This window comes from Acanthochromis polyacanthus, chromosome 10 (assembly GCF_021347895.1).
Source record: "Acanthochromis polyacanthus isolate Apoly-LR-REF ecotype Palm Island chromosome 10, KAUST_Apoly_ChrSc, whole genome shotgun sequence".
NCBI lineage: Eukaryota > Metazoa > Chordata > Actinopteri > Pomacentridae > Acanthochromis > Acanthochromis polyacanthus.
The window spans coordinates 24596255-24666526 of record NC_067122.1 but is presented as its reverse complement, the minus strand read 5'-3'; the positions used below and the strand labels follow the sequence as shown (position 1 = coordinate 24666526).

The following is a 70272-nucleotide window of genomic DNA, read 5'->3' as shown; positions in this document are numbered from 1 at the left end:
GATTTTTGACACTAGTGTCACAGCTAGTGATGCTGTAATCAGCCAACAAGAGTGACTCCAACTATTCCAGCTCGCTTGTGGAAGGAGAGAGAACGTATAAAAACAACAACCGCTCCCGCAGGGATGTGTCACATTCAGATGGAGGCCCCATTGTCCCCCTACAAAGCTTTGGTGCTATGTCACATTCCCGAAATCCACACTGGGGAAGGGGGCTCAGGGAAGGAGAGATATTTTTCACACCGAGGCACAAAGCCGCAGAGCGTCAGTCTCCGTGACTCACACATGGGGAGGAAAAGAGGCTGACTAATCACAATAATAACCACCATCATCCTGCCGTCTCGACAGTTGCTACTAGCTGGGGCTCCTTACCCAATCAGTACAGTAATACACCATCAGATCACTCCTCAAGATGAGACAATATTGCTGTTGAATCAGCTGTGTTTGTGCATATGTGAGTGCTGAGCACGCTAATTGTAGCGCGTTACTAATCACCCCATCTCTCAGCTAGCAATGGGGTAGATTTTAGTGGGGCTTTTCAAGTGGCTGAGCCCGCTAAAGTGGCCCTCTGGGAGTTAACTTTAATGCCTCGTGCAAAGCTAGCTGTCGCATGTGGTGTGTTGATAAAGACGGAGCAATCTGGACTGGGAGATTAGCTGTGGTGTAATGGGCAGAGATGAAAACTAGATGTCATCTCTCTGCTTCCATGTGCTCTCGGCCCGTTTTCTCTGGCACAGGGAGGTCAGGGGCGCGTCTGCCACGAGCTCAGCTCTCGCTCTGACAGCGCCATCACCCATGACCTCATCCAAGGAAAAATCCCCCTCTCCTGCCTCTCTCTCTCCTCCCTCTCCTCTCCTCCCTCTCCTCTCCTCTCCTCTCTGCCGGCAGCTGAGCTCTCCTTCTGCATTCCTGCCCTCTGAACAGCTCCCACACTGTCTCGAGGCTGCTGCAGGAGAGAGCGAACACACACAGAAAACAGTGGGTTGAAGCTGAGATGAGAACAGCGGAGGGGAAAGTCTTTGCTGAGGTCACGGACCCCTCTAATGGTCTGTGGGCTGCTCGGGCGGCCTCAGGGGGGAATGTAAATCTGTTAGGGAATCAGAGACATGAATGCAGATGAATGAAGAAATTCAAAAGTGGGAAAAATAGTTGTGTCATTTGCTTAAACTTTGTTGATTTTTGCTTCATATATACACTGAAGAGAAGGCAGCTAGACCCGTCTCCAGTCTATCAAAGGACTATATAAAAGGACTATATATTAAACCATTCAAACACAAGTAGCGAGGCTGGGCCAGCCTCTCAGTCCAGACTAAACAAATGATGTATCCTAATGACTTTGGTGGTCCCCTGACTATTCACAGGGTGGCAAATGAGGTTTCAAGTGAACCCTCCTTGAAATTAAGGGATGGACTGCCATAAAATTTGGCAAAGACGTTCATATCCCTCTTAGGAAGTCTTGTAATTATTTTTGGTAACTCTAACTTTTCCTTAGATGCCTCCATACCAAATACCTGCAAAATAAGGGACACTCCCATCAGCCTCATCTATATTTTGTGTTTATTACTGACTAATTTGCAAATGTAAAAATGAGCAAAGTTAATACTGTATCCACTGAAGATCAGCATGTGTACAGCTGTTGAATATATTTAGAGATTGACAAAACCTCTGTGATGTCACCTGCAGGTTTCCTTAAGAGTGGTTTTGAAGCTCAGTTTGATGGCTAACTTTTGGCAGTTCCCGACTCTAATGCACAGCTGATCCAAAAATGAGCAGAGAGGTTGAGCTTGAGTGAAGCTGAGGCAATCTATGCTGTTCTTGGACAACGCTCACCTGCCATTCAAAGCGGCAATGGCCTTAAACATCTGAACCTCCAAATCTTCCAGCACTTTGAAAAGCATGCTGGTTTTTTTTGTTTTTTTTTAACATTTGGCAAAAGGCAAAATTTATCAGCCAGAAACTGTAAAAAACAGCAATAATGGTTGGATTTTCCTCCTTCCAGTGGACCTTGAAATGTTCATCTGGGACATCAGGAAAGTTAACCGGCGAATATTCGGATAGCAAAATTAATATCCAGATACCGCCGTAGCGAACGAATATTCGGATATTCGGGATATTCGGGATATTCGGGTCCAGCCCTACTCTACATACAGTTGCAATGAATGTTGAAATTAGCTGTAGAGACCAAGACTATGTTTGTACCCAACCCGGTCTCACGGGGATTCGTGAAACTGTCACGTAAATTTTTGTTTCGGTTTCGTGCGTACCAACACGATTTCGTCATGTTTCTCGTGCCGCTCACCACGAAATGTTTTTCGTGTTGCTCACAACGAAACCCGCTGTGGTAATCACATCTGAAAGTGGTTTATACCGGCGGATTCATGATGATCTAAGCTGTCCATCGGTGTATACTGCTTGTGTGATCGCGTTTGCGGCCGTCGGACATTCTTTAAATTCCTATGCAAATTGGTAAGTGTACCACCGGGTTATGGTTAGGTTATGGTTAGGTTATGGTTAGGGTTATGGTTAGGGACGATGTCATGCAAAATATAGCGTTGGATTTGCCACGGTTTTACATTAAAAATATAATATACCCATTCGTTTGAAATACGTTCTGAGTGGCACGCAAAGTCCGCTGTTTAAAATACATTGGTGCGCATTTCGTGGTGAGCGGCACGAAAAACATGACGAAATCGTGTTGGTGCGCACGAAACCGAAACAAAAATTTACGTGACAGTTTCACGAATCCTCGTGAGATCGGGCTGTTGTACCAGGCTCTAAACATGCTTGTTACTGCTATAAAGTTGGACATAGGAGTCTATGGTGATTGACAGACTTTTAAACCAGCCTCCAGTGGTCATTTCATTTTCAGCCCTGGAGGTTGCTGCTAGGTTAAGGCGAGCAATTAACTCAAAGTACTATTGTACATAAATACAGCCTTAATCCATACAGAAACAAACATGAATGTTGACAAGGACAAGGGTCACAAAACAAAGAAAGGCAGCTTCTATAAGCACCAAACTCCCAGTCATCTCCCTGCATTACAGCGTTCATAGATTTGTCTGATTAGCTGATTGTCTGGGACTGTATTTGTGTGAGGTCAGATCACAGCTTTGTGATTATATCTGATACACTATACAAGAGATAACAAAACAGTGTTCATCTTTATGCGGTTTGCTGGAGTGTCAGGATCATTCCTGCAATGACTTACATCAAATGCACATGGCTTAGTCATGAAGAGGTATTTCTCCACAAGGAAAATCCCTTCACTCTTCTCTTACAATCTTTTAAGTAACAATACAGATTGCTCAAAATATTTGTCTTGGAGGGGGGTGAGTGTTGGTGGAGGGGTGAGGTGTTCTTTTAGTTTCAACAGCAGCCGACCACAAAGGAAACACAGTGGAGAAGAATGCCTGGAGCCCACTCCTTGCGGTAACCAGAGCCTGCTGCCGTCCTCTCCGACATCCGTCCGCCCCTCCTTTGTCATAAGCTGTGGTGTCAGCCAGCTCAACTAGCCAGCACGCGTTGGGTTGATCCTCTAAAACCACCATTAGCTGCCTGCTTCTGCACACACATATTCACGCTGGGCGGATATGGGAGGAGTTTTTTTTCTTATTTCAGTGAACCGCAGGGTATACTGAAAGGGGTAGAGAAAACAGATGAGTCAAGCATGCAGTCATCCAGCCTTCCTGTCTATTTGTCCGCATGCTGTTGTTTGTGTGGATTACTTTGTTCAGGTTATGTGTGTGTGCGTTAAATGGCATTGCTTTCTCTTCTCTGTTTGTGTCTTCCGAGCTTCCTTCCTTCCTTTCCTTGTCCCCTCCTAACCCAACTCCAGTCCTTCTCTCTCTCCATCTCTGACTCCCATCCTCTCGTCTTACCCAGTCAGTAATGTGATGCCGCTATCAGCCTCCTTGGGGCCTAAATAGACCTCAGTGAGAATTTAATAGTGTGACCATGATACATAACAAGTGTCTGTCCAGCAGGGTGACATCAGCAGTGGGGAATCTGCTGGTATCCCTGCCCAGCTCCTGCTGGCATCAGGAGCAAGTGGAGAGAGCCAGAGCTGAGCCGAGCTGCTTTTTAAACACCGCTAACATAGAAAGCAGCAGCAGAGAGAGTACAGGCCAACTTGGTGATGTGAGGATTCTGAGTAACATACTGTACAATTTGTTTTCCATCTATTGTACCTTTAGCAAATGCAAACTGTGTGAAACAGAGTGACATGACAGTAATTCAGGGTATTTAAATTTTATGTTACACAACAGTTGTTTTGTTGTTCCAGAGTAGATCTTTGTTGCACAGGATTACAACTGCAAACGCATGCAAACTGCACCGAACAACACATGCAAAGACAAGACAACACTCAAGCTTTGCATGACTGTCTTTCTTGAGTGGCATCAACAGGGAGCTGAATTATTAAACATATAAATACATAAGTATGCATAGTGTGCAAATTAAAATTTGATAGGACCTTCTTCCTTATTCCGTTCTACATAAATGCATCTCTGCAGTTTCATCTACATAATAGAGCCCTGCAAGATTTTACAGATGTATATAGAGATGCAGTTTTGTCCTCTGGGTTTTTAAGCATTCACTTCATACTAATTTATCTACTCAATGTCAGAAAAAAATCTGGGGTACATTTATGATTGTGACTATATATTTCACTTTCATACATTTTAGATCATATTGACAACAGTCATTCATCCATGCTTTCTTTTAGTATGTGGGAAATGTGACTAATTTCAGACTTACCACCACTCCCTTTTTAAGATGGCTTCTCTTTGTAACAAACTATTTGTCTGAAGAGAGTTCAGCACCAAAATGTCACAAATAAATGCCTTTTTACAATTTAGACAGTGTGCAGGAGTCTCATTGAAACTGAATAATTGTAACCTAGTTAAAACCAATGCCAAAAAATGATTTGCTTTCTTGTGTACTTTGACAGAGAGTCAAAGTAACTCTCTTGTATTTTTGCTCCACCACAGAGCTAGATCTAGGAGTCGATTAGCTAAAACACAGGTCTTACTAGAATCTCTAATGTAGAGGCAGTTTTGTTAGAATCGACATTTTTTCATAACCCTTGCAGCTTTTTGTGTAGGTGTAAGAAAAATCTGTTTGAGGTTAATCGAGGGTGCTGAGCTTGATGAAGTAGTGGAGGGAGAAGGCATGAGTCAAGAATGAGTAGGTCTTCATCAAACAAAACGAAGGGTGTTGGTCAGTGAATAAATATCTCCTAAATTAGTGAAAAATGAGCTTTCATTACTTAATATTTCTGGATTTTGTGGGCCGCTGTGGTCACACTGAGACTTTGCTAAATGGTGAGACTTGCTCTGGCCACATGTGTGAGGTAAAAGGAGGAGAAGAAGGAGGAGACAGGAAAAGGATGAGGAAATGAACGAGAGGATAGGGATACACGAAGCAAATTTGAGGCCAGCTCAAAGGAACTAAGGGGAGAATAAAAGCAAAGGGCCAGAGAAGGGAGAGCTATGATAGGCAGTGACAGACCTTAATCTTTTTTATCCACATGTGGGTGAAGACAAGTCAGCACCCTCCAACGTACAAGTTCTCACCTTGACCCATTATCCATCGCTCTCATTTCGTCTCTCCTGCTCTCATGTTACCCTTTCGACCTTATCTCTCACTCCTCTTCATTCCTGTCATCCCCCTCCACCCCTGTACCGTGTAAATGGGGCGGCTCTGTGCAACACACCGATCCAGCTCAGCTTCATCTTGTCATGCGACAATGACCGTGTCCCTGTCACCACTTCATCAATCAGCTCTGAGTGGCACACCGATGTTGGACTGGAGCTTCATTTTGACTTTACAGCAGTCTGTGGTGGCACCATGCAAACACACACAGTCACACATGCAAACCCATTAAAATTATATAGACGTTGTATATATAACAGGTGAAGCTGTTATATATACGCTCGCTCATTAATTTGAGGTAATGAGGCGTTCCGGTTGATGATATCCGGTAAGGGAATGATTATATTTCCAACTGTTGGCGTGCGCACTTCCATATGAGTGTGGAAACTACCCATTGTTGCCTCTCAGCGGGGCAGGAAGCACCTCCGACAACAAACTCACCCTCTTTACACTGATTCAATCCAATGCAGCTGCTTTAGCATCTGAGTACTACAGTCTATTTGGCAATGTATCAAGACTACGGTTAACTTTATGAATGAATTCAGAACCTTTCATAACAAGAGAGAAAAAACTATGAAAATAGTTTATTTAATGCCAGTTTGTGTATTTTTATAATTAGAGATTCTGTTGCATTAGCATTAATCTGACTACAACTGTCGGGTTTACCATAATGTGAAATTGAAACTTTCATGTGAGTGTGTGAACCAAATTTAAGTGAGCAGACCTTCAAGGAAACCAAATGCTGCCAGAAAAAGTTCAAAGACAATAGCAGCCCTGTTATTTCCCACAAGCATCTGGCACACAATGAATTTTGCCACTTCCAGTGAGTTTTGGCCAACCTGTGAGGAAATGCCTATTGGGCTGTGGATATGGCTCTCTAGGAATGCTGGAAAACACGAGGAAAAGCGACTTCTGCAGAGCCGCCACTGTGGCCCTACAAGGAAAATTCAGAAGCGCGTTGATGCCTGATGATGGGCCTCCATACTGGACATTATTTCCTGGCTGCGGTCCACCAGAACGCAGCGAACTCCCTCAGCATTCTGGCTCTTTGGTGGCCATCAGCCCCGGGAATAGCAGCTATGAGAGCATGACTGCACGGCACTATTTCTGTGTGCTCTGCTACTTGACATTGAGAGGCCGGGATTAGGTGGCTCCACTACTGTAAATGACTTGCTCCTGTCACACATACAAACACACGTACACATGCTTTACACTAAAGACGAGATATAAAGTGGAAAATCGCTTGCATTTCTTTCTCTTTTTTGGCTGTTAAGAAACAACAGCTGTCAGCGTATTGCAACTTTCTCCTGAAAGTCACATGCTGAAAGCTGTTTTTCAGTTTCTCAACAAATGAGGAAAGTTGCGTCCTGAATCAGGTACCACACCCTCCAACATCTGTCTTCAACTACCATCCCCCCAGTGTGAACATGGGAGTCCAACGGCATCTTGTTTGTTCAGTATATATAGAAAGTATGGGAATCGAACCCACAAACAGTGTTGAAAAGCGATCCACATAGCAAACATGCATGTTTTTGCTTGTAATGGCTTGGTTAACCCCTTTAACCCACGCAGAGTCAGCGCTGAGGCATTACTCTACCACATTCCCACTCACACAGACACACACACTCACACACAGTGCCGGTGTAACAACATCCGTGTAGGAGGTGACTTCAAGGGGGTGACTAACGTTTGGCTGGGTCTCAACCTGCCTTTGAGTCCAGCTGGGCCTTTTGACTGTCCCTGACTTCCATTAAAACCTGCATCCATGACTGCATTGTTGTGTCCCAGTGTTTGCCGTATGTGGTCTCTCTGAAGCCTGTGGCATTCGGGGCTGGTTGAGGTCTCAGATGTTGGTGGTTGTGTCTTTGAACGTGACATCTGTTGGCGGTGTGAGTAATGGTGTGCGGTGCTGTGGCGTGTTGTGTTGCGGCCGAACATCAGGTGTTCCCCGGCTCATACACCTCACATCTGTTCTCTGTGGTTCAGCACGCATGCAGCTGTAAGTGAGTGTGATTGATCTGTCAGCGAGGCTAATGATTCTGTTGTCAGCACATGGAATGAATAATGTCTTCATTTTCCATGTGGTCCGGTGAGTAAGACCTCTGAGAAACATTGAATTAGCAACAATCGTTTGTTAAACTGTTATAAAAACATTGGTATCCAGGTATAGATAACCATAATTGAACATAATAAGCTGGGTAGGGTTCCTGATTCTATATCTACACATCACTGACTATAAATATTTGCCTTTTGAGCGCGGGACATAATAGCGCTAATGGCCAGGATACAGGTGCGTTGGTTAAAAGCAGTGGCTCACACGTCACACACAGGGGAAATAAAAATATTATGTTTACTATAATTACAAGCCCAAATGGGCCAAAAGAACATACTGCTGTTATCATTATCCAGACAGGCACTAATGTGTGGTCCAGCTCAGGAAGCGACTAGAGGGGCGAAAATAAACTTGACCTTACTTATTAACTGATCTCTCGGTGCAACATGTGAGACTCCCCTTAATGTTAAGAACACATAATCAGACATTTATGTGTGCAGTGAGAAACTTCAGCAGTCAGAGAATTAAGGTAATCTTGTTTTATTTTTGCTCTGAAAAAAAAATCACAAATAAAAATCACTTCAAAACTGCAGGGCAGGGTTTGAAAGGGTAGAACACTTAAATTCACATTTTTTTTCTTTCCTTGACAGCTTAACAGTTTGTAATGGTGGTAAGACATGACAACATCTTTATACCCAATTCTTGCTACAGTGTGTTTGATATTTGACTCCCTTTTCTTAAAAAAAAAAAAAAGTTTCCTAGCAATACAGAGGCTGAGAGCACAGGTTTTTTTTTTGCATATAATCAATACACAGCCAGTGCACCATGTCCTAGTGACCTGTGCTGGTCTATCATGACAAAACTAAGCCACAACACAAAGCCTAATGTGGCCAGAAGATCCCCGAACCTGCAGGATAAAGTTGGGGTGGAGAGAAAGAGTAGGGTTTCCTTACTACCAGTACAGATGTGCCATTGAGCAAAGCACTGAACCCTCAACTGCCAAAGTAAAGACCCTTAGTGGGAAGCTACCAGGTGTGAATGTGTGAGTAGAAACAGGGCATTGTTCTTATTTAAACTACCCTGAACATTTATTGAAAAAAAATCTGATCTATTCAATGATCAATTCATTAATCACAGTGCTATTGATCATCTACCGAGTGCGAAAATTAAAATTTAAGCATGAAAGCTCTCTTGGATGAAACACTTCATAACTCAAGGAGCTTCTGCATTCTTTGCTTTTCCGTTTCATAAATAAATATCGTTCCAATAAGAAATATAAAAACAACTGTAACATTATTATTTTAACAACTGCCGGAAGGATGGTTAAAAATCTCCATAAATACAGTTAGCTTAAATAAATAAATTAAAATTATAAATATACTGTACACACAAAGAGAAAAAAAAGAAAAGGAAAAAAACTAAGAAACAAATGATGGCTTTGTGCAGGAAGAAAAAGAAAATACAAAATGCTGTCCAGATTGAGCTCTTGTTGTTCGAAACATCAGTTCCACTTGAAACTTTTTTTCACACAGTCAAGAAGCAGCACAGAGTCTGTTCATCCTCCTCCTCGTTCCTTTGCGATCGTCGCCTAACGCTCGACACATCTCCAGTCCTTCCCCTCCGAGCCATTTAGTATTCCAGTTCCAGACGGGCCGCTTTCTTCTGAGGCCATCGGGAATACGTTGAGCTGCCCGCTCTGTCTCTGAACGTCTGGCAGACCATCGGGCGATCGCCCTCCATTCCCTTCTTCACGTACGTTCATTTTTCTTTCCTCCTGCTGCGGTTCACTTCTCTTTAATTCATTTTGAGGTAGAATTTCTGCATCTTTGCCTAACGAGAAAAAGAAAACGAAGCAGTGAGCAAACCCTGATTTCACCCAGGCGATGGCGAAGACGGATGCTGGTCAGTGCGTGTGTTTGTAGCCCTGCTCCTATCTACTCACCTCTCTTTGTCTCTTCAGTGGTTGGATGCTAACCCTAGTTTGACCTTCTCCTCATTCTCTACATCATACGCTCCCCGTTTGTGAAACCTGCAATACACAAGAGAAAAGGAGCTTGTTTTAGACTATTTTCTGTCTGTCTTCGTGGCTAAACTCTCGATCTTTGAACGTGTATGGCTGTGAGTGCGTGTGTTTGAGTGCTTATCACTCACCTGAGCATTAATAGGAGGCCTATGATGGTGAGGCAGACAGACGACAGCACCACCGCCACCACCGCCAGAGCCGTGGTCCTGCTGTAGCCCTCAGGAGACTGAACGGGTAGCGTGATGAACTGACACCTCTCACCGGAGTAATTCGGGTGGCACCTGTAAAGAGGACAGACATGGATTAATCATTAGGTTAAATGTGATGTGGATGTTGTGCAGGTAAATGCAGGACTGATACTTACACACAGGACGGTGCAGGGATGCCCCTCAGGTGCTGGCAGGTGCCGTGAATGCAGAAATCCTTGTACTTCTTAAGGCAGGGATTCCTCTTCTTTCCCTTGCCTTTGCCCTTCTTTCTTCCCTTTCCTCTCCTTCTCTTTCCTTCGGTGATTTCAGGCGTCTCCAGGATGGCAGACGGGTCTTTGGGCTTGCTTGACATGGCAACTAAAAGCACAAAGAAATCCATTAAAACCTTATTGTCTTTGTTAAGGAACGTTGCCGAAGCAATAAGTGAGACATCTGAAAAATTCTTACCTCGTGGCAGCTCCAAGTCATAGTCTCCAGACATGCCATCCTCGTACTCATCATCATAGTAATATTCATCTTCGTTCTCCTCATCTTCCTCGCTTTGCTGACCGTTCTCCGCTGTGGTCGCACCCACGCTCCTGCTCTCCTCCTCCACCCTCCAGTCTTTGGTTGTGTCCAAGAGGTTGATTACAGATGTGTGCCGCTGCCTGTCGCTCTCATACCGGTCGACTGCGGCGCCGCTGGCCAGTCTGGACACCACTGGAGGAGAGAAAGAGAGTTTAAAATGTTAGTTTGACGCATAAGAATCTAACTCTAAAACACAGGCCAAAGCTCTTCCTGTAGGGGGACAGGTTAATGTGCCAAGGTGGGCGGACCTCTCTGGGCAAGTTGAAACATGTTGAGCACAAAGAGGCTGCAGGCTGATTTTTGGGTTTTAGTGATTTCCTAACAGATGCCTGTGAGGAAGTTGCACAAGCTCACATGGAAAACAGGCTCCTTAGAGGGGGTTATGGGTATCCACTGCCTTGCTAAGGAGCACTTCAGCACAGTGGAAATTGGCCAAAGGTGATAGATGTCCCTTGGAGGGGCAGTTTTGTACAAGAAAAATATAGCAGTGCGGAGCAAATAAGAGTTGGCATACACCCCCTCTGTGTCATACACACGCGCAAAATGCATGGACAGACAGTTAGCTAATGTCAGGCAAGAATATGAGTTAAAAATAAATGTATCCAGTTACATAAAGCATGCTCTAAAATAGAGAGATGACCCCGTTAGCTCCCGAATAGCCTGGCATCATGAAAAAAAGTGTCGCCTTAAAGATGAAAAGTTTACAGGACATATAATAGCTCGGTCATGCCGGTGAGGTTTACACTAACAGCCGAGGAGAGGCAGTCATGCACGCACGCACACACACGCACACACCAAAGCAACTGGAAAACACAGAAGAAACACAGTCAAGAGCGCACAAGAAACGTACCCAAGGCGTGAACCAGCAGGAGCGCAACAACAAAGATCCTCATGATGGCAAAACTTCCAGTGACTTTCAGCAAAAGGAGAGAATAAAAGATCTACAAGTTGTATTCCGTCCAATTGTTGCTGTTCTAAATAGTCCTTTTTCGCTTTTTTTTAGAAGTGTTTTTGTGGCTTTATTCCGACCTCCTGGTGAGGGCTGGTGCGTCTCTGCTGAGCGGAGCGAAAAGCGCGTCTGGAGAGAGGCTCGGCCGTATTTAAGCGCTGCTCGCCCCGCCTCCAGAATCTCCTCAGACTGCTCTCTGCTCACACTGAACCAGAGAGAGAGTTGGGAGGACACAATGTGGAAGACTGCTGTAATAAGGACACTACAACAATTAATTACCAAGTTAATTGTAGTGTGACTGTGGAGCTACAGGATATGGTGCCAGTTGAAATTCAAGTTAAGGTCGCAATGGTACACTGTAAAACATCCTGAAGGAGTTTAGTCAAATCAACTTCTCTTTTGTTTACTGAATTAAATATATACGTTTTGCTCATTTAAGTGTAATTAAAAATGGCTTATTTTACTTTTGAGATCACTTAAGAAAAAAATGAGTTCCTATTACTTGAGGCATTTTGATTTAAAATGAGTGGAATGAAGTTCACTCAACTTATTCATTTAAGTTTATAGGAAAAAAACATGCACATAAGTAGATGTCAGGGCACTTTGTTAGAAAGTTACAATGCAGAAGACGCTCTTACATTTTTTTTAATTCTGAGAAGACAGACATGGTGGAAATTTGTTGTATCTCTATATCTGAGTTATGGTTGTTTCTTTTCATAATACAGCCAGACAGTTCTAACTGTGACAAAGGTTGCTACTGGATTCACCCACAGAATTAAGTTTAGTCTTGTTGATCTCAGTGTAACCAAGACCAGCCTCACTGATTGTATTTGTGCTACTAAAAAACTGGCTTCAACAGTTGGGACTGTAACTTCTCAATGTAAGTGAACTTAGAAAATCAAAAAATAAGTCTGTCTGTAAGTATTTTCTGTGTGACTAGTTGGTTCAAGTTAATATCTTGAGTTTATTAAACTTGTTTTCTCAAGTTCAGTTTGTTAATTTAGTTGGTTTCACACTTTCACTGCTCACAAGATAACTTAATGAACTAATTAATCAGCTAAAGAGCAGGTGATCTTATGTTTTTAAGCTGAACAAATCTAACATCATTTACAGTGTAGGCATTATGAATGTACTAGATATGATTTTTTCTGCTATTAAATATATTATTTTACAGTTTCCACAGAAGTGGAATTCTTTCAGTGATGTAAGCCTAATACAGGTTATGAATCTGTTGTCTTTTTCTTAAATCTTTGACCTTCCGGACCTGTCATCTAATGCAATGACTAGATAAATACAGAAAACCAAAGTGTAATAGCCTCCAAGTCACATTAATTACAAAAACAAAAAAAAAGAGAGTAAAGACAAGCAATTCTTTCTGTAATATTCACTCGTGCTTGCAGTCTAGGCACGGCCCTAGGGATTCAGTTTTGTTTGATACAGACTGTGGTGTAAGTGCACGCACTATAGCTGTAGCACAAGATTACAGTGGCTTTGTGGAGTAGCTCAAATGTAAATGGAAAATAATCAAAGTGTTACTAAGAGCTGTAGGTTAAGACATCTGGTGATACAGAAAAAAAATGTAACTCCTAAACTAAATTGTAGAGATGAAGTTATCTCAGCCCATACACACACACACACACACACACACACACACACACACACACACACACACACACACACACACACACACACACACACACACACACACACACACAGAGAGAGAGAGAGAGAGAGAGAGACAGAGACAGAGACAGAGAGAGAGAGAAAGATAAACACATACACAATTAAAGCACGTTGTTAGTAGTTTCACATGTTTACAATACACAGACTGTCTGCGCTACCAGGTGGTAAAACTAGGAACTACACCCACATCAGCTCTGAAAGGCAGTCAGGGGTACTTGCTGAAAGGACTGCAGGTAGATTAAACTAATTACTCCAAACCCCTCAGAGACTTCAGGTATTAGTGTTTTAGTAGACAGTTGGGTATCAGAATGACATCCTCAGAACACAATAGAACAATGATAGCAACTAGTTTGCAGTTAAAGGAAGGACCAAAAATCACATTATTTATTGCCAATGGTGAAGAAAGTTTTACATCGTTTTCTTATGTAAGGGTACTCATATCACACTGTAAAAGTGCTGTATTGAAATGATTAAAATACAATGTGTAAGTATTATTACAAAAATGTATTTTAAGTATTAAAAGTACTAAATATCCTTTGTCACTGCTATATATAATTAGATTAATGTTAAATTTAATGTCAAAGCAGGGTTTTTCTGTTGCTAAAGTGGAGCTGAATTTAAACTATTTTGCATCAGATTGCATCTGATGATCATTTTCATTTCACCTTAGTGCTCTAAATGATAGTTACAATATATTTTAATTACTGATTATTCCTTTAATTATTTCAGCTGTACTTAAACTGTTATTTAAAATGTAACATTCTATTTTATAAATTCTTTGTGTGCATTTTGTTTGCAAAAATCCTGAATTGAAATGTGAATAAACACTAAAGCTGTCCACATTTACCTAACTAATTTATAAATAGATGAAGGCCCTACAATCTTAAATATTTTACTTAATAATTAGCAACCCCCCCCAAAAAAAACCTTCATTAAGATGGAAATCCTAAAGACACAACAATAAAAAATTCATTCATTCATTCATTCATATATGAAATTACTGAATAATTCAAAAGTTAATATAAAGACACTATAAAATCATTTGAAATATAAATTTACCAGACTAATTTAAACATTAAGATTAAAAAACTGTATTTTTCATTATGTATTGGACTTGATTAAAATATTAAAGGACAATCCTTCAATATTATTCATTACGGACATTTACCCTCTTTATATTTTACTTAAATATTAAGAGAGAAACCACACAGTGCTATATATTATATACATTAACTAGACAAGATTAAATATAAAAAATTAAGACCATACAATTTAATATCCTACACAGTACAAATTAACCTGATTAATTTAAATATTAAGGTTAAAATCCTCAAATATTATATATGATGCAACTAAAATATTAATATTTCAAAACTAAAGTTTCATATACTGCAACATACTATTTTTATAAATGTGTATTCCATTTCAGATTTTTGGTATGCGTTCTGTTACATTTTATTTTTTATTTTTATTTTTTTTAACAGTGGCACCATTACGGCAATGCTTGGGAATACCTTAAAGAATTCAACTGTCATAAATCATCAAAAAGAAATCTCCACACCAATAACTGTCACCTCCTCCACCTGCCCAGGACCAAACTCCGGACCATGGGAGACAGAGCCTTCACCTCAGCCGCCCCTCACATATGGAACTCCCTCCCTGAGCACCTGAGAGCTCCACAGACAGTGTATGTTTTCAAAAAAGGCCTAAAGACCTTTCTTTTTAACAAAGCTTTTAATTAAGCATGCCCCTGAATGTTTCTGTTTTTATTATTTTATCTGATTGCTCTGTTTTATTACATGATTGTTTTGTTTTTATACGTTTTATATCTTAAATGTTGCACTTAGAGATTCTGCCTAAATGAAAAGTCCATTACAAATAAAGTTTATTATTATTATTATTATTATTATTATTATTATTATTATTATTATTATTATACTTCCGCTGCGGTCCGGCAGGTGGCGGTGATGTGACTTCCGGCTACATCTCAAACATTTCAAAGAAGAAGAATAAAGTTCTCATAGAACGCGTGATTGAACTGGTCACGTGAGAGGGGTACAAACATGGCCGACGAGCCAGGGGAAGTAAACACAGCTGTCGAGGGTCGTGAAGAAAAACAGCAGCAAGATGAGCTCGAAGTTTCGGGACCCGCCGTTGACGGACAGCCCGAAGGCAGCGACGGGCAGGACTGGACGGAAACGGAGGCTCCGGCGGCGGCGGCAGAGAGCAGCTGGTCGGCTCCCATCCTGTCTCTGGCTCGGAAGGCCACAGAGACGATTAGCAGCGGGATGAGCTACGCTGCTGCCCCCAGAAAGAGCTCCAGTGCGAGCTCCCCGACCGAGAAAGAGCCTGAAAGTGACCTCAACAGTACTTCAGAGAAACTTCCAGGTAGGCTGCGATTATTAATAACCTCTGACACTTTAACTGGCCAACACACACTTACTTCCTTTAGTTCAGCTACATGTCAGCTGTCAGAACACATGACTCCAGGAACACTTCTCTCTCTGTGTTTTTTTCTCCGAATGTACTGTTTAGTTGCAGTTTATGAAACTTTCATGGTCTCTGCACTAAGCCTCCATGTGTATAACTGATGCAATTTCACTTCTTTGCCACGCTTTTGCTGCAGTTCTGCCCCCCAAAGACCCCATGGCAATAGAGAGATCCAACCTCCTCAGCATGATGAAACTGAGCATCAAAGTATTGATCCAGTCCTCCTTGAGTCTGGGCAGGACCATGGACTCGGAGTACCCTCCTCTGCAGCAGTTTTTTGTCGTCTTGGAGCAATGCCTCAAACATGGGCTTAAAGGTGAGACACGCCTACTTCTCTCCTTACTCTTTTTTATTAAATCAAGATAAACATGTCCATGTCATTTCAGCAATAGAAGACAGATTTTTATACTTCTCTTTGACAAAGGGGGTAGCAGTGGGAGGTGCAGTTGACCTTTATAATGTATTACTGCTCTTAAACCCCAGCAAGAGTAGATATTGAATCACTTACACTTACATGTTCTCTGCAAATGTTAAAAAGCTTGAGAAAACAAGCCTCTAATGCATTTGTATTGAATAAGATCAACGCATTGGGCAATGTTGGGGAATTAATAGCAGAAAGAGCTTCCATGTCCTGTTTTAGTCTAATTTGGGGAAATGACTGATTATAACCAGGAAGTATGAACAAAGGCTTCTGTCTTTGGGCCAAATAGGTGATATGTTTAAAGATGTATATTTGATACTGTTTGAACACTATGTAATAGATGATCTTTTGAACTGCCATTTTTAAAAAGCTTCATCACTGCATCCTGCAACCCGTTACTAACTCCTCCATGTCTACTCCCTGAGATGTGTTATATTTCAGTAGTATCCAACATGTTTCTACAAGAGAGGCCATTCACAGCTGGTTTGAAACTCATCTGAATCCTAAACTGACTGGTTAGAGTCTGAAAGGAAGACATATATGTGTAGAGGAACTATGAATAAGAAATGAAGATTACTACAGTGTAATTGGTTGATACGCTCTTGCATAACACCAACCTCATCACATAAGTTTAATGATAATATTCCAGATATTTGTATTGAATGCGAACACGCCAAAGGCACAGTTTGTCATTGCACATGGGACTGTAAAGGGGCTGCAAATTTCTGGTGAAAGATCTTACAAATTGTACCATTTAAACTCTTTCACTCCCAATACTGATTTTGGTCAGAATAGGATGTATTTATCACTGTGAGAGAGAAACTGAGAGTCATTCTTTCAGTTTGGTTGTGCTACATTTTGCCACTGACACTCCTCCAAACATTTGCTTTGCAGATATTGCAAATAGCCATAGGACTTGTTGCTACAGCAAGTGTAAAATACTTCCAGACTGCTCTCACTTTATTTTTAGCTCCCTCCAAGCGATGCTAGCTCCCATTATAGCTAAATGTAAAGGTCTACTGGTGCATGATGTACTATATAGGTAGATATGCATACGGAGAATTTAGCTGAATAGATTATACTCGTGGATCAGTTTATTTGTCACAGATTCCCCAATCCAACTATTTGAATCAGCAAGAAATCAATATCCAAATTATAATAACAGGTAATTTGTTATATAGCCCTAAATAATGAGTAATATATTAGCTGTAATGCAATCTGTGGATCCTAAAATGTTTATTTTGGCTTAATAAAATAAAATAAAATAATTCTTATCAATATATCTTTTATCCAAATGAAGCAATTTATTGCCACAACACTGAAGAATATTCAGAGCCTACAGGTGGGCCAATGGGTTAAAGAAAATTGCTGTGCTATGAAGAAGATAGCTTGAAAGAAAAAAAATGTGATTTTTGATAGAATTTGTGGTGACTGTGCCCAATATCTACTATGTTCATTTGTTAGATATGCTACAGAGTGATGCTAATGAGAAGCTATGGCATGTTTGGTTCTGTACATGATCATAGACTTATTCTTTGCTCTTTGTCAGATGTGGCACCAATGCCTAAACTTTAGTGTGAGGATGGTCAAAATAAACATAAACTGATGTAATCATAATTTTTAGGATTATGAGGCTTTTGCCCTGGTTTTTTTGTGTGTCTTCCCTCGTTATTATGTTGTTACAAGGAATAAATATCATGTTATAAGAAGGCGAGGCAGCATATGACACTGATGTGTCTAAAGTGAAGTCTGAGTCAGAGTGGGCAGAAGTTATTTTTTCATTTTTTTTTTTTCAGCCAAAAAATCCTTCATCGGTCAGAACAAGTCCATATGGGGACCACTGGAGCTGGTTGAGAAGTTGTGTCCAGAGTCTGTCAACATTGCCACAAGTGCCAGAGACCTGCCCGGCATTAAGTAAGCTTCCACAAATTATTTTTCTCTACAGCTACAAAGTAATGCACACTGGAGACATTTATTCTGTAAGTCTTTTTCCAGGACCGGTTTGGGGAGAGCAAGGGCTTGGCTTCATTTGGCGCTTATGCAGAAAAAAGTAGCTGATTATCTGAAAACCCTGCTGGACCAAAAGGACCTCCTTAGGTTGGCTAAAATAATCACTACCAAGAATCTAGACTGCAGTATTAACGTTGGGACATGTCAGTTAATTGATTATTTTCTGAGCATGCACATTGATCTGTTCTCTTTCAATCTCCCAGTGAGTTTTATGACCCTGGAGCATTGATGATGGAGGAGGAGGGGGCGGTAATGGGGGGTCTGCTGGTGGGCCTCAACGTAATTGACGCAAACCTTTGCATCAAAGGGGAGGATCTTGATTCTCAGGTGAGTTCTGAACAAGGTTTCTGGGTCTCATTTCCTCTTTGACAAACAAGTCGATCACAGTGTTCTCTTTCTCCTTTAGGTGGGAGTCATTGACTTCTCTCTTTACCTGAAAGACCCTGCCAACAATGAGACTCAAAAAGAGTGAGTGCAGGCTTTTATGGGGATTTAGCTTCCCATCTACGCTGCTTTTCATTGTATTTTGATCCACTCTATGTTGTTGTAATCTAAACTGAATTCCTTTGATAACAGTTCAGTTTCTGTCCAGGCCTAATTCACACTCATCCCGTCATTCGTTTTATTCTTTCGCCTTTAGTGATTCCAAGATGACAGCCATATTGGATCAGAAACACTACATTGAGGAGTTAAATCGCCATTTAAGCGGCACCGTCACCGACCTGCAGGCTAAGATGGACTCGCTAGAGAAGACCAACAGCAAACTTGTAGAGGAGGTCAGATGCACTTTGCGTTAACAAGTGTGTGATTGTGCTTGTGTTTAGGGGGTGTGAGGACTTTTTAATTGGTCCAATTATGTTATTTTAAAAACAAGAAGGGATGCATTTCTCTCCAATGTCAGCGTCGTGTGTATATGTTTTTCTTCTTGTTAGCTGACGGCAGCGACAGACAGAATCAACTCTCTGCGAGAAGAACAGGAGCAGCTGAAACAGCAGAACGAGTCGATCTTACAGTCCAGCCAGAAAAAAGAAGAGGTTTGAAAGCATCTACAACAAACTGAAGCTAAGCTACTGTTAATGCAAAACAGTACATTAACTGTGTATTTGTTTTTCCAGGCGGCCCTTCAGGACAGCCAGGTAGAGCTGGAGACGTACAAACAGACTCGACAAGGCCTGGATGAGATGTACAATGTGGTGTGGAAGCAGTACAAAGAGGAAAAGCGCATTCGCCAGGTCAGGTATCAACACACTGTAGCACAATTTGGTATCAGTAGATAACTAGCCAGAGGCCAGGAGTGTGAGCACTGTGTGTGAGTGTTGATCAGTCATTCAGCGTCGTCCTAGACTTCAGGGTGATTCCGTCTGAATTCACAGATGGGTGTTGCAGCAACATTTTCAGTTTGGCTTTGGAAGATAGTGGTGGGAGATCATCACAAAAAAGCTTTATGTGCAAAATTACAGGCATCTACCCGCAGTAGTTTTTGAGTTATGGCATTTTCAAATTTTAATAATTCAGGCCAAAATGCCCTCCCCCCAATCCTCGCCTGGAATGTTTAGGTTTAAAAATGCTTATATCTCTGCTTCTGGGTATCACAGAGACTTGAAATTTTTTCTCCAAGCTCTCTACATGTTGGTGATGTCCTACAAATAACACTCACACACTCAGGAGAAGTCTCTACAGAGCAGGGGGGCTTGTCCAAAATGTATAAATTATTTGTAAAAACCACTCGCGAGTAGGGTTAAGGGTGTTAAAAATATCAGAAATCTTACAGCTTAATGTCTTAGCACCATTTAGTATTGCTCTAGACCAGACTGGCTTATATCTTAAACAGGGGCAGCCCTCTAGGCACATTATTTAGAGAGATATGGACTGCTGAACATTGCCCCCCATGAAAAGTGCCTAATTTTCAAGGAGCCTGAAGTCAATGTAGCACAGGTGGTAGAGATCTGCAAATTTGCACAGAAACGCATCTATCCTCTTACTATAGCCATGCAAAGTCCCAACATCTAGCCATCACTGTATCATGCTCAATTTTACCCTCAAACTATGCCATTTTTGGTAGTCACGAATCTGAACATTACCTGTTATGCATATATAGTGTGCATATTTATGCTGGTGTATACAACTGGAGTTGGAAAAATAACTTCCACATTTTTTAGATAACTTGCAAGGGCTGAATTGTGCCCACTGAACTTCTGAATTTAAAAGAATAAACATACCTACTTTCATTCAAGAAATTACAGAAAAAATCATTTCACCTTGAAAATTTCCTGGACATACCTTATCTTGAAGAACAAAACTCTTTCAAGCCCTGTGTCACTACATAGGCAAGTATAATTATATTTAAAATACCTGCAATGAACTTTTTATAGATCACAGGATGAATTAAAGATAATGGCCTAGTTAGGGGGTAAAATTGAGCATGATGCAGTGATGGCTAGATGTTGGGACTTTGCATGGCTATAGTAAGAGGATAGATGCGCTTCTGTGCAAATTTGCAGATCTCTACCACCTGTGCTACATGGACTTCAGGCTCCTTGAAAATTAGGCACTTTTCATGGGGGGCAATGTTCAGCAGTCCATATCTCTCTAAATAATGTGCCTAGAGGGCTGCCCCTGTTTAAGATATAAGCCAGTCTGGTCTAGAGCAATACTAAATGGTGCTAAGACATTAATCTGTACGATTTCTAGTATTTTTAACACCCTTAACCCTACTCGCGAGTGGTTTTTACAAATAATTTATACATTTTGGGCAAGCCCCCCTGCTCTGTAAAGACTTCTCCTGAGTGTGTGTGTTTTTTCTAGGACATCACCAACATGTAGAGAGCTTGGAGAACAATTTCAAGTCTCTGTGATACCCAGAAGCAGAGATATAAGCATTTTTAAACCTAAAAATTCCAGGCGAGGATTGGTGGGAGGGCATTTTGGCCTGAATTATTAAAATTTGAAAATGCCATAACTCAAAAACTACTGGGAGTAGATGCCTGTAATTTTGCACATAAAGGTTTTTTTTTATCATGATCTTCCACCACCAGCACCCACAGTAAAATTGAAGATGGTGCTGCAACCACCTTCCTGAATATTTGGTGTTTTGGGATGGAATAAGCCTTCAGCAAAGCATCATGTCTAGTGTTTTTGTGTTGCAAGTCGACTCCAGAACTGGATCTGACTGATACCTTTGGCATGGTTGGATGATATTAGGAGCTGGAGCGAGAATTGGAGCTGCAGGTGGGACTGAAGCAGGAGATGGAAGTTGCCATGAAGCTGCTGGAGAAGGACACGCATGAGAAACAGGACACTCTGGCGGCATTACGGCTCCAGCTTGATCAGGTCAAGACTCTCAACCTGCAAATGTTCCACAAAGCACAGGTAAACACACACTGGTATGTTTTCGCATTCACTTGAATGCTCAGACAGAATGTACATTTATACAAGTCGTGCGCTTCTTAAGGACTCGGAACGGCAGGCGGAAAAAAAGCAGGCGGAGGCTGTGCAGCTGGAGCAGAGGATGAATGAAATGGAGAAAGCCATGATGGAGCTAGAACAGAGGTACGCACTCGTTCATGTGTGAGCTTCTGTGTGTTAACGTTACATTTCTTTAAACGAATGCTCATCTTTGCGGGCCACAGGCTGCAGAACTCGGAGCAGCAGCGCAAACAGAGCGACCAGTCAGACAAAGACATGAAGGTGGAGCTGGAAGGAAAGGTTGACGCTTTGCAAAAACAACTAACAGACCTGGATACACTAAGGTGAAGACACACAGCTGGAAGAACAAAAAGCACATTTGTAGCGCTCTTTTTAAAAACGGTGCTCAAATTATGAAAGTGGCACTGTGCAGAATGATAGAACTACTCCAAAAAGAGTCATTGAAGGGCAAAATTTAAAAAGTCTGAAAGGCTTATCAGTAAGTTGAGTAGCTCATAATGCTAAAAAAAAACAATTCTATGCTTAACTTTCATTCTGTAGCATGTGAGCTGTAATGAAGAGCGCTCTTGAGGTTTCCTGTTCACTGATCTTGAAGAGGAATACTTACGTCCAAAGATGACCCTTTGGACATATTTGCACCCTTGTCACACTGAGAGTTCCAACAATCACCACAACTTTAATGTATAAGAAAAGTCAAGCTTTTACACTTTAACATGTTTGACACAGTTGTCAGGCAGCAAATTCACTGCTGTAGTGAACTTTAAAGCCTCTAAATATCTACATTGAAACCTTAGTGTGTGATTTTAAATTCCCCAAAACTGAAAGTTTATTTGAAAAACAGGATATTTTACAGGCATTCTGGACAGTGGGTGTGGTTAAATAATTATATAAAATAACTGTGCTGTTAAGGAGTGTGTACTAACTTGACTTTCCTGAAGTTCCAAAGTCAGTTTGAGATCAGGGGTTTTGAAACATTTGTTTAAAAAAAAGACCTATCTCAATCCTTTTATCAGAGCCAGAGACTGTAGGAACAGAAACAGTCGTCAGATTTTCGACGTTTCAACAGTGCTACATGCCATTCCGTTGAGAAATGATCCAAACCTGAGCTTAAAATTGAGATATTTCGTCAACATCTCTTTATTCTACATGTCTTATTTAAAAAAATGGCCAAAAAAGCTAGTTTGCAATAACCAGATCCTGTAAAGAAAAACAAAAAATTATCCTCTGTGCTCCTCTGTGCAACTCAGAAACCATTAGTAGCAGTAACATGCTAAAATTTCAGGGATTCTTTGTCTGAGCTACAGGCTTTGTTCACAGAGTAGACAGGGCAGATAGAAATATGGATACAAATGGACAGTGTAATTTTTGTAAAATAGATAATCACACAACTACAACTTTAGTTTTTTCTTGTTTTATAATTTCTGTATTTACAACCTTGTCATACTGCACAAGACGTTTTTGAGTTCTCTACATCTAGGGATGGTTTTGCTGTTACTGTGGAGATACATTACTTCAATACAAAGTCTTGCCATAAATGTTGTTTCTCAAAACCTGAATAAGTGTGAAAACATATGCCAAGTGTGAATAATATGGTGCAGTCTCAGGTAACTGTCTCGATACGTCTTGCAGTACACGTACAATTCTAGAGGTGCGACTTGAGCCCACACAGCAGTTGTTAATTTCATGAAGGTTTTGAGCACGCAGTCCTATTCTTGTAGGTGTGAAAAGAGAACCGAGTAGTCACAGTGTCACTTCTCTGAACACAGGCTGGGTTTGGAAAATGAGCTGCGCACCGAGAGAGAACAGAGACAAAGTTTGCAAAAAGCCCTTCAGCGGGAACAAGACAACAGCGTTGAACTTCGCACGCAGCTGCAGCAGCTCCAGGGTCTGCACTCGGTCAGTGTCACACACACACACCAGGGTCAGGGTCGTTTGTACGCAAAGCATTCGCAAAATCCATATTTTGTTGCTTTTTTTATGTGAAAATAAGTAAATACAACCCATGCAGAGCAAACTCAGGAGTGCATCAGCTAGAGTGTTCATATTTAGTGCCGAAATTCTCTACAGATATCATTTTAAGTGACCTGTTTTGCAGAATGAATGAAGAACACAATCATAGCTGCCCTTTAACAAGCACAAAATACCACAATCTAATGCAGAGTTATTAGAGGTACGGGTGGCTGAAGGTTTCAAGGCTTTGGAGGTCAGCAAAGTGTACCAAGCTGAAGTGGCTACAACTCTGAATTAGATGCTGATCTGTAAAGTTGCTGTTAAATACAAGCGCTACTGATTTGCATCATGTGTAGAACCACCCACTCTAGCTGTAAGTGCTTATTGTGGTAATTTTAGTTCAGTTTCATGAGTTTGTGTGATTAGCCAATAGGAATAGCTTCTGTTTGGGTGCCCAGATAGTTCAACTGGTTGAGCGGGCAACCCATAAACAGGCTGTAGTTCCTGATGCAGTGGCCATGGTTTGATTCTGGCTCACGGCCCTTCACTGCAGGTATTCTTCCTACTTACCTGTTTACCTCTCAAATGAAGCTAAAAATGGCCATAAAAATAACTTAAAAGAAAAGCTTCTGTTTATTTACATAAATGACATTATGGAGAGATTGGTGTGACAGCTTTAGTCAAACAAAACGCTCATCCTGTTTCAGCCTCTTTAATGATGTAAGTAAATTCTACATAATCCTGCACATAAAATGGGATGTTCTGCTCTTTTCTTATGGGCTGGCGGTGCAGGAGCTGCAGGATTTGAAGCAGGAGAAGCAGCAGCTGCAGCAGACGTGTGAGCAGCAGGAACAAGCTCTACAGGAGATGGGACTGCATCTCAGCCAGTCAGTGCTTGTGATTGTGCTATTTTTTTTTTTTACTGGTGAAATTTCATATTGTGATATTTTTGTTAATATGCTGTTGAATTCTTTGCCTAAGGTCTAAACTCAAGATGGAGGACTTCAAGGAGGTCAACAAGGCCCTGAAGGTAGGTTGTCAAGGAGATAAAAATTGTGTTCTGTGATTGTTCATGCTGTTAAAAAATAAGAAAAAAATCATGCGAAGCCTCAACTTGTATGCTTATAACTCTCCTCAGGGCCACGCCTGGCTGAAAGATGATGAAGCCACTCAATGCAAGCAATGCCAGAAGGAGTTCTCTATCTCACGCCGGAAGGTAGGCTTCTTTTTCATTGGATTTCATTTACTCCGCCAAGAAACGCAGCAGAGTTATGTGACGATCAGCGTTTGTGTGTCTGTTAGTCTGTCAGTTCGCAGCATTACTCAAAAACAGACAAATGGATTTGGATTAAATTTTCAGGGAAGGCCAGAAATGACACAAGGACCAAGTGATTAGATTTTAGTAGTGATGCGAGTTATTGTGTGGATCCATGGATCTGTTAAAGATTTCTGTATCGTTATGAGACAGCGTCACTGTAGCTATGACAAGTGAGCATGATGTCAGCTGCCTGCAGACGATCACGATTGTGATCCTACTACTAATCCACCACTGCAAACCACAGATTGTTTAAACAGGGTTTCTGCAGAAACCATTTAGTCAAATTGAATGCTTTTTAATGTCATTTTAATGCTATATTGTAAAAAATTTTAATCCCACAAATTACTTGGGTTTGTTTTTTGTAAAAGATTATTTTATATGAAAACTGTCCCTACATTTCACTATTTCTGACTCCAGAAACCACCCCTGACCGCCCATGGGCTGCAGTCATTCTCTGAATTCCACATTTTTTAACCATATTTGCTGAAATTTGCATTTCCCAGCTCTCCTCCACCTCGTCCAGCCTGCCGGTACCCGACTGGCCGAAACAATTATCGCAATGCTTCGGCATGTTTATGCAGATGCACATACAGCCATTAAAGAAAGTTTACAACACATAGTCAGAATCAATGTTTTAATATATTAGACCATGCTTATCATTATATATCTTCACAAAAACGACAGCAAAGGCATTTACAAAGAAAACTTTTTCTTAAAAATATTAACATGTTTAGTTTTAAAGTATATTTTACAAATTTACGTAAACGTGCCTTCAAGAAAGTTTACAACACACATTCTCAGTACTTTGTAATACACACGTGGACAAAATTGTTGGTACCCCTCAGTTAAAGAAGGAAAAACCCACAATTCTCACTGAAATCACTTGAAACTCACAAAAGTAACAATAAATAAAAATTTATTGAAAATTAAATAATCAAAAACAGCCATCACTTTTGAATTGTTGATTAACATAATTATTTAAAAAAACAAACTAATGAAACAGGCCTGGACAAAAATGATGGTACCTCTATAAAAGATTGAAAACTATTTGACCAGAGTGACATGATTAACTCAGGTGTGTCATTTAATTGACATCACAGGTGTTTCCAAACTCATAATCAGTCAGTCTGCCTATTTAAAGGGAGACAAGTAGTCACCCTGCTGTTTGGTGAAAAGGTGTGTACCACACTGAACATGGACAACAGAAAGCGAAGGAGAGAATTGTCCCAGGACATCCGAAAAAAAATGATAGACAAACATCTTAAAGGTAAAGGCTATAAGACCATCTCTAAACAGCTTGAAGTTCCTGTGACAACAGTGGCTCATATTATTCAGAAGTTCAAGACCCACGGGACAGTAGCCAACCTCCCTGGACGTGGCCGCAAGAGGAAAATTGATGACAAATTGAAGAGACGGATCGTTGGAATTGTATCCAAAGAGCCCAGAGCAACCTCCAAAGAAATTAAAGGTGAACTCCAAGGCCAAGGTACATCAGTGTCAGATCGCACCATTCGTCGTTGTTTGAGCCAAAGTGGACTTCATGGGAGACGACCAAGGAGGACACCACTGCTGAAAAAAACTCATAAAAAAGCGAGACTGGAATTTGCAAAAATGCATGTTGACAAGCCACAAAGCTTCTGGGAGAATGTCCTTTGGACAGATGAGACCAAACTGGAGCTTTTTGGTAAGGCACATCAACTCTATGTTCGTAGACTCAAAAACCAAGCATACGAAGAAAAGAACACTGTCCCTACGGTGAAACATGGAGGAGGCTCAGTAATGTTTTGGGGCTGCTTTGCTGCATCTGGCACAGGGTGTCTTGAAAGTGTGCAAGGTACGATGAAATCTGAAGACTATCAAGGCATTCTGGAGAGAAATGTGCTGCCTAGTGTCAGAAAGCTTGGTCTCAGTCGCAGGTCATGGGTCTTCCAACAGGACAACGATCCAAAACACACAGCCAAAAACACCCAAGAATGGCTGAGAGAAAGGCGTTGGACTATTCTAAAGTGGCCTTCTATGAGCCCAGATCTGAATCCCATTGAACATATGTGGAAGGAGCTGAAACATGCCATTTGGAGAAGACACCCATCAAACCTGAGACAACTGGAGCTGTTTGCTCATGAGGAGTGGGCCAAAATACCTGTTGACAGCTGCAGAACGCTCATTGACAAATACAGAAATCGTTTAATTGCAGTGATTGCCTCAAAAGGTTGTGCAACAAAATATTAAGTTATGGGTACCATCATTTTTGTCCAGCCCTATTTCATTAGTTTGTTTTTTTAAATAATTATGTTAATCAACAATTCAAAAGTGATGGCTGATTTTGATTATTTAATTTTCAATAAATTTTTATTTATTGTTACTTTTGTGAGTTTCAAGTGATTTCAGTGAGAATTGTGGGTTTTTCCTTCTTTAACTGAGGGGTACCAACAATTTTGTCCACGTGTGTATGTCCCTTGTTGTCTTTAACTGCTTGTAATCGTTTCTTGTATGTGGAGATAAGCTTCCTACACTTCTCTACTGGAATTTTGGACCACTCCTGCTTACACAGTTCTTCCAGTTGCTGGAAACTGCCAGGATTATGACTGGCAACCGCTACCTTCAGTTCTCTCCATAAGTTTTCAATCGGATTCCAATCCGGTGACTGGCTTGGCCATTCCAGGACTGTCAGACGTTTTTTCTTGAACCACTCAGCCATTAAATGCGACTTATGCTTTGGGCCGTTGTCCTGTTGAAATATAAATCCACGACCCAGCCTGTGCTGCTTTGCAGACTGGAAGAGGTTTTCCTCCAATATCTCCTTGTATTTGGCTGCATTCATCCTTCCATCAACAAGACGTCCAGTTCCCCATGCTGAAAAGCAGCCCCAGAACAAGTTGCCACCACCGTACTTCACAGTTGGAATGGTATTATTAGGGTTGTAAGCCTCGTTCTTCTGACGCCACACACGGTCATGACCTTTATTTCCAAAAAGTTCAATCTTGGTCTCGTCTGACCATAAAACTCGAGCCCAGTCATCTTCTGTGTCTTCAAAATCTTGGCAAAGTTTAGACGGTCTTGAATATGTCATTTTTTCAGAAGTGGAGTCTTCCTTGCCCTTCTGGAGAAAAGGTCTGCACTGTGCAAGACTGAAGAAATTGTTGTCAAAGACACAGTTGTTCCTGCATTCTTCAGACTATTCTGCCGCGACTTGAGTGTTGTTCGTGGGCTGGTTTTCACTGTTCTAACTATGCTAGCCGTGGCACGTGAAGATATCTTTGATGGTCTTCCAGACCTTGGCAATGTCGACGTGGTGTTGTGTACCTTCCACTTTCTTATTGTCCCGATAGTTGAAACAGGAATTCCCAACATCTTAGACATCTTTCGGTAGCCTAATCCTGACTTGTGAAGGCTAATTATCCCCTTTTTGATCTCTTCAGACAGTTCTTTTGCTTTGCCCATGGCGATATTACTTCTGCAATGACTGTTGCCCTTGTTATCAGCCCAATTTATACCTTTCAGCCAACATGGTTTGGTGGACAAACCGTTAGTTTGCTGACTGCATGTTATCCAAATGTTTATATGCATCAAACTGTGTTTAAAAAAAAAGAGCTTCTCTGTCAGTTTTCACACGTGTTGTAAACTTTAAGGCACATTGACATAAATTGGTAAAATTAACTCAAAACTAAATATTTTATTATTTTTATTAAAATGTATTCTTTGTAAATGCCTTTGCTGTTCCTTTTAAGAAATATAATGATAAACATGGTCTAATATATTAAAACATTGACTATGTGTTGTAAACTTTCTTTAATGGCTGTATCTGGCGAATCGCAGTCTAGAATTATATATTATCAAATATTTTTCTTGAAAACCAAAGAAAGAATTTTTAATGCCACTGAGAATCAAATGTAATTATTTTTAATGCCATTTAAGTCCTTAATTTTCACAAAATCACCTTAACGACTATTATTGCTTTTTAATGCCCTGCAGAAACCCTGTTAAAGAATTCAGTTGTTGGACATCATACGACTGAGCAGCCTTGGCAGAGTACTGAGCTCTCCAAGTGCTCTTCTTGTTTAAACTTCTGTTAATGTTCATCACCAAAGACACTGACCCATTCATGTTTCCATTTTCAGCACCACTGCAGAAACTGTGGAGACATCTACTGTAGCAGCTGCTCCAGTAACGAGCTGGCCTTACCCTCCTACCCCCGGCCTGTTCGAGTGTGTGACATGTGCCACTCCCTCCTGCTGCAGAGAAGCTCCTCCACAGCTTCCTGACAACACCTGCAAGTGTTTCTTCAGAAGCTTTCCAACACTGCGCATACTCACCCACAATGATTTTAAGCGCTTACGTTGAAAGAAAAACGTCATCAAATCTTGGGGAAATGTGATTTGGTGTACCATCACCAGAGTTACCTGAAATTCAGGCACATTAGTTCATCTGTACTAAACAAGGCCACCTTTTTAACACTGATGGGATGAGCTAATATTTTATGCAGACTGTATTCGAAGGACACTTTGCTAAGAGAACGAAAGTATTTATGTTGTCAATGTTTCCTTGGAATGAAATAACATCAGTTTAACAGCTTGGTACTCACTTGATAAACTGGTCTTTTTAAAATGTGTAGTTTTTCTAATTAATTAAATTGTGGGTGTGGATTATGTCGAGGTTTCATCAAAGTGACTATTGGTACTTCAGCTTTTGCTGAGGATCTTTTGTGTAGCTGGTTTATAGCAAACACACACTTTATTATTCAAGTTGTCATGCTCTCCCCCCCCCCATGCAAAATTATTGTGAATGACTGTAGAATGTTGACAAAAATCTTACTATGTTAGAATGTATTATAACAGGGATTTGTGAAATGTCAACTGCTACAAAACCATTTTCTTAACCTGGGAATGGTGACCAAAAGTGTTTTTTATCTAGACATTTGATAAATTAAAAAAAAAAAGCCTCCTGTTTTCCAGCACTTGTTTCAATTAGATATTCCAGACTAGTTTATTCACTTTGTGCACAGGAAATACAAATAGCATTTGAAGCAGTAGAAACCTTCACGGTAGCTGATTTGAAATTCACTTGCTTTTGATGTAGCCCTCATTCAGAAAAACTAACCTATCAACAGTCGCACCTTAAGAAAACAAAACATGCGCTGACCATGTGAAGTTTCAAATTCAGATCAACATTGTAATGGGAAATGAAAAAAAAATGAAGCTAAACACTATGTAGAAGATGAAACAAGGTCTAAACGTCAGAAGATACCAGACATTTTCAGTTTTCTTGTTCATGCACTCAGACATTGAAACATGTTAAATCCACCAGCACAGGATGAGTTAAACTTGAGAAATAGCCAGGTGTTTGGAGAACGTTAACACAAAATGACATACTTCCGGGTAATGACAATGTAAAGTGTGGTTTCTGTAAGGAGGAATGGGGAAGAGAAACAGCACATCTGCCATATTTCTTGTGACAACAGATGATCTTGCTTCTCTCTGAAGATCATCCACTTAAAAAAAAATACAAACCCTACCCCTCAGTATTTTCAAAACAACCTCACCTGACCCTATCCTATGTGTACGAGGTGAGACTTGCGTTTCCAGTCCTTTCATCAAAATGCTGTGTTAAAAAAACACATGAAATCAAAGGAGGGACAAAAAAAAAAAAAAAAAAACTACATTCCCCATCCTCCTCCCAGTCCATTCATTGAGCCTCTGCTTCCTCCTCCTCCACCACCGCCGTAGTAATTGCTTCCCATGCTGCCCTGGTTACCTAACAAGAGAGACAGAATACACACTATAGGACCGAGGAGTTCATCAAAAAGTCATGGGCAGCAAAACTCAACTCCCTCCACGTAAAAGCTTAAGTCTCAAGCGCTCAATATTAGAACACGGCTGTATCACACATCACAGTGGGATTTGTTTTTTAAAATCAGACTAGACAATCGTGTTCACAACATGACATTTTCTTTTTGAATGGAGAGAGAACATATGTAACATCTACTAAATTATAGACTGTAGCCTAAAAGGACTCGGCTGATTTGGGAAAATGGGAGGTATATTTACACAGTATATCTCACTTTTATCTGTTGCTTGTACTGTTCATTTATCTAAAAAACTAAAGCCTGAATGAAGTCATATCAAGAAACTCAGGTTGTATTTCAAACTATATCCTGTATTTCCACAGAAGCAAGGGTCAAGCCAATGTAACAGGAGCAGCCTGAGGAGCAACATTAATGGATCACACAGCGCTCGTGTTGTGGATTTACTTTGAAGCGACATGCTCCAGTGCAGCTTTCGCACAAATAATTGCAACTTTCCACAATATGGAAAACCTAGTTCTATGATGCAACCTCCTTTTCCAGCTGTGAAATATTGCTTTAGAGTAACTTATACTGTATCTTTTAGAGGAACTCTGCCAGGAAACTGTTTTGTTAACCCAGTAAGAACTAAAGGAGTTTCTTAGGGCTCAGAACATGTTTTGCTGCCAGAGAAGAAATTAAATAATATTACACCATAGGCGTCTTTGTTAGCGCAGAAGGAAACTTTGAAATCTGTCAGACAACTAAGAATTAGACAGATGGGCTCAAGAAGAGTCTTCCTATTAACAGTTTTATGGCGTTTCCTGTTTGACGTAGGGGATAAAAGGCTTCAATTGTAAGCACTCTCTTCACTGAAGAGTATAGTTTAGAGGGAATGGAAATGAAAACCATTACAACAGAGCTGACACTCACTATAGTCACTGTAGCCACCCATATTTCCTTGGCTGCTGTATCCACCAGAGTACCCTGAACTCAGCTGGCCACCGCTGTAGGATGATTGGTTACCTGTAGAAAGGACAGTCATTTTAGGTTCAAGAGGAAATTAAAGCAGCATAAAATATGTCTAAGATGTGACACTATTGTGTGTTTGAGCAAATTACCAAGAATCATTAACAACTGTAGTGTGCTTGCGTCTCAGCATTTTAATCCAAACAACAGAGGGCACTAGTCTCAACACCTCTATTACAAACACTTACCCATGCCACCCATCATTTGGCTGCCGTAGGCTCCATTACTGCCACCTGCTGTTGAGTTCAAGAACAGCTCCACATAGCGGTGCTCTGAGAGGAAGAATAATATGAACATTCAATAAAAAAAAAAAAAAAACACTTAACCAAAAAAGAGGACGTGATTTATTTCCAAGTGCTCTCAAACCAAACTCACGCATGTTGGCTTTGTCTTTGGACATGGCTGCCACAGCATCTTCATGTGTCGCAAACTCTACATCTGCCTCCCCGGTTACTCTGCCGTCTGGGCCGATCTCAATGTGGACTCGCACCGGATTCAACGGCGAGAAGAACTAGCAATAAAAACAATGGACAAAAAAATTAACGAGTGGCCCACTTGCTTAAGCTGCATATGCAATCAATACATCCGTAGTATACACAGAAAACAAAGGATGCTAGTGAGGTCGCAGCAGCTCACATTGTAGATGTCTGTCTCTGTGGCTCTGTATGGCAGGCCTCTCATGTGGACACAGTGGCCTGTTGTGCTCTGGAAGGAAGAGCCGCCATCGCCGTACCGTCCGTCCGATACACCTGAATATACATACACGAGATTAACACAAGGTCTTGTGACGACTTTGTATCCTAATCTCATTAATTCTATTCTGCAGCTTTAGCACGACGAGACAAAGGCGAGAGATTATTTGAAACAACTGCACAGGGTCACACCACAAAAACTTATCTCTGCTGTTCCTTAAGTCCACGTGCACCCACCTCCTCCGTAGCCTCCTCGACGCATTCGGTCATAGGATCCACCTCGGCCCATCATGTTGTAGCCGCGACCACCAGAGGGCCGGTCATAGGGGCCAGGTCTCTGCATGCCCATAGGCTTCCGCTGGGGTTCATAATGGGTCCGCACCTCAGCGCGGCTACTCTTGAAGATCTCAATGTACCTAAGAGCATAGAGATACCACAGTGAGGGCATGGGGAATGGATGAACACCGCATTTGCTCAATACTGCTGAAACTGGGCTATGCAGATGCTGTCATGGTGCAGTCCATAGGTAGTATAATCTGAGTATTTAATGCTAGATGTTAATAAAGTAAATATAAAGAACTTAATTACTGACTTGGGAAAAAAAAAAGGAAGTTGTCCAAATTGATAAGGGCCTCAGTGACTTTACACTTTTCTTATGGTTACCGGAAGAGCTTTAGAGATCTCATTCAAAAATGGTATAATAACAATGTCCTGTGTCCTTGCCATGACAGCGATTGTCCTGGTTTTAGAGGGACAGAAAGAGCTCCAGCACCTCTGCAACCCACTCTAAGCATTACCTGTCATAGTGGGCTCCATATCCTTGTGTACAGTGGCCCTCTGATTTTACCACCAGGGAGACTCCTCACCATTTATCAACCTGGACTCATGTTTAGTGCTCAGACACCATTTGTTCTCAGAATTAGCCATGTACTCAAATTCAGGATGTTTTTCTGAATGGTGCCCAAGCACTAATCTTCCCACTGAACATTGTGAATGTGTGGAAAAGTTGGATCTACCATGGCAGTTAGTGTAAATGTGTGGCAAATATTACAGATATGCTCAAAAGTAGCCAAGATTAATGTGGTGTCAGTTTTGTATTTGATTCAGATGTTGAAGGTGCACACCATAAGAAAAGCAACTTATCCAGCCAACCAACCAACCATCCCCACCTGTGCCCTATTCTTTCCTTGTGTTTCTTTAGAGCCTTTTCAGCTATATCCTGTGAAGCAAACTGCACGAAGGCCTCCCCCGTACTCCTCCCCTGGATGTCCACCGGCAATGTTATCCCATTTGGCACGATTTCCAACCCTTCAACCCAAGGACAGATAACCCCAGCAGGGGACATATTAAATCACATGCCCAATCACAGAGAGAACTTTCTCTAAAGAGAGAGATAGAAAACTTATGGAAAACTCTATACATCATCACACATACCAGTTCAGTTTTTAACCAGTGACTGGCCATTTACACGAGTTACTTTAACTGTATTCTTGGGATAAAATAGAAATGACAGGATAGAGGAAGAATATGGAAAAGGGCACTGCGTGGGACATCAGGCTAGTATTGGTGTGTTGATGAAAAGAGAATAAGATCTTGGTGGGTGACATGAGTAAAATTACTGTTCGCAAATTAGGTACTAATCTAACATTTGGCATATATTGTTTATAAGAAGTGTATTTAAAAGACGAAGGTGTGAGGAAATGGTGAAAGAAACGATGATACTGGGGTAAGAGGGAGAAGCTACTGTGTTGTCAGTGATGAGTGGGATCCATTCCATCATTAGTATACCACCATTAAGCACAGAACTTAAAAATGTAATATCAAACTTGGTTACAAAAAAGTGATGAATGTGGGCTCAAGATGGATATGATGGTCAAAGATGGGAAAGGATGTTTGCATAACAGATTCCTGCTTGTGAACAAAACATCAAGTCTTCAAAAAAAAAAAAAAATCCTCTATTTAAACTTCAACTGGGTTCCTTTTCCGCCGTCATTTATGTTTTACAAGACAATATAACATTTTTGAATGGCATATTGGCTTCTTTGTAAATCAGATGCAACAAGTAGTCAGTGTTGGTAAGAAAAAGGAAACAAGAAAAGGAAGGTGGGGGGAAAAGTTAAAATTATCAACATTAAAGGGATTTATAATTAACCGCTGAACAAGGCCTGTTCTTACCTGAGAAAAACTGTACTATCTCCTCCTTGCTGCAGCCAAAGGGAAGGCCTCGGAGCCGCACGAGCCCATCTCCTGCGGTCTCTGGACAGTTTGGGCCTGTGTGCTTCATGACCCAGTCCATCTCGACGTTGTTGGATTTAAACACTACATCACAGGACAGCAGACAATTAGTTTTTATGCATTAAAGCAGACAAAATTTCATTACTCATCGCAAACGGTTCATCGTTTGTATGCTGCTGTACATACCCTCCACATATCTGTGACCCATAGTTTCTCTGTCCTTCTTCACGGCAATCTTCAGGTCTTCTTCCGTCTCCAATTCGACAAACGCCTCTCCGCTGGGACGTCCCTCTCTTGTGTAGGTGAAGTGGATGCCGCCTCCATTGTTGACGATTTTGCAATCTGTATTGGAGATTAGAATTATATTATTACAACCAACTCATTTCTAATTGTGTAAATTTAAGTATTTCAATTAAAAACCATAATATATAAATACCTGAGAAAAACCTCTGTACTTCATCCACTGAACAGGACCAAGGGAGACCCCTAATTCTCACTACATATCCTTCATCAGCCATGACTGGTCAAAATCCCTGAGTAAAAAAAGACACCATTATTCAGTATGGCTTTTAAGGTTAAAAAATTATATACAGTTCTGGAAGTAATTATGTAAACAGTTATGACCACCACTTTATGCCTCCACTTTATGCCTCTTCTTTTCTGGTTTTTGGTGAGCTATACTGTGTTTGTTTTGCTAATTTCAAACTGCCAACTTTACATACATTATGGGAACTTGGAAATCTTCATGTTTACATGTCTGTTTTTAACAATTTATTGCATGAGTTATAAGACTTTTTCCACATCTTTTAGAAGGTGCTGTAATTATTTAACCACCATCATAAGCTTCTAAGATAATTGCCAATGCTGAAGGATTGTTTTTTTAAACTTTAGAAAGAAAACAATAGATGATCTAATAATTATTTCCACAGCTCTAAATACGCCACGTCATTCAACAAAACCAATAGTTTTATAGTACATGACAAAATTGTGCTTTCTGCACAATTTTGTCATGTACTATAAAACTATTCCTGAGTTTTTGTGCATGCCTGTGTTACATCATAGACACTGTTCTTTTTCCCCGTGAGCACAAAACATTGTATCTCTGATTCATGTGCCAGTAACTCCAACGAATACTGTAAATTTCATCTCAACTGCAAAACATGACATTTGGGGGACTTTCTAAGTCTCAGCTCTCTCCTATTCACACAACTGCAAGTGTTTGGCCGAAACTGGCTGGTCTATTCTCGGACAGATATACAGCACTTTTTCTGCACTGTAATTTGCCTTTCTGTCGTTTTTATCGCCACCTACTTTTAATAGACTAAACAGATTTCGTCCTAAGTTTCGAGTGTCTATGAAATGAGTTACATGACCTGTAGCTAAATGTGAGCTGAGGTTAGCTAGCAGCGCCATCTTGAGCCTGCTTTGTAGTACCAACCGGCGAATACCGAATCAAAAATCTGATTGCTGTGGATTTTTTTTCCCGCTGTAAACGTTGTTGTTGTCAAGACAAACGTTTCCCAAGTAAATTTCACAAATACATTCTTTCCAGTTTCCCTCAACAAGATAATCAACTCCAAAAATCCACTCCATAAAAAGCGCGAACCCAAACACGGCTAGCGAAAATAAAATGTGTAGCTCGCTACTTTCATTCGACAAAAATGTTGGGGTTGGCGCGTTTCGATAAATAATTAGATGTTCCCATTATTCACGTTATTAATTACTAGATAAAGACTCTATTTATTGTAGAGAGGGCACATGGCCTTCAACCCGCTCGCCACCGCACCCCGACACAAGAACAAAAGCGGCCCTCTGAGCCTGCGCCATGTTATTAGCGTAAACTGTTAGCTGTCCGGCTAGCATCGTTAACTGCCGTTATATTATTTGTAGCGCAATCTGATATACATACCGGTACCGATTTCTTGCGTGTAACCTATGCAAAGCAAACTTTTTTTCTGTGATATACTCAAGCTAAACGACAAATGCATTCGTCAATTTACCTGATATAAGCGCAGATGCAACACGCCACAGTATGTATGATCAGACCTGCGTGATGCAGCTGAAACCTCAAACTGGGTTGCCAGAATTCCCGAGCCATCCCCCTTTCAGAAGCTACGAAAGGACGCGCTTAATAATAGCAGCCGCAAAACAGTCACGTCATTAAACCTAGCCAAGTTTAAATAGATTTGTGGGAAAGGTTAGAGGTGCGTTGTGATTTAAGTTCCATCAAAGCACAAGAATATAAACTTGGCGAAATATCCAATATTGTTCTAAAATTACAGAAAATGTGGGTTTCTATACGTACCTGGCAATCCCGGCTAAAGAACCAAGCGCCTCCTGGCCTGCGTCCACGCCCAAAACCGATGACGCTGCTTCCCGAGGCCCTGGCTGGCTAGCCCAGTGGCATCTCCTGGCCTGCAAATCCAAGTAGCTTTAATTGCAATGGTCAGTACTTTTTCCTCGTCTTTTTGAAAGGTAAATTAAGTGGACTACATTAGGCGTTTATCAAAGAAATTTACAACAAGTCCAAAATCCTCTTATTCCTATCAAAACCAACTCAAAACATCACAATACATCAACAGTACTTTAGACAATTCATTCAGCAGCAAACCTATATATATATATATATAATGTGAAACAATAACCTAACCCAGTTAGCCCTGGTATATTTTGGTACATTGATCAAAACAGGGTATACCACATAAACCATAAACAAGCCAGACACCGAGCACTTGTTGAAATCAGTGAACTTACTGTAAAGATTCTGGGAGGAGACGTTTATCCCACTTTAACAACTTCACATATAGCCTTTAGTACTTTATAGAATCCTGCTTATATTAAGCTGTTTAGTAGCCAATATTAGAACTCTACAGTAATGGCAATGGCCAACTCCAATAATGAGTTTATGTATCTCTAGGGGCAAAAAAACTAATTGTAGTAGCTCAAGTAGGGTATTTAAGTATATATTTGATGTACTAGTACCTTTAATCAGTGTTATCATTTTGTGTTTTCATATAGCCATTCACTTTTAATCTTTAGTTACATTTCAGGTTATACATTTATTTTTATGTTAGCAAACTTTCAAGTATTAGTTCTTATTGTGTATTTTTACACTGGAGTTACACTTATTTATGATAAGGATAATCAAACTTCTATGCTGCTATTTTTTTTAAAAAAAGAACTCCTCCCTATGTGTTGTTTTCTGGTGTTTAAATTCAGTTGGTAATACATTAAAAAAATCACTTCAGGAATGAACCTAACACAAGTATGATCAGGTCTGACATACTATAAGTAAATGCACAGAGTAGTATGACAAAAAAAGGTGTTTAATCTGTGAAATACACCTGTTTTTGCCCGGAACATGCTCATTACTGGAGAGAAACAAAAAAAGAGATAACAATAAGCCAAGAGGAAAGGTACTTTAGGATTTCAAACTTCAAACCAAACATTCACAGGGCTCCAGATAGTCCATTAAATGTATGAGTAGTTTAAAATGATCTTTTGCATCGGAATTGTTTCGGTGTCTGTGAAGTCATTGTAGTGATGTCACTGAGTGTTTTGTGTCTTTTACCAAAATCACCAAAGCTTGTGAAATAAATTACACTTTCAGCATAATAATGGGTTTTATGTTACTTACTTGCAGCACAATCTATGCACATATGTATGCAGTTCTTTTTAATCGTACTCTATGATTTTGATCCAGTGGTTATTTTTTTTTCTCTCTGAACACGCCTTCCTGTCATATAATTGCCTCTAAAATGTCTTCTTAGTTTGCGCTAATTTTATCCTTTTGTATACTTACTAATGCGTTCAAGCATTAAGTAAAATGTGCAGTTTGTGAGGTTCCCTTAGACCCTGATACCTGTTATGTCATGTAAAAAAACCATTATATCAGTCAATAAAATGTTCAAGAGATACCAAAATACTCTCAAAGTAGTCCTTCTATGCATTCGATTTCCTTATATGAGTTTACATGAACTAGTAAAACTAGCAACCAGTTAAGTTGGCCTACCATGTCATGTCTTGACGTTCGTTCTACAGCCTCGTGATATTGGTAAACCTAACATGACGTTGCGGTCCCATGGTTGACAAGCAATAACATTGGCCAATTGGAAATACAGCTAATTTCTTCTGGACCAATAGTATTAGCAGGATTTCCTCCATGGGCGGCCTTTCTGAGAAACAGTGCGTATCGGGTTAGGTTGTTAGAAAGTTAATGGCTGGGGGAAAGAGATCCTCCTCAACCCTCGCTTCGGGAGAGTTTCTGGATTCCCTGAAGTAAAATCACGCTAATATCCCTAAAGAAAGCGCCTGGACGGACGTTTAAGTGAACAACTAGCTCGTTAACACACGTATCGTGAACATAAGTATGCAGGATGCAGTAGCCGGGACGGCAATGCTGACGGACGGCTTCGAGGACGAGATTGACTCGGTGACTCCTCGCTCCCCAGTGGCAGGGATGGGGGTAGGAGCGACACCAGGAGGAGTCGGACTAGGGGGCATTGGGATTGGTGTAGGTGGAAAGAAAGTACGTTTGTACGGCGAACCAGGCGGGCCTGCTGCAGAAAGACTGGATTTCAAACTAGCGGCCGCGGCCGTCCTCTCCTCGGGTCCAGGATCCGGCAGCGACGAAGACGAGGTTTCAGAGGTAGCTACGCTAAGCTAGTTAGCTAAGCCTAACCAGAGAGCTAGGCAACATTCCTCTCCTAGCGCGAGCTGGCTACTAGCTAGCGCATTAGCTCGCAGTTGGCAACCACCCCCTCCCAGGCCGCTGAAATTACGTAAAATTAACAAGCACTTTACGGGAGTCACACCGTTTGTCAGTTCATATGCTTATGGACAGTTCGATGTCTATAATGTTTGGTGAGACAAGAGCAGTTGTTCATGCTAACCGGCTAAAATGTTTTATTTATGCAGCGCAGGCTGTGGCCACGGCCTAGTTCGGGTGGAAGCGACGACGGCCTCGTTCGGTGCTGTCGTCTCGCAACACCCATCACAAGTTTGCAGCTCTTTCAGCAGCTTTCCAGCCACAGCAAATGGAAGATGCCCGTGAACCCACGGACGTACACGGCCAGCTAAATATCTGCCATTTCGTAGTTGTGGTGCAATTACGTCACTTTTCCAAATCATGTAAATTAACTCCGATCGTCTCCATGCTAACTTTTCAGTACGTTTAGATTCTGATTTTCCTGGCAGTGCTGCTCGAATTTTCCACAGCCGGTGTTGACAAATAAGCTAGCTGTCTGTTTTTTCATCCTTCGTCTGTGTTGGTCAGATGGCCACCACCACTGTCAACTTGATTTGCGTTGTCACATTCGAGAGCAGCTTGAGTTCATGTTGAGAGGCGTCCAACTTTCCATGTCACACACGAGGACAGGTGTGATGGCATCTCCTCATCTCAGTTAAACATGCTGCTTTACAGATGTTTTATATAAGCTCAGATGAATGCATAGGTTATGTGTAAATGTTTTTCCCCACAGCACAAATTTGATGTCAACCCAAGTCCTCCTTTGAGAAGGCAGTGTGAGAAAGCCACTTTTTGGGAGATTTCCTCTAAAATATTCTAAAAATTACCAGTCAGATTCACCAAAAGCTATTTAATAACTAAACTTTTCCCCCAGCATGGGCTATTTAATGTGAGTAGTCAGTGTAAAGTTATTAGGACTTCTTAGCCATACTATTGTCACGTAATTGAGTTTACGGTATCATATGACAGCAGCAGAAACAGAAAAGGAAGTTGTTGCACTGCTAGTTGACAAATATTTGATTTTGACAAACCTATTAAAGGTCTTGGTGAGCCCTTTTTTTTTTTTTTTTTTACAATAACCTAAAGGTTAGTTGAGTATTTAAAGGCACAAACACTGTCATTAAATAGTTATGGGTGTGGAGAGAACTGGGACAGCTGAGGAGTGGACTTTACCTGTTGAGCTGTCTGTTACACTTAACTAATATCTGGCTAAAGGAGTATCTGTGTCAAATGCACTACAGCCATGACAGACAACCAAGGATGTCAGCTAAGGCCACTGTCCATGTATCCTGTCTGAGCATCAGCTATGTGGCTGCAGAAGAAGAAAATATCTAATTTGGCAATTCCATCTCAGACAACTTCATTGATTCAAATATATGGCCTCTGTGTCATGTTTCCTCACTCACCGAGTCCACTCGCTCTCAGTCTGAATAGGAGCATTTGTTGTGGTGGTGTAGTCCAGTGGAGAACCTGCTCCTCTGGGCAGTAGCTAAAATCTGACTCCCAGGATTAAGCACATGCCATTCTAGGCCTTTCCAGCTCTGTGGATACCAACACTCTGGGAACTGTAGTTCATTAATAGTGAAGACTGATATCCTTTGTTGATTATAAAGGCCTTTGTAGAACTACATCCCCCATGGGACGTTGTGCCTTGCGTTGCTATCGTATAGCTGAATTCCTGCACACTGCAGAATGCTAACTCTCTCCAAACATTTGCTCTCTGGGCCGGACCCTGTAAGCCAGCTGCAGCTTATGCATGGACATAGAGCGATATTGTTGCTTTCCCAGGTTTTGTCAGAGGTTATTATGCAAACTGCTGACTGACATTGATTTGTTAGTTATTATAAATCTTATTATTTAAAAATGCCACTTTCAAGACAGTCTGCTTCTCCAGGTTCATTATATTCGCTGTGATATTTATCATTGTCAGTATAGCTAAGCTGTATAGCCGGCCTCCTCCATAAGATAATGATTAACTTTAACGTTTCTTCAGAAAGTTAAATGTTTGTACAGATTTTAATGAAGTTATGTCTGAGGAACTGCTTCAATCAAACATTGTAAGGTAGGCTCAATAAACTCAGGTGTCAACAGGATGCTCCTCTAGGTGAATAACAGAATATTTTTGTCCTCAGAAGAGTGAGCTGATAAGTGTTTTTTTTAAATTAATCTTGCTACACTAACCTGTAATTTTTTCATTTGCCTCTGTCGGGATTGTTTATTTTTTCTTGGTTAGTGTGTTGTCAGTTTGTATTGCAAGGTTTTGCAGATATAAATGGTGTACAGAGTGATGTGAGGTTGTGATGAGTATTTTTACAACCACTTGTGATGTAGTTAGATTAGTTTGAAAATATGCGCAGATTTAATGTTCAAAACTTTACTCTGAAACTGACTAAAAAGAAACAAGTCAACTTAGCATTTTTCCCTCATAGCATGTTTGTTGAAATTCAGAATTTATTTCGGATGTATCTGTATTGTTTATAAATCATGTTGTTTATGGACAGAACACTAAAACAGGATGATTTTAACTGTGAGCAGACAAACATACATTCATTCATTTCTGTGTTTTCGTGCCACTTTGCTATGACATGTGTGCATAGCTGCAATTTACATGGTATGGGATACTGATTAAGTCTTCAGTCACATTTTTAAAAAAAATCAATACTACAACTGAGTAAGTAGCAAATGAAATATCACTTGTTGTTTTAATAAAGGTCATGTTGAATACGTGAGCTCACTTGGGGAGTTTTTTGGGGGAAGAAAAAACTATCTGTACTACAGATTATGATACATGATAGCCAAGAGGGCCAAAGCTCAGGTATGAGGCTGTGGTGCTCTACTTGGGCAGTTGACTCTCAGCTGAATTTGTCTGTGTGCAGAAGTTTTAATTCCCTGCCATAGCACTTCCTGAGCTATGACTGCTACTTCTTGCTTTGCCTCTATTAAAATAAAATAAAATGAGAGCCATGTATAGTCTTTTTATAAGTGAGTTAGTTGCATGTGTGTGTAGGGCCACTCTAACGTGAATAATGATAATTTAAACAACATACTTTTACATTGTTATTTCACACTTGCAATTTACTTCACTTTCACAAATAATGATCAAGACGATGAATGTTATTTATCATGGCCCAGGTTTGTTTTGTTTTTTTAAGCTAGCTTGCATGTCAAATACTAAGCTAGTATTTAAAAGAATAAACATTTGTCTTTGGCCCCTCTCTGTCTCTTCCAGGTGGAGTCATTCATTTTGGATCAGGAAGACCTGGATAACCCCATAATGAAGACAGCGTCAGAGTTGCTTTTGTCCAGCGCCACAGATGGAGTAGATTTGAGGACCGTTGATCCAGAGACACAGGCTCGACTTGAAGCTCTTCTGGAAGCTGCAGGTATGACTGCTTTGTCTGAACTTTATTCAGCTTCAGACTTGACATATGTTTATTTGAAGATATTTAACACTTTATTAGCCACACCCATTTTTTGCAACCAGTGTCATTTTGTGCTTTGCCATACAGTAACTTAAAACAAGTACAACCACACCTTTCTGCCTCAGTTTTTTCCCCCCCAATCTCATTTCCAATCCCTCCAAAAGTGACGTCCTTACATTGTTGAAGGCCTAAGGCTGAAATTAGAATAAAGAGAACCTGACAGGTCTGTAAGTATCGTATGACGAGATAGTTTGAAAGTGATTTGGATAAATTAGTTTGATTAGAACTTGTAATCTCGGTGTAAGAAGGTCTGTGTAGATTAATCCATTAAGGCTGGGTGTCCTGGCCTCGTTTGGGTTTGTGAACACTGCCATGCAGATTAACGCTGGAACATGCTTGAGCCTCCACAGCATGCACAGAGCTTGTGTTGAACAGCTAATGGCTAATCTCATTCTATTCCCCTTTCTCTCTGGCTCGTCTGAACAGAAGGGGCGCTAACTTACCTGATCTGTTTGCTTAAGATCTGTTACAATAATAATAGCTTTTCTTATGTTTTTTGGCCAGGTTTTTAAGGTTGTCTTTGTATGATGTCAGCAGAGAGGAGTGCCTGTGTGCACTGGCTGTAGCAATAAGATTTAGTCAGCCTTTCCTCATGCCCTGCATGAACAAAGTAGTTCAACATCAGGCCTGTCAAGACCATCGCCTGAGTCGATACAAAGCATCTGGGGATGTTTGTGGGTCATAGACTTTAGGCAGATTTTTATTGTAAATGGTTTATAACTAAATATTTTAGTATGTTGATTTTGTATGAGGCTATTTTAACTTTTTTGAATACATTTTAGTGGGCAAAAATTGTGAGACAGGGAATGAAAATATGTTTTCATCCACATTAAATTAAGACTTCCTACATTGTTCATTTGATGTAAATGTAAACACCTTCAGGTTAAAGCTGAATTATGGCATTTGAATCTTTCTCGTTACTGTGTTATTGTTACATTTCTAATCCATTGTTCTGGGGTAGAGTAAAAAAAAAATGGAATGTCACACTGTCCTGCTGCTTAGATGTGGTTGTCATACTTAAGTATCATCTTCATGTAGGGGATGAAGAGAGGCTGTCCAAACCTGCTGGCACAAAACTTTACTCATTGCCTTCACAGAAAAGCTAAAGATAGTATTAGACTTTAAGTTAATCACCTGTCAAACATGTTTCAGCTAACCTATACTGGCTTTAATAGTTGTGATGAAGGGCTGATTTAGCTGAAGGATACACAGTGCAGTGAGGAGAAGAATATCTCTAAATATTACATTTAAGGCTGCAGCTATCGATTATTTTAGTAATCGTATATTCTGTTTATTATTTTGGCGATGAATCGAGTGATTGGATTCCGCGCTTAGCATGCACGTTAAAGCATCAAAAGCGAAAGTGAGCGTGCTGTACAACAGAAATAACCATCCTGGCAGAACACGGGCAAACATCTGTGGTGTATTGTACATATATAGTGTAGTACAGGAATATTCAACTAGAACTGAAAACTATGGGAACCTACATGTATTTAGCTGATGATACAGAATTACATAATGCGTTTTTATATTTGGTCCATTTAAACTGCTGCTACTGCAGCTGATAGAACACAAATAAGAAAACTGATTGGTTTATTAGTATTTATTACAGAGAATATTCAATCAGTAAAATTAGTTTCATTTTGATCTGGCCACAAATAAAAGTGATTTCCTTCATTAGGAGATAGTGTCAGACTTACATGGACTTCAGTACAATATCATGTTTGGATATATGAAGTTTGATAGTGTTGTGCAGCTGTCTGTTATCAGTAATCAGCTGCATTGATCGCTAAAATAAATACATTGCACGCGTTTAACAGTTTTCTAGTAGCATTCCTGTCTTACATCATTTCCAGTCACAGCTTTTTACTGTCATAAATTTTTATTGTCCTCATTGTTCTCCATTAAAACAACCTGTTCATGATCGGTTCATTTTGTACAGAAAACTAGTTATATGATGTGTTAAATTTACCTGTTTGTATGAATGAGTTTGAAGCAGGAAGTCTGAGTTAACAAAGAAAGTTGAAAACCACCTTCATACCTGTTAACTCTGACTGAGGTTTTAGTTTTTGATGAGCCGACTCACACAAAGAAAGCCTGACTATGTTAAGCTGCCTTCGTTGTTCAGTCCTCTGATCTGCTAAATGCCATAAACACTAGAAAAACTGTGTCGGTTAAAATAGAAGCGTATAATTTTAAAATTTATTGATTATATTCCCAGGTCCATATAGGATGAAATCTGGGTTTGGGTTTGGACTGCGGTCTGCCAGTTAGTGACCTGTATGTAGTGGATTAAAACGAAGCCTTGATTCAGAGAATTTTGCCTCGAGGAATTTTAGTAATCAAATTACTCAAATAACTCGAATAGTTTCAACCCTAATTAGATTATGATTTATCAGGTTAAAAACCTCGACTTAAAATAGCAATGTACTAAAGAAAATAGCTTTGTATTTGGTTAAGGTTCCTGGTTTGATTTATTAAACATTTTGTGTTGTAAATAGGTTAGAATTATAACATAGTGTATCTGTAATTTGGCCAAAGATTGACAAAAACGGTGGCAGCGTATGTAAAATTAACATGAACTGACACCAAAAGCGAATACGGTCAGTAGCAAAAACAAAAGTCTTCCTCACAGGCTGTTCTGTTCAGTTAGTTGCCACTTTTACATTATGAAGGGCCACCTAATAAAGTAGCCACAGAGTTCATATAGTGGTGTTTTAGTTTGTTACGCATCTATGATTAGTTTGTTTAATTCTAAACTGTAACAAGCCTAAACATAGACATTTTAATATGCTGTTAATGCACTGAAAGCTTTAGCTGAAGGACGTCTGTTTTGTCCTTTGCTAGTGAATGTGCGCTTTTTGGCTAAGAGCCGTCATGTCGCTTTAAAATTATTTGTCATACAGTCTGAAAGTAAAGACCGGATTCTTTCCAAAGGTTAGTTGAGTCAAGAGCTGTTTAAAATTCAATCTGCAATGCAAAAAAGTGTCAAAAGTGAGGGAATCTTTGTACTTGGTGTATGTCTGTGTGTGGCCTAAACTGGCATCAATTTCAGACCAGTTTTTAACAGTGAGCTTGTGAATGGGCCAAGAGACAGGCTCTCATTTCTCCAGTGGCTGTAAACTCGTATCACTCATGTACAGTACACAACACGATGATCACAATATATATTTCCCTGTACTCCATGGAAATAGTGCTGTAGAGCAATGGTCTCATGCACATGTCCCTAAATTGTTTGTATATAGTACTCAACTTCTGCTAACTCAAGAGGGCACAAACACACCAAAAGCATGAGGGTGACATGACGCACATCTGCTGACTGTGGCAAGTGGTAGAACATGTCAACAGTTGGTGTATGTGCTGTAAAATGTAGCCGTGTGGCTACAGGGGAAAAGAGGAAGACTGTTAGACATCATAGACAATACAGGTGGAAAAACACTAAATGGAACATTCAGCATTAAAGTGATGAAGAAATTAATCAAGCATATTTCTAGTATTGTTCATATAGTCACAAAAAATATGTAAAAGCATCAAATCATGATGGGTTCTGCAAAAGTAAAGGAAAATCTTATTTGTAAATGCTTCAGTACAATTGAATAAATTTAAATTTGTTGTTGCAACAACAATTGCTCAGGTATGATGATCACAGGTGTTGTTGGTCACAGTAAACAAGCTATGCTGCCATGTCTGGAGGGACATCTGCTCTGCATCACAGGCTACTTATGGACAAATACAATGCATGCCAACACTTAAAAGACCACACAAAATGTGGATTGTGTAAAAATGCATTTGTCTTCTGGAATATCGGAGAGGCAGGGTTACGTAAGGATTCACATGGATTTATCATGTTTACGCTGCAGGTCTGACATACACCGACAGTAGCAGGTCTACACATGACTTGTGCTTCAGCAGACAGATAATCAGCAGTTTTATTTATTATTTGGCTCTTGGACTTCAGTAATGTGTTGTGACACACATCTGTTTTTTCTCTCTTTTCCAACCCTACCTTGCAAACTTTACATCACGATAAAGGTCTCCTCATGAAGTAGCTTTTAATCGCTAAAGGGAGAAAGTTGTTGATCGAGCAAAGAATATATTTTATATGTCTCAAGCTATTGCTTCTATATGTGCGGTGTAGTGAACTTCCTTTAATAAGAAAACTGTAAATGTCAAATGAACTGCAACTGTAGCAGGCTGTAGCTAATCAAGTATTAAATATGACAAACATATATGTGTAATGTAATTGATTGTGACTTTCATGTGAATTCTATACGGTATGTCCTCGATCAAGTCAGCAAAACAGCAGAAGCACACAAGTCTTAAATGGCTCACTCAAGACTCACAAGTGTCCAGAAAACAGACATGTTATATAGACTGACTGCAGTGCAAAGAGCTAAAGTGATTCTCACTTGTTCAAAGATCAGGCCGCTGCGATGCACAAAACATCTTTCATTCACCAAAGCCTGGAGACCTGTTATAGTGCAGGAAGGTTATGGTTCTTGTCATTTTTTTCTTCAGTATACACACTATATTATATGGATTAGGTAATATGGTTGAGAACATTAGCAAAGACAATAATTGTACCACAATGTTCCAGATGTATGCAAATTAATTTCAAATATTCAAATAGATTTTCAGTGCAGTGAACCCTGGTTCCACTGTTATGTTTGCCAGCAGACCCAACTCTTCAACTGTGTCTAACAAAGACTTTTTTTTTAATCTATGGCTTGATGTTTTTTTTTTAAAGACATTAATTTGGGCAGCAGAAGTGTTCTAATAACATATCAGCTAATTATCACATCATATGATTATTACAATGCACTGTGACTGATCATCAGTGTATTGAATATATAGCCACCATATTTAAGTAAATGTAATTGGGAATTCTTGTAGTTAATCTGTTATGCATGTGCTTCATTTATACATGGAAACCACAGAATGGTCAGTTCTGAAATGTGGCTTAAAGCCAGAGAGAAGTCCTAAAAATCCATTGGACAAAATGTGAATGAACCCCGTTGTAAGGCCTCAAGGGTGCAACCGAAACACTTTGGGAAGCATACCGGAAATCCAAAAAAATTGTTTGCAGCATGTATTCCCCAGTGTACTTTTAGAGCTGAAACCCTTTTCTGTTTGGGGTTCCTTTGTTGCTTTGTGTTGGAAATTCAGATCATGTGGGCATGCTGTCATGATGCTGCCTCTAGTAGAAAGGTCAGTCTATTATATTGTCAGCCTTAGATTTAATTCCTACCTTTTGTCATGTCTTGGCAGTCTCTGTCTGCCTTTTACAGGAGCTCTGTCAGACCATGATTTTGCACACTAATCGAACACTGTCAAACTCCAATTTTCTTAACTTTTCTGGTGCCACCCACATTTACTTCACTGATATAGACTCTTGCAGGCTTATACAGTTCAAAATGTTGTACCAAAATGCCTCCATTTCATAGCAATTGAAGGACAAAAAAGTTCATTGATCGCGTACTATATAAAATCCAATAAAAGTCACCAAAAATAACAGATAATGGAATTAAAATGCCAGTTCATTTTTTACATAAATGTTCCAAAAGTAATTACTATATTAAAAGATAAATGGAAAACAACAATAAGTCTAAGAAAAATTACAGTTCTTTGGCAGATACACACAAATCTCACACAGCACTGTGATATTCTTAAGATCTGTGGGACTTGCTGAAAAAATTATTTCTCTAGTAAGACAGTTGAGAAACATTTATCATCTCAAACAAGTGGCAGCAATACACAAGATTAACAGGGCTGTCTGACTAATTTACACACCTCATCCCTTTGTGTTCAACTTTGCAATGTAACTCTTGATTACATTTAATGCAAGAAATTACAATTTCTCATTAGCAAAGGCTCACCAGCAATGGTCTTGCTATATTTTACCCAAAACACAATAAATTCTTCTTGTATTAAAAGAGAATAGTTTAGTTTTGAGGATATTAAACAGCATTATTATTTTCATTCAATGCCACATGTAACATTTCATGCTTCTTTGGCTGCATGTCTTGGAATTAATGCTGCCTGATTAATGTGACAGCCAGTTGTATGTTCTGAGTTAGCATTTGGTTTACACACCTGTCCTGACACATTTTATTTTAGTACAGCTGGATAGAAGACCATGTTGTTTGTGTAAACATTCCAGGGTTTTGGGTGAAGCTAGACAGGAGCAGGTGCTTATAGGTAAACACACGCTCGAAGTCTGACTTCCGCCATGTGAGTTAATAAGATAAAAATAAGAGCGACTCCTTACGCATCTTTTCGAATGAGAATGGCTGTGTTTTGGATCCTGAATTATTTTTTTTTCTGTGGATCCAAACATTGGGCTGTGCAAATGATTCTTTGTTGCCATGTCGAAAAGCAAAATCTAGCTAGAATTGAAACCTTCTGCTAGTATGTTGTTGAGAATTTGAGGATAAAGATGCAACATGGTCGTTCCTACTCGCTGAGCGATTTGCTACAGGAGACTTTTTTCATAGACTAAAAAGTCAATTCACTGATGTTAAAACAACAGTTGTCAGCTGCCTTTGTTCAGGACGTCAGTGAGCTTTAATGTTGACATACGTTGGTTTATCTTAAACACTGGCTAAAATTTGAATTTACAATTTGCATTAAAATGTGTGTTCTGATTGCATAGCGTGTTGGTGGTACAGTGGATCTGAGCAACTCATTGGCTAGCTAGTAACCAATTTCAGTTAAAGAAAAACAAAGATGCATAGACAGTCTTGACCTCAGTGAAAGCTCAATGTCTAAGAAAGAGTCAGACCTAAATAGGTGAAGGTCAGTTATTATTTAAAGCGTGTCTTACAGCTTTAGTTGGTTATTGTTTGACAAAAATAGGGTGAAGATCATTTTTTCCACTTTGTTTTGATCTGAGTTTTTGCAGTAAATCAAACCCTGATCTGTGCTCAGTCTGTTTGGTTCAGTCAACTTGCATTCTCTGACATAAACATGATGCAGTAAAACATTAATGATAAACTTTCTTGACCTGTTCCCCTGCGCCTCGGAGACCGTTGTGAAATCCTTGTCTGGGAACTGTGCTAAGTTTAGCTCGAGTCACAGGCCTAGCGGTGACAACAAGGACCGCAAGGACTGGAGCTCACTTCTTCCTGGTTAATGGATGGGGTCAAGCTGAGGCTGAAAAGTTCAAAGCCAACACTCTATTTCTCCTTTCCTGAGTGTTCTCGCTTTATATTTACACATACCCGAAAAAAAACGTACACAGCCGTACTCAGACACAAACACTTGAATGGTTTGTTGGTTGGAAAATGTTCCTCGTCCTGTCTGCTGAAAGACATCTTTCAGTGTAGGCCACCGGCAGAAGATGTTTTTGTCATATTGCTTGCTCTTGCCTCTCATTCCCTTTTTGGCTTTCTGTTCTCTTTCATGACAAATGTACAAACACATTCTTCTCTCATCGTACTTCTTTCTTGCTGACCACTGTCTCCAGTTTCTGTCTCTCCCACATTCACTGCCTCTTCCCCATCTATAATTCACGCAGGATGAGACATTTTTCTTCAACCGTTAACAGCCTGAACCTATGTTGACTAGTTCAAACAACTAACTTCACCTCTGTCACTGCATTTCTTTGAGTTCTGGACACAGATCCGAGCTACACATACAGTACTTTTGTTGCCCAGTGGATATTGTTTTGTGCCTTAAAGTTTCTCAGCGACCAGGGAATAAATAATGACAGATGTTGCGTTCAAAGTAGTTAACGATATTTAAGCCATATTAACAAATGCTTGTGTGTGTTTTCTGTGTGATTTTTTATTTTTTTTTCCTTCCCTCTTTGTGTATGCTGCTACTAACCCTGGATTGGATTGGCTGGACTGGACTTGCTTCTTCATCTGGTCTGGTGTGGTTGTGCTCCCCTGTGGTTTGCATTGCCCTATGCACCTCTGCCCTTTTGGTGTTCGGCAGGCATCGGTAAACTGTCCACTGCCGATGGTAAAGCTTTTGCAGACCCCGAGGTGCTACGCCGACTGACGTCATCTGTGAGTTGTGCCCTGGACGAGGCTGCAGCCGCCCTGACCCGAATGAGAGCTGAAAACACACTCAACGCCGGCCAAGCCGACAAGTATGTATCTTACCCATACTGTACATACTCATCGCTCTCCTGTCAAGACTTGGCTGTATTTACAGTACATTTGCATGAGTGTATGTGCATTTGGAGATTCCGCAAAAGTGATTGAGTTTTTGTGAGGCGTATGTGTGTTCACCTGTCACAGTGGCAGTAATTGTAGCAGTCTGGTTATTTTCAGCCGTAGTTTAGCGGAGGCGTGTTCCGATGGGGATGTCAACGCTGTGCGCAAATTGCTGGATGAGGGACGGAGCGTCAATGAACACACAGAGGAAGGGGAGAGCCTGCTGTGCCTCGCCTGCTCGGCTGGCTACTACGAACTTGCACAGGTGTGGAACAGAAACGGTTGTTACTTATGATTCACCTGTTTGGAGTGTGTAGTATCTCCATAAGAAAATGGACTCAAAACAAACAATAGAATCACTGGAGAAAAGTTTGGCGCTGGTGATGAGCCTGTATGCGCTTTGTGACTTCATAATGTCATGTTTCATCCTTAGGTGTTGTTGGCCATGCATGCCAATGTGGAGGACAGGGGCATCAAAGGGGACATAACGCCACTTATGGCTGCTGCCAGTGGAGGTTACGTGGACATTGTCAAACTGCTTCTGGTCCACGGGGCAGATGTTAATGCACAGTCGTCAACAGGTAAAACAACCGAATGTCTCTAATTCTGAATTTCGCTTTGTGTTTTGCAGTCAGACTAATCTCTCTGCTGTCTTTCAGGCAACACAGCTCTGACGTATGCATGTGCTGGTGGCTTCGTGGATGTGGTGAAAGTGCTGCTGAAAGAGGGTGCGAACATTGAGGACCACAACGAGAACGGACACACACCTCTGATGGAGGCGGCCAGTGCTGGTCATGTAGAGGTGGCCAGGGTACTCTTGGAGTATGGGGCTGGCATCAACACACACTCCAACGAGTTCAAGGAGAGTGCTCTCACGCTTGCCTGCTACAAAGGTCAGTGTGGTGCATGTGTCCTTTTAGTCACTTTTTTTATATGCTATGTCATTTATCATCCCCTTGACTAATACTTTAACAGTGGTAGAAGGTGTAGAAAATGGATTTTGTGTGTTTGTCTCTTCTGTAGGTCACTTGGACATGGTGCGTTTTCTGTTGGAAGCTGGAGCCGACCAGGAACACAAAACAGATGAGATGCACACAGCACTGATGGAGGCTTGCATGGTGAGCATCTGACCCAAACCTAATTTCTCATTTCACACTTGACACTTGTTTGAAGACACCAGATGTTGTGTAATTTTGCTTTCCAACAAGAAATACTTTAGTTTTAGTCAATTTTGAGCTATTTCCTTTCCAGTTTAATGATCAGCATCATGAATATTTGCCCACACTCTACATTTGAAACAACCTTCAGTACAGTCCCAGTGCAGATCAAACATCCAAATACCAAAGCCTTTTATAAACCAACAAAACATTAGATCAGAAGTGCAACAGTAGCCCTTATTCAGTATTCAAGCAATTTGACAGAACTCTGTGGACAGTTCAGTCATATACAAAGCCTCATCTTGATCAAAAATTGTTAGTGAATTATAGTGACCTATTTTCACCGTGAATTACGCCGTCTCAGACTTCTACGGACTGTTTTTTAGTTTAACTGGAAAGCTATATCACATATTTATTCAGGTGCTTATCTCTACATTCTCTGTGTGTCTCGCTGTCCCAGGACGGCCATGTGGAGGTGGCACGGCTGCTGTTGGACAGCGGTGCGCAGGTCAACATGCCAGCCGATTCCTTCGAGTCGCCCCTTACCCTTGCAGCTTGTGGTGGACATGTGGAGCTGGCAGCCCTGCTCATAGAGAGAGGAGCCAACTTGGAGGAGGTACGTACAGAGGAAAATGCCCAAATACCAACACAAGTTTGGGAAAAATGCATAAAGCACAGTCATGGGGACAGTTGTTAGTTTTCTTTCTGGAACTGTATAAGTACCAATTATGTTGCTGTAGATGGATTTCTATTCTTTGAAGAAATGTGTTCTTCTGGTCCTGTGGCTATTGAGATACAATGTACTGAAAACCACCAGACACATATCTTTAACTGCTTCCAAATTAGAAATTTAATTGACATTTAATTCACATTAATAAAACAAGCTTATGGCTGATTTACAGGAATAAAACAAGGTAGAGCAAACACAAAAGTAAGTGTTTCACTTTAAAAAACAAACAAACTTGGATAACAACATTGGCTTAGAGGAGGAATGTGAAAGACATCCACCAAGCTCAAAGGTGTGGTGACACTGGCCAGCAGCAGACTGATGGCAGCCTTAAGGTAGAAGATAGGACCCTATAGTTTCTGTGATAACTTAACAAGGACAGGATGCATGACTGTACCTCGGATGAGTTGCTCGCTGGCTGCACTTCAACCCCAGACTGGGCTTTTATGCTTGTGAGCTTTTCAGCCAATTTATCTATTTCTGACTGAGTAACTCCACTGTAGCTGAGGTTTAAAAAACATTTCACTGATGCTTTGGCTCAGCAGGAGGTCAGCTTTGGTCTGCTAGGTCTCTAGGCTTGCATTACACTAAAGAAAAACCCTGAGGTTAGAGCAGGCCCTCTGGCCAATGCTACTTTTTCTTCTGTTGGACTAAGGGCAGACTGGACACTCCAGTGACTCAATTTCATTTGATTTAACAGTGACAGTGGAAAAAGTGCAGGTGAATGACAGGCAGTAAAGGTTGATGCAGGACAGGAATCAAACCAGGGACTCACAGCTTGATGGTCAAATCTCCCTTGTTGTCTCTTGAGGGGCCTTGTATAGCTGCACTTGAATATTCTTCTGATGGGGGAAAACAATATTCTTGGCTGTTTTAATTGTTTTGCACGGGACTGCCTTACTGGAGCTCCTGTGTAAAACTTTACATTTCTAGTGTGTAGATTGCTGCCTGGAGGTTGTTGCTTTTTCCCCACAGTGAAGGGAATTTTGAAAATGGTGACATGTAGATTGTTGGAAGAGAGGAAAAAGCCAATGACAGGCTTCTACCTGCAGTCTACATCCAGTGAGTCAGACTATGTCTTCAGGTATAAACTGTCATTATGACCGGGACAGGCCTAGGCTAGCTGGTTAGCATGCTAATGTCATTAGATACCTCTGCAGCAAAATACATAGAAAACATCAAGGTGTTTTTTCATATTTGAACTGTAATTTAGGGGAAATTTCTGAATGATTTTAACTAAAAAAATGTCTATACGGCCCCTTTAATGGACTGAATACAGCACACAAACACAAATAAAGCAGATTTTTATGCCACAGAATAATTTTGGCATTAGTCATACTCACCTTTAAGGTTTCTAATCTGCTGATGCTTCTGTTCTTGTCCAGGTAAATGATGAGGGCTACACTCCCCTGATGGAAGCAGCCAGAGAAGGCCATGAGGAGATGGTAGCACTGCTGCTGGCTCAAGGTACGAGAGTTTTGTTCCTACATGTCTGAAATGGAAACTTAATGTCAAATGCCATCCCAGTAAGTAGTTCAGACTTGTTTGGATTGCTTTGACTGTGGTCAGTCATCTTTGTGTTTGTTTGATTCTCAAAAGAACAAAGACCGTAAAGGATCTTGACACGATTATTGTCTTGTGACATATTCATGTTTTGCCCTTTTTGAAACCAGTCATCAGTCAGTAACTGCTTTTGCTCTGTTGTCCAGGTGCTAACATCAACGCCCAGACAGAGGAGACCCAGGAGACAGCTTTGACTCTAGCATGTTGTGGAGGTTTCTTGGAAGTAGCTGACTTCCTCATTAAGGCAGGGGCCGACATTGAGTTGGGCTGCTCCACTCCTCTAATGGAGGCTGCACAGGAAGGCCATCTGGAGTTGGTCAAATACCTTCTGGCTGCAGGTGAGCAAGAAGGAAGGCAAGAAGCTGCAGATCTGGGAGAACAAATGGGCATGCTTAGCTGCATTAAAAATGTGTTAGTCATACCTATGCGCTTACACGCCCAATCTCTTGGTTTTGCCATTCAGGAGCAAACGTTCACGCCACCACAGCAACGGGTGACACAGCGTTGACGTACGCGTGTGAGAACGGACACACTGATGTGGCAGATGTGCTGCTGCAGGCTGGAGCCAACTTGGTACGCTATGCTCTTTAATCCGCTTTGTCACTCATGATTTACATAGGTTTAGATAACAACAGGCCCAGACAAATGTATATTGAAGTCTGAGTGCTTTGTGTGCAAATGTCAATTGATTTAACTGAACATAGTCTGTTGTGAGAAGCAAGGTCTGGAAGCAGCAGGTTTCTTTTTTTCTGGATCAGATCAAATCATAAACCTTTTACACAACTTCTGTACTAAATGTAACAAATGCATCTTAATCTTTGTCCTGTAGGAACATGAGTCTGAAGGAGGGCGGACGCCCTTGATGAAGGCAGCGAGGGCAGGACATCTCTGTACAGTGCAGTTTCTTATCAGCAAAGGTGGGTTATTGACGAGCTGATCAGATTAACCAAATGAAATGCACTGTTTTTGGAAGTCAGTATTTATTTGAACCCAATCTCACTAAAAGATTATTGTGGTAACTTGTTTTATTGATTTGATACGTCATGAAGTATATTGTTCATACATGCAGAAATTGGCCGTTTCATATACATTTGTGAATTCAGTTTGGTAACTTAAACTACACAGGATATGTTTCCTTGTTTATTTCATTTACTTTGTTGTATTTGTTACCTTAATATGTAAAACCCTGAACTCCTTGTGACCTTGTACATGGAGTTATTCCTTGTGTCATTATACAGAGTTTGTCTTTCACTCTGAATCCAACTGTTCCTAATGTTCTCTGGTATAGATCACTGCAGTTCCCATTTTCTTTATGTGAAATTTATGATCAAAGCATGACTTTATTGTTGGTGCAAACTTGTAAGAGGAATAGATGTAAAGCAGCTCTTCAATCCATGCAAAAAGAGTAATTTGGTTTGATGGGTAGTGATAATATCATTACATAAAGAGATCAGGAGGCTTAAAATGTCTTTTAAATGGGATTATATTGATTCTTACAATGTGACTGGAAGACTCTTCATCCTGGAAGAATTTACCATCATAATCTTATCAATATGTAAGGTCTAAAAGAATATATTTTCTTAAAAATTAATTTTGAATTGTCATGCACTGATAGCAGGGTGATCAGACACTTGATTGGTTTACAATCCTGCAGTATACTGCTTGTATTCACAAACATTTTCAGCAAAGTATTTTCTTTTTTTTTGTTGTATCACACATCCTAATGAATGAATACCTGGTGGTATATAATTATTCCTTAATTGATCTCATATGCTGTGAGTTGGTGTGTTGACCCATCTACTGCTCTTGTCTAGGTGCTAATGTGAACAGAGCAACTGCCAATAATGATCACACAGTGGTGTCCCTGGCCTGTGCTGGAGGACATCTGGCTGTGGTGGAGTTGCTGCTGGCACATGGAGCAGATCCTACGCACAGACTCAAAGTAATGGACACTGCCTGACCGATTAGCACCATTTTATAAGAATAATCATGCTCATCTGTATGTTTAATAAAGCACACAACAAAACACATGCCATGTTTTTTCTTTGTAGGATGGTTCAACCATGTTGATAGAAGCTGCTAAGGGTGGCCACACCAATGTTGTGTCCTACCTGTTGGACTACCCCAACAACATCCTGTCTGTCCCTGCCCCCGACCTTTCCCAGCTCACACCCCCATCGCAAGACGCCTCTCAGGTACAAACTGCAGTGTTCTACTTGTTTTCTTCCAGGCAAAAGATCTGTTCCTTGGAAATTGTACTTGTTTCTGATCCACTTAAGCCTAACATATCCTCTGTCATGGCAGGTTCCTCGTGTCCCATTCCAAGCTCTCGCCATGGTAGTGCCCCCTCAGGAGCCCGACAGAGCCCCATCAAACATCGCTACGCCCCCACCCGTCTCCAGCAAAGGTCATGAGCACCCATGAACACCCTCTGCCAACAGCTGTACTCGAGAAATGAAGTTGTGGACTTCGTTAAGCTGTTGTCATATTGTTAACCCACTCTCAACAATTACTTCTTCTCATCTTTGTTCAAATTCAGGCACGTCCAAACAGAGACAGGCAGCCCTTCAGCCTGGTGTCCCCAGCTCAGTTGGCCGGGGTCCTGAAGCAGAGCCTCTGCCACCCTTCCACTTGTGCCAGCCTCTAGAGTGCATTGTGGAGGAAACAGAGGGAAAGCTGAATGAGCTGGGCCAGAGAATTAGCGCTATTGAGAAAGCCCAGCTACAGTCGCTAGAGCTCATTCAGGGGGAGCCGCTCACCAAAGACAAGATTGAGGAGCTGAAGAAGAGCCGAGAGGAGCAGGTATAACTCATCTTCCGCCGAAGATCTAAACTCAGTTTAAATCCTCTTAAGTAAGATGAACATGACCTTACAAGCTAATTTACACCTAAATGCCATTTGGAATGCACAACTCTGTATCAGAAATGTGTCAAACAAAGATGTGAATATTGTTTACTTAGGTGCAGAAGAAGAAGAAAATCCTGAAGGAGCTGCAGAAGGTGGAGCGCCAGCTGCAGCTGAAAACACAGCAACAGTTCACCAAAGAGTACATGGAGGCAAAGGGCTTAAAGGAAGAGCAGGAGGCTGGGCAGAGCCAGGGACCGGGCCCGGGGCCTGGAAGTACGACGTCTGCTCTAGGGCCACTTCCCACCGCACCGGGCGCCCAGTTACACACTGGCTCGGACACGGACGAAGAGGCTAACAAAGATGGGGATCAAGAAGATCAGCCAGGAGAGGAAGGGGAAGAGGTGAACTTCTCAGTGATTGTGTTTTTATGTTGTTCTCCATTTGTGTGTTTATAGATCCAAGAGACTTAAGGTACATTGTGTGTGTTTTCAGGAAGAGGAAGATGATGAGGAGGAGGAAGGTTCGGAGGAAGAGGCAGACGGAGAAGAGGATGATTACCCCAAGCTTCCTCAGGTGGGCACAATCCTCTACAGGGATGGGCCACAGCCACCACAGCAGCCTCCTCTGCCCCCTTCGCCGCAGACTCAGCCCCAACCGCCTCCTCCGCCTCTTCAGGCTGCCTTCGTCCCTATCCAGCCCCTTCCAGACTACAACCCTGCAGATTACCCGGGAAGTACCAGCCCAGAGCTGCAGAGGGTACTGGTGGGACAGCAGATGTTGGGCCAGCAGCAGCAAGGTCAAGGTCAGCAGCTGGCTGGTTTAGGCCCAGGAATGATACCTCAGCAGGCTCCAGATGGGCTCATGGTAGCTACACCTGCACAGACGCTCACAGACACACTGGACGACATCATGGCAGGCAAGTGCATATCTGGAGGCAGGAGACTAGAGTTGTTTTTGCTCAGTGATGACTTGTAAAACTCTGCTACAAAACTAACCTGTATGTTTGGATGCGTCTTTTTTTCTCTGTTGCAGCTGTGAGCAGCCGTGTGCCCATGCTGAACACTACAACTTCACCCACACCCTTGTCCCAGCCACCCACACAGACGCCCGCAAACATCGCTTCTCCCCCTTCAGTCCTGCCCCTCTATCCCTCTGTTGACATAGATGCACATGTAAGACACAATGCCAGTTTGACAACTTAAAACTAAAATGCAAATGAACATATATATATAAAATATATGCACAAAGTATTTTACTGTGTTAAGAGATGCTGTTTTTTCCATAGACGGAGAGTAACCATGACACAGCGCTGACGCTGGCGTGTGCAGGAGGACACGAGGAGCTGGTGTCTGTCCTGATTGCACGGGGAGCCAACATTGAGCACCGGGACAAGAAAGGTAGAGAACAGTAATAATAAGGTGGTTGTGTGAAAAACACTGAACAATGTGGAATTGTGAGACGGATTTTTAATTCACAGTAGGTGCATTATTTAACAAAAAACCCTCCTAACTCTTCTCCACAGGTTTTACTCCTCTTATCCTGGCTGCCACTGCTGGCCATGTAGGTGTGGTTGAGGTGCTCCTGGACAAAGGGGGTGACATTGAGGCTCAGTCAGAGAGAACCAAAGACACACCCCTCTCCCTCGCCTGCTCTGGAGGACGCCAGGAGGTGAAGACATTGTCTTTCAGTTTACCCCCATAATACACATCTGTTCAAAGTATTGCTGGCTTAACCTGTGTTATTTAACTGTCATTTTTGTTGGACAGGTTGTTGAATTGCTGCTGCTACGGGGAGCCAACAAGGAACACCGCAATGTTTCAGACTACACGCCTCTTAGCTTGGCTGCTTCTGGGGGATATGTCAACATCATCAAGATACTCCTTAATGCTGGAGCTGAGATTAACTCCAGGTGAGTGAACTTTAGGATACAGTCGTGGCCTCCCATACCGGGTTAAACCTAAGGATAAAGGCTTCTATTAGTCTGAATGTGATAACATTACTGTAGTTTCTAAAAGTGATACAGCATCTGTGTAAAAGGGGCCTTTGGATTTTAGTGCACAACAGAAGTAGCAGCATAGTGATTACCACAAACTTATATCTAATGTTAAGGAAACAGTAGTGCAGTAGCTTCATAGTTGCTGATACTTTTATAAGTGCTGCTCTGGGAAAGTGAAAATAGATATTGAGCTGCCACATTGCAATTAAATGATAATATTTACCAAAACTATGACAAATACTCAATGATTTGATGTTTTTGGGCTCTAATTTATTTGTTTACTTTTTCAACAGGACTGGCAGCAAACTGGGAATCTCTCCTCTTATGCTGGCAGCAATGAATGGTCATGTGCCGGCAGTGAAGCTATTGTTAGATATGGGCTCGGACATCAACGCCCAGATTGAGACCAACAGAAACACAGCTCTGACCCTCGCCTGCTTTCAGGGGCGGGCTGAGGTCGTTAGCCTGCTGCTAGATCGCAAGGCCAATGTAGAGCATCGTGCTAAGGTGAGGAGTAAACAAATGGACTTTATCATAATGTATCAATCTGCATCTTTTCATATGCATCACTGTTTATATATTTATTACCACTCAGAACCCCAGAACCGATTAGTGGATTTTGAAGATATGTTACATTTTCAAAAAAAATCACCAAAATTATACCATTTATCGTTTCCAGAAACTGTGAGCACACAAAGAATTGTCAGATTTCAAACTTTCCTTGATACACTCCCCTGTAAGGTGCCATTTTGTCTCAAAACTCAACCAAAGCCAGCCTCTATTTTATCTAAATTACTGTATTCTACATCTCTTATTATATACTGTTTGATCTTAACAGATTCTGTTAAAAATCTAAACATTGTGCACTTCTCACCATAACTATGAAGCCCTACATAACAAAAATTTAGGAACATTTTTAGCTGAACTGTGCAGTTGTAATTCTTCAGAGTATGGAAAGAAATTATAAATGTGAGCAGTAAAATATCTGAAGTGTGTGGCTGCCGTTTTTGCCAGTATTGGTAACCTCTGGGGTCAAAAAAACAAAGTCAGTTTGCCTTTTTTAATGATTTATTGCATTATGTCTTTTGTATTCTGCACAGAAGACATTTTTAAAGTTCCCTCTACTTCTAGCCATGGCTGTACTGTTTCAATAGAGGTGCAGGACTTTACATTGCAGTGAAAAATGAGCCCACAGGGAATAGAAATGTGATGGGTGCAAATAAAATGGCCAAGCTGCCTGGGGTTCAGAGGTTTAATGTTGGAGGGAAAACATATGGCGCAGTCTGCCTCAGAATAAAAGCAATCTGTATTCTGGTCCTTTGTTTTTGGTACATCCACTGGCCTTCTTGCTAACTGGTAACTTGCTTCATGCAGACTGGTCTTACTCCTCTGATGGAGGCAGCCTCAGGAGGATACGCAGAGGTGGGCCGAGTGCTGCTGGATAAAGGTGCCGATGTCAACGCTCCCCCTGTTCCTTCTTCCCGAGACACTGCCCTCACCATTGCTGCCGACAAAGGCCACTACAAGTTTTGTGAGCTGCTTATCAACAGGTGACTCATTTGAAGCATTTCTGTATCAAACCATATCTTAGATTTCTTGTCATGAGTTAATCCTTAATTGGTTCTGTGTAGTAAAATAGATGTTTGCTTTGGTAAGATTTTCAAACTACTAATTTGGGCTTTGTTCATTGTGTGAATGCTGTCGGTCATTTTAACCAGACATTCACCATAAAACAGCCTGTTGTCAATTTTCAGTCTATTTACAATGCCCCTCAACCCTATTAGCTCGGTAACTTTTTTGTTTCCTCAAGTTAAAACTTATTTCTTTTTTTCCAGGGGTGCTCATATTGATGTACGAAACAAGAAAGGGAACACTCCCCTTTGGCTGGCAGCAAACGGCGGTCACTTTGACGTGGTCCAGCTCCTGGTTCATGCCAGTGCTGATGTGGATGCAGCTGACAACCGCAAGATTACCCCACTCATGGCTGCTTTTCGCAAGGTGCACAGTTGACCAAAACCTGATAGAATTTTGGGTTTCGTGCTGCATTTTGGCGAGGCTGTTTTTGCTAACCATTTTACTTGGCATTTTAGGGTCATGTGAAGGTGGTGCAGTATCTTGTAAAGGAGGTCAACCAATTCCCATCAGATATTGAGTGCATGAGATACATCGCCACCATCGCTGACAAGGTAGGTATCAATTACCTTTCTGTCATGAGTTGGCTGCTGCTATTGATACAACAGAAATGATTGACATATTAGCAGAGCTATAACTTTGAGTGTTCCCTGCAGGAGTTGTTGAAGAAGTGTCACCAGTGCATGGAGACCATCGTCAAAGCTAAAGACCAGCAGGCAGCTGAAGCCAACAAGAACGCTAGCATTCTCCTCAAGGAGTTGGACTTGGAGAAGGTAATGTCAGATTATGTGGCTGTGCTCTGGGAGGCAAAAGCATTCTGAATACAGTGTGTGGATGAGGGTGTTTTTTCATATGACTGCGTTGTCTAACAGTCCCGAGAGGAGAGCAAGAAGCAGGCCCTGGCTGCCAAGCGTGAGAAGAGGAAGGAAAAGCGCAAAAAGAAGAAGGAAGAACAGAAGAGGAAGTTGGAGGAAGAAGAGGGGCAGAAAACCAAGGAGGAGTCCTCTGAGATGCTGGAGCAGAAGGAGGATTCGGCTGAAGGTAACATTTCACAACTTTTGCCTGGAAAAATAAGCCTGTAATACTTTGGGATGTATTCTACTAGAATCACTTGGTTGAAAACCTTTGCTCTCTGACTTTCCCCCTCCCTCAGAAACAGAGGTTCCTATTGAACCTCCAAGTGCAACCACCACCACCACCATTGGTATATCTGCCACCTCCACCACTTTCACTACAGCTTTTGGTAAAAAGCGAGCGAGTGTGGCCACTACCCCAAGCACCAATCGTAAGAATAAGAAGAACAAGACCAAGGATTCAGCGCCCAATGAACCCATCATATTACAGGATCCGCAGGTGAGCACTGCTGCTTTTATGTACGGTGAAGTTTCTTTGCTGATTCATAATGCCTTAAAAGATTTGATTATTCTGACTTTAATATCCAGACTAGAATCACCTTAATGATTGAATAACTGTGCACTTTCCTTTTAGGTTGCACTAGCGCAGCACAAGGCTGACAAGAACAAGATCCACGGTGAGCCACGGGGTGGGGGCGGGGGAGTGGCAGGTGGCAACAGCGATTCTGACCCCTTGGACAGCACCGACTGTGCCAGTGAGAGCAGCAGCAGTGGTGGCAAGAGTCAGGAGCTCAACTACCTCCCTGACCTCACCTCCTCCGCCTCCTCCTCCTCCTCCTCTTCTTCCTCCTCATCCTCATCTTCAGCCCCCTCCTCAGGACCAGCCCAGTCCCAGGCCCTCCTGCCCGGCCCAGAGAAGAGACACTGTCCTCAGCCGCAGACTGATGGCAAAGTGGACAATAAGGTTACAGTCTCCATCTCAAAAATGACGCAAAAGTGAGTCCCTCATGAAGCAGAACAAATTAATCGCTTAGCATGCAGTGTGTATCTGTAGAGAAAAAGCTAAGCTTAAAACTCCTGTTTTAATGTGTAAACTAACATGCTGTGAGATTTGTTACATTGCCAACATATGTTGCCACTTCAGCCAGTGTTTGCCAGCATGATAAATAAGAGGCCATATCTTCAATACGTCACTTCATATCTGTGCACCAGCTGAATGTGAGCTGCGTCTGTTTTGTTGCAGAGCTCCAGATGCAAGCGACTCCACCTCCAACTCTTTGCCCTCTCCATTCAAGACCATGGCTCTTCCCGTCACCTCGCCCAACAGTAAGCTCAGCCTCACAAGTCCAAAGAGAGGCCAGAAGAGGGAAGAAGGTTGGAAAGAGGTTGTCAGAAGGTCAGTTTCCAAATTTGACTTCATGTGCACACATTTCTGAAAGGAAGATCATGTATTTCAGTGTCAAATGGAACTTGTTCTGTATGTTATCTACAATTCTACAATTTCATTTAGCAGACGCTTTTGTCCAAAGCGACTTACAACACAAGCAAGAATTCAGACCTAAGGAAAAACCTGTAGTAAGTTCAAAAAGTGCTTCAAGTGTGATTGGTCAAAGGTGTTGCCATCAAGTTGCAGAAGAATTGCCAACCACCCCACCCCAACTCCCCCTTTTTTTCCAACTTTGTCAGCGCTAAATAAGTGCTGGGTTTGGACCACCTGACTTATTCTACAACTAAGGTGGAGTCAGATTAAGTGCCTAGGTGTTCTCTGAACAATTGAGTCTTCAATTGTCTCTTGAAAGTAGAAAGGGACTCGGCAGAACGCACAGAGTTTGGTAGTTTGTTCCACCATTTGGGAACAACAGAGGAGAAGAGTCTGGCTAGAGATATCTATATATTGCAGCTTATATATATATATATATATAAATATATATCTATATATTATCTATATACACAAAGCATGTATATGCAATACTCACAGACAGAACTAATACATTTGCATGTCGTTTTATGAATTCTCTGTCAATACAAATGCAGTACAGCGACCTAAGTCCACATGTAAATCCACCCTTTTTACTGCCTCTTTTGAAGATCAAAGAAGCTGTCTGTGCCAGCCTCCGTTGTGTCTCGGATCATGGGCAGAGGCGGCTGCAACATCACAGCGATCCAGGATGTGACAGGAGCTCATATTGACGTGGACAAACAGAAGGACAAGAACGGAGAGAGAATGATCACCATAAGGTAAAAATAATGCCCTCTGGTGGACTACAGACTTCATTGCAGTCTTCCATTTTTCCATAACAGTTGCTTAGATGATGTGCCGATGCTTTCTAGATGTCACAATGCCATAGTGAGGCTTAAGACTTATGATTCTTTGACATTACATCTGATCATCAAATAAACTAGCAAATCCAATCTCGTTTTACACTGTATAATGACAATAAAGGACATTCCATTCTATTCTAAATAATGTATCAAATTCAACTGCTTCCATAAAATGACCAGCAGTGTCACATCTGTGTAATCTAGCACAAACTTTCGCATAAATATGTCATTTGTTCTTTGTTTGGGGTGGACACAATGAGACACAAAGTGAAAATATTTAATGTGCAGCCCTTGGTGGATGTTGTGCCTCTATCTGGGCTTTTGTTCTAATGAAAACAGCAAACATGCACATTTGCCATTGCTAGTATGTAGGTCAAGACATTTCCAGTCAAACAAGATAGTAGAGTTATGATAACAAAGCCAAATGCAAGAGATGGAAGGAAACCGAGAGTTTAAATCAGCAGCAGTGGGTTTAATTGCATGTGCTTCAAAACACTGGAAAAACAAACTTTTTGTTTTTTAGCTATACGGCGAAGCACTAAAAAAAAATAATGACAAGAAAATGGACCACACTTAAACTTCTATTTGTGCTCCATGAAAACGGTCTCGACAGAGCTGCATTTATTGATGGTGAGAAGCATTAAATATTACCTGTGAGGCTCTGGAGGGGGACAGTTTGGCTTGTTGCAGAACTTTAGCAGACTAAAACGTGTCATTGCTTTTGATTTGTTTTATGCAAAAACATATTCTGAATAAAGTGTGCTGTTTTGTTTCAGAGGAGGCACGGAGTCTACGAGGTATGCAGTTCAGCTGATCAATGCGCTAATCCAAGACCCAGCCAAAGAGCTCGAGGATCTGATTCCGCGTAATCACATTAGAGCCCCAGGCTCTAAAACCACGTCGGCTTCCTTCCCCAGTACCACAGGGGCTACCAGCGGTTCAACCACCGGGCCAAAAGCTCTCAGCTCATTGGTCACGTCCACAGGCGTCTCGTTCCAACCCTCCTCATCCTCATCTTCATCCTCTTCTCAGGCTGGGGGAAAGATTGGGAAGGGGCTGTCTTCAAATGTCAGGCAGCCGTTCCCAGTGTCTCTGCCCCTGGCGTACGCGCACCCTCAGCTGGCGCTACTGGCTGCTCAGACCATGCACCAGATCAGACACCCTCGTCTACCCATGGCGCAGTTTGGCGGCACCTTCTCTCCTGCTGCCAGCACCTGGGGACCTTTCCCTGTGCGCCCTGTGAGTCCTGGCAGTGCTAACAGCTCCCCGAAACACAATGGAGGAACCAGCAGCACTGGAGCCCAGGCCAGACCCAACTCGACCCATAGTGAGCACAGCAACACAGCCAGCTCAGGAGCCTCAGTCACGACCACCAACACCACCACCACCAGTGCTCCTAACACGTCTGCAGCTGCGGCCTCATCTCACACCCCGAATCCTACTCCGTATAATCCCCAGCCGAGTATCCCCACTCCTTCCTCCGTCAGAAAACAGCTCTTCACCTCTGACCCCAAGCCTGCTGGTGTCACCCCTGTGTCTGTCGCTGCTGCTTCTAGCGGCAGCAATACAGTACGAGGCACTGGGTCTCCTGCACATCACAGTTCCACTACAACCACGGCTAATGCCCCTCAGCAGCCAGTCGGACCTATTTCACAGCCCCCCATCCAATCCACTAAATCGGAGCCCAGTGCTGTTGTCACTCCTGGAAAGGACAAGCCGTCTCTACCTGTAGAGAACCAGCCTGTTTCTGTCAGTGAGAGCATCAACTCCGTGGGCTTCACTACCCCTGCCATGGCTCTAGTTCCCAAGCCAGAGCCCAGGCAGCAGTTACCTCCCCCTCCCTCCTCTGCACCATCCACAGAAGCACCACCCCCACACCTCAACCCACAACCCAGCTCCCACCTTCCCACAGTACCACCTCCTGTCCTCTCACACAATGTTGCACACCCCAACAACACTGTCCCCCACTTCTCAGCCCCTGCACCAAGAGTCTCCCATCGTATGCAGCAACCAGGGCCTTACTATTCCCTTCCTGAGCAGCAGCAGACGCAACAGCAGCAGCAACCGCAGTCTGTGTTTGTACCCTTCAGCGCTCAGCAAGAACCCCAGAAACAAACCCAAAACCAGACTTCCCAACCAACAAGTTTGCCTCCACAAGCTCAGACCCAAACCCAAGCCCAGGCTCCAGGCTCCCTTCAGGTCTCTGCTAATCTAGGGATGATGAATGGTTCCCAGATGCAGCATGTCGCCAGTGCAGGCAAACCTCAGCAGATACCCCCCAACTTCGGTCCTGCAGGTCTCTTCAATTTCAGCAGCATCTTTGAAAGCAACAGCCAGGTGAGTTTCAGTAGCCCTCACAACATCAAGATGAGTCTGATATTACATGTGGACTTTTACCTGTGACAGGTGACAAGCATAGGTTTCAGTTACATTTTGGTTATTGATTACGTTGTTTCCTGCAGGTGGGAAACAGTCAGGTGTGGGGTTGCCATTTGCCTGCTCGATCACCCCCAGATCAGTCATATTCAGCCCCACCAGCCTACATGAGCATGGGCCAGATGGAGAATATGATGCCTCCACCTCCTCCAGACAGCTCCAAAGCCCCTGGCTACCGTTCTGCCTCCCAGAGGATGGTCAACAGCCCCATCGGTAGGACTTTAAGTCCCGTTTTTGTCGTTTACTTAGCTTGGTTTATGCCCTTGAGATGAATAATCAGTTTTTAAACCATCAGCATCAGAACGAAAGTAGACACCGTTTATGTCCAACCAAATGTCACAAATGCATAAGACCTTGTATTTTCCAGAAAGGTGAAGTTCTGAGGTACAGTTTTGCTCTGTGTTAAAGAGCCTCTTTTCTTGTCTGTTGGTGCAGCATTGACCAGTTATGCCACCAGTATCTCTGGCAGCCCTGTGTATCTGCACGGTCACACAGGAGTCGGCACGCCCTCGTTCAGCAGACAGCACTTTTCCCCTCATCCATGGAGTGCATCCACATCAGGTACTTGGCTCACACACTTCCTGCTTGTCATTGTCATTATCTTATTTAATGTTTTCAGACTGGAAACATATCTGTTTTTAGAAAAGTTGTTCTATATCCAACCCCCTGAACCCTAAGCAGTTTCTGGGAATCTTTTTTGCTCCTATTACAATTTTATTCGCCATGGGGTATTTTTTACTGCGATATAAAGTCCTAAAATCCTATAGAAATGACACAGCCACTGCCGGCAGTAGAGAGAACTCTTTATTTTTTGAGCAGTTTAACAAAGTTGTACATGCTGTAAACCATCGTAAGAAGAAAACTGCAATAAAACGTGGTTCTATATAAGCAATATATTTTACTAATTACATTTTTAAGTTGTTTCTACAATTGTTTATCTGCTCTGTCATCACAGACAGCAGTTCAGCCAAAAAGTCCTTGATTCTTTGTCACATGACTGTTGCTTGCAGCTAAGTCAATAATAACCTCTTGGTTGCACAGAGGAGCATATCATTTTTCTCTCTTTTTTTTTTTTTTTTGACTAAGTCCGGTTAGTGCAAACCTTTCAATTTTGGCAAATTTTAATAGAAGCCATGTAGAATAGAGTGATAATGATGAAATATATTTTCTAGGTTAGATTTGTTGTTTTTTCCAAGACAACTAAAAGTAACTTGTGAATTTGGTATTGAAATGGCAAAATGCACTTTGCATATTCATCTTTTTCGCTATACATCACTTTTTTTTTCCGATGCTCTCTCTTTTCCACCAGGTGAATCTCCTGTCCCTCCTCCCTCCACGGTGTCATCCTCTGCCCTTTCCACTTCAGCTGTAGCCCCTCCTCCTCAGCCTAAGCCAGGCAGCTCCTCGCAGCAGGACCGGAAGGTTCCCCCACCCATCGGCACGGAGCGGCTGGCCAGGATCAGGCAGACGGGTTCAGTCAACCCACCTCTCCTCACAACCAGCTACACAGCATCTGTTGGACAGGGAGGGATTTGGTCGTTTGGGGTTGGCAGTGCTTCAGGTAAAAACAATTGTAGGAGTGTGTGTCTCAAGGTCACCATATCCGATATTTCAGCCTCAGAAACAGTGATATCTATTGATGCCATACCGTCATTGTGTTTTTTGGTACAGAGGCCATGTCAGGTTGGTCCCAGCCTCTGATGAGCAGCCACATGATGCATCCACAGCTGCAGGCAGAGCAATCCGCCTTCTCTCAGCACCAGCCTATGGAGCAGGACGACACAGGAATCGCAAACCCTGCTAACAACTACCACCAGCCGCAGCATTTGCCCAACAGTTACATGGACTTTCCAAAGGTAACACAAAGCCAGAGTTGAATCCATCATTTAACTGCAGTTTTTCTTGAGTACACATGTTTTAATAGGTCACCTGCTCTTGTCCTATAGGGGATGCCTATGTCAATGTATGGAGGAACCATGCTGCCTCCTCATCCTCCCATGGCTGAAGGCCCAGGGGGACCGATGTACAATGGTTTGCACGCTGGCGACCCCTCATGGAGCCCCATCATCAAAGTGGTCCCAAACAATGCAGATAACTCTGACCCACAACAGCAGGTCAGTGAACTTTTACTAAAGTCAAACATGTGAGGCTTGTGTTGACTTCTGCCATGTAGTAGATGTAATATTTGACTGCAGTTGTTCTAACACACCCCACCCATGTCTTCTCTCCTGCAAGGTGTGGCCTGGTACCTGGGCACCTCATGTGGGCAATGTGCACCTGAACCACGTCAACTAGACGGCGTCCACAGCAATCAAACGCACACAGCATGATCCACCGTGCAAACATGTAATACCAACCGACGAATACGACCGAATAAGACAAAGAATAAAGCAAACGTACAACTTGTAAACTTTAGTAGAGATCTAAAAGTGCAGAGCAGGGGTTGAAGAATTGGAAGTTCTCTTGACGCCATTCTTTGATGTGCCTATGTCAAACAAGGAAGGAGGAAATTGGGCCAGAGCTGTTATCAGTGTCCCAATGATGCAAACAAACATGCGCGATCACCTGTTCAACAGGATCCATTCTCTGCGTAGTTTTAGCGATTTTGACTTAAACCCACGTACACCGTTCTTGGGCTGCAGGAGGCTCAACATGAAGTAGCTATTTAAACTTGGCCCAGAACTAGATGATGATTACCTAAAGAGAAAGAGAAATCAGAACCTTTTAGAGTGGTAAATACATGTATAATTGTTTACATACTAAAAAGGGTTAAAATGAGAGTAAATTTCATGTCGTATAGTGGCTCTACTTTATGTAGCCTGTATTAATGTGAAATATTTACCTTAATATTCAATAAAAAGATTGAAAAGTATGTTTGCTGAAGCATTCTTTCCTTATTTTCTTGTTTTGATTTAACATAAAACTGCTAAACCTTCAACATACAGAAGATGTTTTGTTTTGTCCACTGAAATTATGACATTATTGGCTCCTTTTGGGCACCATCCTCCTTGCTGCTGGTGGCCCTATGCAGACTTGGCTTTAGGGTTTCACATTTTATCTGAAAGTACAATCAGATTTTTTAAATGTGTATGTTCCAGTTATTTTAACAGATAAGGGGAAAGGCTTGAACAGCTTCACCGTCCTGACCAGTTATATTTTAGCAGGATACATTTATTGTTTGACTCTCAAACCAAATTGAAAAGCTAGAAGACAAACCACTGATGCAAAAGTAAGTATTTGCTGCCTAAAATACAACATCCCCACTTTTCAATTTGAAGTGTAATGATTGTTGAAACTTCATACAATAATGCCACTTGAAGGTAAGAATGTTTGTGAAAAAGGATGAGTTTGGGAGATATTTTCAAAAACAATACCATTAAGAGTCTCTTTAGTTTTGTAATAGCAAACAATTCTTGATCAAATAATGTGGACTGCAGTGCCTTAGATGATTGAATATGCCTAACTTGCTCTTAGTCAATGAAATTTCTTCACCAAAGACATCATAAAATAAGTGAAAATCTGCCAGTGGAAAGTGAAATGTTACATATAGAATATCTGGATCAGCAGCTGTTGAAAATGTGTCTCATGCTAAATTGAACTTGTTTTTGATGTTCACTTAGCAGCACAGTTTAGTTCCCATGTAGTGCTCTTTTTCAGGAGGTTAGTCTCATGCCTCCAGAATATGTTTTCCAGCTCATAATACTGCAAAGATGTTTTATTTTATTATGACTACATAACCACTGTTTTTAGCCCAGGTTTGTTTGAGTGTCTGTAGCTTTAGATGCAATAGGGTACTTAAAAGCTTCTTCAGGAAAAAGACTCTGCTTCTGTGATTGACAGAGTAGAAGAAAACAGTTGAGCACA

General features: G+C 41.5%; 4 protein-coding genes across 7 annotated transcripts; 2 read left to right on the top strand and 2 right to left on the bottom strand.

Moving 5' to 3' along the window:
* Nucleotides 1-8226: 8226 nt before the first annotated feature.
* On the bottom strand, nt 8227-11589 carry hbegfa (heparin-binding EGF-like growth factor a). Of its 2 annotated transcripts, XM_022195596.2 has the most exons (6): nt 11352-11588; nt 10382-10633; nt 10090-10291; nt 9854-10006; nt 9645-9731; nt 8227-9532 (listed from the first exon to the last, which is right to left on the bottom strand). In XM_022195596.2, the coding sequence occupies exons 1-5, from the start codon at nt 11392-11394 to the stop codon at nt 9659-9661; spliced, it is 723 nt and encodes a 240-aa protein (XP_022051288.1). In that variant the 5' UTR covers nt 11395-11588; the 3' UTR covers nt 8227-9532; nt 9645-9658. The 2 variants fall into 2 exon arrangements, with proteins under 2 accessions (XP_022051288.1, XP_022051297.1); XM_022195605.2 differs by lacking the exon at nt 9645-9731 and having other exon boundaries at nt 11352-11589.
* Nucleotides 11590-15163: 3574 nt separating this feature from the next.
* On the top strand, nt 15164-29394 carry rufy1 (RUN and FYVE domain containing 1). Its single transcript, XM_022195835.2, has 17 exons — nt 15164-15521; nt 15760-15939; nt 17841-17958; nt 18040-18141; nt 18258-18381; nt 18461-18522; nt 18695-18830; nt 18987-19088; nt 19170-19286; nt 21256-21423; nt 21506-21603; nt 21684-21803; nt 23247-23376; nt 24223-24317; nt 24412-24460; nt 24569-24646; nt 28867-29394. The coding sequence occupies exons 1-17, from the start codon at nt 15197-15199 to the stop codon at nt 29008-29010; spliced, it is 2148 nt and encodes a 715-aa protein (XP_022051527.1). The 5' UTR covers nt 15164-15196; the 3' UTR covers nt 29011-29394.
* A 309-nt stretch (nt 29395-29703) lies between these two features.
* Nucleotides 29704-36622, bottom strand: LOC110952336 (heterogeneous nuclear ribonucleoprotein H). Of its 2 annotated transcripts, XM_022195844.2 has the most exons (11): nt 36484-36622; nt 34920-35016; nt 34670-34825; nt 34424-34567; nt 33418-33556; nt 32486-32664; nt 32193-32305; nt 31932-32067; nt 31745-31828; nt 31461-31553; nt 29704-30499 (listed from the first exon to the last, which is right to left on the bottom strand). In XM_022195844.2, the coding sequence occupies exons 2-11, from the start codon at nt 34999-35001 to the stop codon at nt 30402-30404; spliced, it is 1224 nt and encodes a 407-aa protein (XP_022051536.1). In that variant the 5' UTR covers nt 35002-35016; nt 36484-36622; the 3' UTR covers nt 29704-30401. The 2 variants fall into 2 exon arrangements, with proteins under 2 accessions (XP_022051536.1, XP_051810789.1); XM_051954829.1 differs by lacking the exons at nt 33418-33556; nt 34670-34825; nt 34920-35016; nt 36484-36622 and having other exon boundaries at nt 34424-34542.
* Nucleotides 36623-38669: 2047 nt separating this feature from the next.
* On the top strand, nt 38670-69280 carry ankhd1 (ankyrin repeat and KH domain containing 1). 2 transcript variants are annotated; one of them, XM_022195881.2, is made up of 39 exons: nt 38670-39131; nt 42460-42613; nt 50651-50807; nt 50992-51139; nt 51308-51455; nt 51534-51767; nt 51898-51992; nt 52492-52647; nt 54144-54225; nt 54468-54659; nt 54785-54894; nt 55151-55238; nt 56136-56263; nt 56373-56516; nt 56626-56728; nt 56861-57123; nt 57282-57569; nt 57661-58084; nt 58201-58340; nt 58454-58565; nt 58691-58836; nt 58935-59077; nt 59458-59671; nt 60539-60714; nt 61000-61162; nt 61255-61350; nt 61453-61569; nt 61669-61837; nt 61950-62149; nt 62285-62646; nt 62894-63046; nt 63739-63888; nt 64749-66309; nt 66435-66621; nt 66844-66969; nt 67718-67969; nt 68080-68264; nt 68355-68522; nt 68644-69280. In XM_022195881.2, the coding sequence occupies exons 1-39, from the start codon at nt 38853-38855 to the stop codon at nt 68701-68703; spliced, it is 8073 nt and encodes a 2690-aa protein (XP_022051573.2). In that variant the 5' UTR covers nt 38670-38852; the 3' UTR covers nt 68704-69280. The 2 variants fall into 2 exon arrangements, with proteins under 2 accessions (XP_022051573.2, XP_022051565.2); XM_022195873.2 differs by having other exon boundaries at nt 50977-51139.
* The last annotated feature ends 992 nt before the right edge of the window (nt 69281-70272 follow it).

Excerpts from the sequence above, each read along its gene's own strand:
- hbegfa (XM_022195596.2), bottom strand. The coding sequence starts at position 11,394 with ATGAGGATCTTTGTTGTTGCGCTCCTGCTGGTTCACGCCTTGG. Across the intron at positions 10,634-11,351 it reads CCTGCTGGTTCACGCCTTGG|TGGTGTCCAGACTGGCCAGC; the intron begins GTACGTTTCTTG and ends TCTCTCCTCCAG. Across the intron at positions 10,292-10,381 it reads TGACTTGGAGCTGCCACGAG|TTGCCATGTCAAGCAAGCCC; the intron begins GTAAGAATTTTT and ends TTGTGCTTTTAG.
- rufy1 (XM_022195835.2), top strand. The coding sequence starts at position 15,197 with ATGGCCGACGAGCCAGGGGAAGTAAACACAGCTGTCGAGGGTCGTGAA. Across the intron at positions 24,461-24,568 it reads AGGTCAACAAGGCCCTGAAG|GGCCACGCCTGGCTGAAAGA; the intron begins GTAGGTTGTCAA and ends AACTCTCCTCAG. Across the intron at positions 24,647-28,866 it reads TCTCTATCTCACGCCGGAAG|CACCACTGCAGAAACTGTGG; the intron begins GTAGGCTTCTTT and ends TTCCATTTTCAG.
- LOC110952336 (XM_022195844.2), bottom strand. The coding sequence starts at position 35,001 with ATGGCTGATGAAGGATATGTAGTGAGAATTAGGGGTCTCCCTTGGTCC. Across the intron at positions 33,557-34,423 it reads GATAGTACAGTTTTTCTCAG|GGTTGGAAATCGTGCCAAAT; the intron begins GTAAGAACAGGC and ends CTTGGGTTGAAG. Across the intron at positions 31,554-31,744 it reads CCAAATGATGGGTGGCATGG|GTAACCAATCATCCTACAGC; the intron begins GTAAGTGTTTGT and ends TCCTTTCTACAG.
- ankhd1 (XM_022195873.2), top strand. The coding sequence starts at position 38,853 with ATGCAGGATGCAGTAGCCGGGACGGCAATGCTGACGGACGGCTTCGAG. Across the intron at positions 63,889-64,748 it reads GAGAGAATGATCACCATAAG|AGGAGGCACGGAGTCTACGA; the intron begins GTAAAAATAATG and ends GTTTTGTTTCAG. Across the intron at positions 66,310-66,434 it reads TCTTTGAAAGCAACAGCCAG|GTGGGAAACAGTCAGGTGTG; the intron begins GTGAGTTTCAGT and ends TGTTTCCTGCAG.